The 72,089-nt window shown below is 35.3% G+C and overlaps 4 protein-coding genes across 10 annotated transcripts in view; 2 read left to right on the top strand and 2 right to left on the bottom strand.

Moving 5' to 3' along the window:
• LOC113231175 (RNA-binding protein fusilli) overlaps window positions 1-4,436 on the top strand; it is a 170,343-nt gene extending 165,907 nt beyond the window's left edge. Inside the window, exons 15-16 of the mRNA XM_026465366.1 lie at window positions 3,207-3,337; window positions 4,233-4,436. Coding sequence (XP_026321151.1) covers window positions 3,207-3,337; window positions 4,233-4,325 — 224 coding nt within the window. The 3' untranslated portion in view covers window positions 4,326-4,436. The remainder of the gene's footprint in view (window positions 1-3,206; window positions 3,338-4,232) is intronic.
• Window positions 4,437-20,525: 16,089 nt separating this feature from the next.
• LOC113231186 (zinc finger protein DPF3-like) lies at window positions 20,526-55,165 on the bottom strand. Of its 6 annotated transcripts, XM_026465400.1 has the most exons (12): window positions 55,083-55,165; window positions 54,843-54,952; window positions 54,605-54,698; window positions 53,358-53,535; window positions 51,427-51,630; window positions 50,143-50,224; window positions 36,194-36,409; window positions 35,634-35,827; window positions 33,155-33,260; window positions 22,902-23,014; window positions 21,597-21,729; window positions 20,526-20,903 (listed from the first exon to the last, which is right to left on the bottom strand). In XM_026465400.1, exons 1-11 carry the CDS (start codon window positions 55,136-55,138, stop codon window positions 21,601-21,603), a joined length of 1,482 nt encoding a protein of 493 aa, XP_026321185.1. In that variant the 5' UTR covers window positions 55,139-55,165; the 3' UTR covers window positions 20,526-20,903; window positions 21,597-21,600. The 6 variants fall into 6 exon arrangements, with proteins under 6 accessions (XP_026321185.1, XP_026321169.1, XP_026321177.1 ...); XM_026465384.1 differs by lacking the exons at window positions 20,526-20,903; window positions 21,597-21,729; window positions 22,902-23,014 and having other exon boundaries at window positions 32,798-33,260; window positions 35,634-35,824; XM_026465392.1 differs by lacking the exons at window positions 20,526-20,903; window positions 21,597-21,729; window positions 22,902-23,014 and having other exon boundaries at window positions 32,798-33,260; window positions 36,200-36,409.
• A 258-nt stretch (window positions 55,166-55,423) lies between these two features.
• LOC113230815 (nuclear transcription factor Y subunit gamma) lies at window positions 55,424-62,067 on the top strand. Of its 2 annotated transcripts, none has more exons than XM_026464914.1 (7): window positions 55,424-55,706; window positions 58,627-58,762; window positions 58,964-59,149; window positions 59,598-59,801; window positions 60,092-60,199; window positions 60,448-60,561; window positions 61,347-62,067. In XM_026464914.1, exons 1-7 carry the CDS (start codon window positions 55,678-55,680, stop codon window positions 61,419-61,421), a joined length of 852 nt encoding a protein of 283 aa, XP_026320699.1. In that variant the 5' UTR covers window positions 55,424-55,677; the 3' UTR covers window positions 61,422-62,067. The 2 variants fall into 2 exon arrangements, with proteins under 2 accessions (XP_026320699.1, XP_026320692.1); XM_026464907.1 differs by having other exon boundaries at window positions 55,547-55,706; window positions 60,092-60,205.
• Window positions 62,068-65,525: 3,458 nt separating this feature from the next.
• LOC113230284 overlaps window positions 65,526-72,089 on the bottom strand; it is a 24,966-nt gene continuing 18,402 nt past the window's right edge. The window contains exons 9-13 of the mRNA XM_026464147.1: window positions 70,577-72,089; window positions 68,492-70,495; window positions 67,496-67,592; window positions 66,663-66,806; window positions 65,526-65,830 (exon numbers count right to left, since the gene is read on the bottom strand). The exon at window positions 70,577-72,089 is cut by the window's right edge and continues 264 nt beyond it. Coding sequence (XP_026319932.1) covers window positions 65,671-65,830; window positions 66,663-66,806; window positions 67,496-67,592; window positions 68,492-70,495; window positions 70,577-72,089 — 3,918 coding nt within the window. The 3' untranslated portion in view covers window positions 65,526-65,670. The remainder of the gene's footprint in view (window positions 65,831-66,662; window positions 66,807-67,495; window positions 67,593-68,491; window positions 70,496-70,576) is intronic.

Below are 72,089 nucleotides of genomic sequence, written 5' to 3'. Positions count from 1 at the left end.
AAGGTTTAAAAGTTAGATTTGGACTCGCTATTTAGTGAAATTTAAAGAACTAATTGCTTCAACTCATAACAACAACAGTTGTTGTTAAACTCCACACTGCCTTCACCGTTCAAGAGTCCAAAAGTAACTTCTCCACCTTAGTAAGTATACACTTCTAAAGTTCTATTTAATTTTTTTGTATCGTACCATTACGAAACTACAACACAAAATTACAATAGGAACTTTTTAATTTGTAGAATATTGTATTATTTTAAAAATGGGCGCCATTTTGTTGGGTTACAATGAGATTGCAAGTTTCAAAATGGCGACTTTGGGTTCCATATCTGTTCTTTCTCATAGTTTGAACCGTTATTTTGATTAAGAATTGTGACTTTCGTACGTTAAAATGTGGACGGGCTGGCGGTTAATAATTTAAAGATTATTTATGTACAAATATATTTACTATCGACTCAATCATATACTAACTTATTCAGATCGTACTAATACTAGGAATAAGTAATTATGTTCTTTATGGTATTATTTTAGCTGCGCACATAACTTTTTAAAATTATTTGTTAGGTATTAAAATTATATTGTTCTATTTTGGTTTTTGTATGTCATATTTTATTTAAAGATATTACGCAACATATTAATATTACGTATTTTAATGTTATAGTTTTTAAATTATTAGACCACTAAGTCTGCCATGTTTTACAATTATATTTCGCTTCGGACGTCTGCATGGAAACTTTTGGACACTTACGGTGATAGAAACTATCCATGGAGCTCTTGGGGGGTCCTTTGCTTAGTGTGATGTAGTTTTTGTGCTTATAGACGACCGGTGTGGCAAGGTTGGGTAGACCAAGAATAACGTAAGTATGTATTCATATGTTGTGGGAACACGTGAAGTATAGCTCCTTCTTATTTTTATTTTGCGACCTCATCTCGGGCTGAGATTAATATTTTTTTAGACAGAATGCTTGTGAAAGGCACGTTTTATATTAAAATTAATAACAAACACTGGCCATATATTCATAACACATGCAGCTGCGTTATTCCATAGACAATATAAGCACTGAATAAAATTAGAAAAAGATTTATTCTGTCTATAAAATATAGTGCCGAGTGCCTACTTATGAAAAAAACATGTAAGATGATTAGCTCAAATGAAAACCAGATGAGGTTGCAAAATGCTAAAACACTAGGGCTAGGCGAGTGCTGGCTAGCCTAGCTAGCTCGCTAGCTAGCTGCTAAGCTGACTTTGACTAGCTTGGTGACGGAGCGGCGGCGTCCTGTGTGAAGGGTAAAGCACTGCTTTGGTGGACTGTTAACGTTCGATCGGTGAGTGTACCATATTGTTTTAATTTTAATTTTATCGCGGTGGATGTGAGTACATAGGTTTAAAAGTTTTAAAATACTTTTTTTTTAAATTGACAATTATTTACTTTATATACCGAACTAAATGAAAAGATCAAATCAATTTATGACTTAAGTGATCGATTATTCCGCCTATGTATCCAGGTAGCGTATTTTTTTAAATAATTTTGTTGGTCATAATCTCATTTATGTAATAATCTTATGAAAATATAGTAATACATAATTGTTGTGTCTAATGTACTTGCAGTCATCGTCTACACATACCTACATACATTAATGTATACGTCCGTACTTGTATCGTCGAAGACGCCACAAACCGCTCCTGGATCATGATTACCTGATAATTATATTTAAGAAAGACGCAACAAATACTGACTGATTTTTTAAATCAGTCAGTATTTCAGTATAGTAAAATAAAAAAAACGTACATTTAAAATACTTAGAAGGCGCTTAAATCCATTTTTTTTTGCTACGAAATTATATAGACTTATAATTGAAGCTATCAGCACTAAAGTGATGTAACACATATTAAATTTTTTTTGTACAATATTACTTTGAATAATAAAGTGTATAATTATTTTATATTCGGATGCTATTTTCATGTATAAAAATATTAAAATATTAAATTTTTTCGATATTTTTATTTTCTTTTAACATGCAAATATCATCAAAATATAAAATAATACTTTGGAATAATTTAAACTTTTTGGTAGCAGCAGAGCTCCTTGTGAAAAAGTTCGTACAGGGAAGTACTGTCACTATTTTTGCCGCCAAGCAGTAATGTAAGCATTACAGTATAAAGTAGTGTCCGGTTTTGTAGGGTAAAGGTGCTGGTGAAATTACAGGCACATGGGACTTATCAACTTATGTCTCAGGGTGGCAGGCACAGTGGCAGTACCCCTCAGATCTTTGCGATTTAAAGCTCTGACTGGCACTGCAACTGTTATGGACAGGCGTGTAGCTTACTCCCAGATACATGACTTGTTCGTCCCGTCTCTTGATATTATTAAAAAAAACCTAATAATAAAGTAATATTATAGAAAAAAATTAAATGTGGGTTACACCACTTTTGTGGTGATAGCCTCAATTATAACGCAATTTGAAAGCAATACTGTCACTAAACAAAAAAGTTAACTTTTGGAACAATATGTACTTTAAATATTACTGAAAATTAAGTTTTCATTATAAATAGCAATATTTCGTTAACGTGCGATATATTATCTCAAATTATATATATAATCATCAGCTGAACATGATCCTACTTTTCAACACAACTAAACTAATATAATACTATGTCTATGGGGTACTATCGCATTTATATCTAGGCACATTATGGAGTTTATGGGAAAAAAAACGGGATGAGCAATATTGGTATTATATTGACGCATAATGTATATGAGAATAGTTATAATTTTATCATGAAATACTGTAGAACATTGTGTGACTAACTCGAAATGCATGACAAAAGAGAAAACCATCCATGAATCATTTTAATAATTGGGTAAAAAATATTGTAATTTGGTATATTACTGAAAATGACACTTGACAGTCAAGACTGGTCTTTTAGCACATTATTGGACTTGACTCTACATTATGAGATTTTTATGTATTTATTTGCACTTATCAAAACTCGAGTATTTATTTACTCCGTTTGCAAATGTACAAAGAATAGTTTTATAAAGCACACAATTATGACTCTGAAGTCAAAATAACACAAATAAATGTTTAAATTTACTCTGAAAATGTTGTTTCAACGAGTCATATTTGCGTATGATGTACACTTTTAGCACCTATTTTATGCATACAGATAAAGCAATGTACTTATAGCACAAATTTGTCATATTTATTAGGTCCGCTAACATACTACTATCCCCCACCTATGGGCCCGACGCTGCCGCCTCCACTCGTCTATTGGGGCTACCCTACCCCGCCAGTGTCTCCTGCGCATTATTATCATCCCCCTCATCATCCCCAAACCATGGTAAGTACTTATCATATATTTATTAACATTACATATATAAGAGCATACGAAAACAAACGTCGTATATATCTTTTTAGTATATTCGTAAGCCCAATTTATATTTTTAATTAATATAGTAATGTTTTGACTATGATATTCATCTATTTTTTGTGAAAATTCTCCACTAGCTTTTTTTGTTATAATCTAAATCCTTGGGCCACCGAGGTCGTAAACATCTATTATCATGTATCAATACCCCCAATAAAAACACCACGCCAACTTTATTTTTTGCTAATTTTCTGTTATTTTGTAAACACTCGTATTCATTTACTAACATTGTGCTCCCCGCATTTTGGGAAAAAAAGAAACAAACAGCAAAATTCGAAAAAAAAACAGAAAAATGAATTTTCTAAAAACAAAGTAAAAACAGAACAGGTCCAAAAATTAAGTTGGCGTAACGTTCATTGAACGTTTCGGTATATTTAGCACTCTTATCGAAACAAAATGCTTTGGTGTTACTTTGAGTAGCGGGAGAGCTCCTTGTGAAAGAGTTCGTCTAGGGAAGTACTGCCACCTTACTTATGTCTGCCGCTAAGCAGCGACGTGAGCATTACTGCGTTCCGGTTTGGAAGGGTAAAGGGTGCTGTGGGGGTTGAGCGAAAGCGCGAGATACTGCTATTCTTTCGTAGACGCGTAGTCGCGCCCTATTCAGTTAACCCTATTGGTGAAATTAATTACAGGCACATGAGACTGGTCAACTTACGTCTTAGGGTGACGGGCTGTGGTAATTTACTACCAGGCGCACGACATGTTCGTCCCGTCACTTACTGTTATAAAAATAATTTGTTAGGTCTAAAACCCTTCGTTGAAATTCACTATTTATATAATTAAATTTTGTGATTTCACACTATTTCAGATTCCAGAAGTGGTGTCTGTAAGTGGAGGGTCGCCCATTCCCATACCAGCGCCGGCCGCCTGTCCTGAATGGCCCATCTACATGGTCAATTGACCCATTAAAACGTGACCAATCACGACAACGCCATTAATGGCCATTATGCCAAAGTTGGTCAAAAAACTAAACGGACATGCAACATGGTCTCCACAGCTGTAGTTTAAATTTTAAAAAAAACTAATATTTTTAAGATCGTAAAATTCGTTTCGCTCAAAAAAGCTCAATCTTTTTAACCAAATTATTAAATTATTTCTTCATATAGTTTATTGTTTGTTGTTAAATGAATTTGAAAGTTATTAATTTTATATTGTCTTTATTGTACAACTGCGTTTATATACCATTTGGATATTTTTGCGACTGCAAATCGTAACAATTGTTGGTGCTAAAATATATAATATGCAACATCACATCACAAAACATTAAAAAGAAAATTAAAAAAAAACTGGCCAATGTTCACAAATCTGTTAAACATGTAAAGTGATATTAAACTCTATTTCATATATTTGTTGATCTTAGTAGTATTAATTTCTCAAAAATATGCCTAAATAAAAAACAAATATTAATGTAAAATAATATTACTGTAAAGAATTCACATCATTTCGACCAAAATTTATTTAAATATACGTTATCGTTCGATTTTAGGTGTTTTATAGACCGCATATCAGTCACTACGTCTTCTAATGTGTATGATGGTGGCCATAACAGCAAATTGTACTTGTTATAATTAACTCTTTTGCATTTCGGTAACTTTCGAGATATTTGCTACTGAAGTTTTATTGTTAGGTACCTAAAAAATGTCAATTGCGGTGAAATAGCTTATCAATAAAATACAAACTAAATAACAGATTCAAAAACTGATTAGAGGGGGTTATATAACACGTTTCCCTGGTCCCAGATATGTTAATAACTGAATTTCGCTAAAAATATTAATTATGTTAGTTATGATAGACCCTATAATAACTAACATAATCGATATTTCTCGGGTAAAAAATGGCGGTCTTTTGAAGTTACAAGTACAGTTTTTACAAAGACTATTTTTATTTCAAGTATAATATGAAGAAAATACGAAGAAAGAAATAGTGATGAAGAAAGTTAGACCTATAGTCATTGACTTACAATTATATGGACGTTGGGTCCGCCCTAAAAACTGTCCGAACTTATAGGGCGTTAAAATCGTATACAGAGCGTCATTCACGCTTTCTTGTCTTCGTTTGTTCGACTGACAGCGAAGCAAGCAAAATTAGCAGTACTGCGATGACATTACAATTTAAATTCAACGTTTTAGCTTTTTCATATTCCTTTACATGTCGCTACGTTTAAATAGGTTGACTTGGGACATTTTTTTCGTGGTTTTTGTATTAGACCCGTCGTCCATTTATTTGTATAGTCCTTATTTTAAACCAAACTACAAAAGATTTTGTACTGAAAATTCCATTAATTACGAATTGAAAGTTTTTTTTCAACGTGACAATAATGTAATATAGGTGAAAGTGAAAACATAAATGTTGACTCCCGCCGTTTATGAGACTATTTAGAAAATCCAAACAAGAGACCTAAGTTATTTAAGAGAAAGTGAAAACATAATGTATACTAGAACTATGTACAATGGGAAATATTTATTAAGGCTCCCGATAATTAAACGAAAACATGGCTCAAGGACTTGTATCCCAGCTAAAACTCTTATTAATAATAAAAAAAAAACATTTTTTTCAGGCAGAAATCTATTCTAATATAGTCGTATTCTAGAACTCTACTCAATGCTCGAGTCAGGACTTGAATATGATTCAAAGAACTAGAAATCATACTCAAGTCCTTGCCATTAGAGTCGTATTTCCAGTGCTTGAAATCCTACTCAAGTCTGCTCAAATCCTGACTTGAGCATTGAGTAGAGTTCTGGAATACGACCCTGAGTGTAAGTAATGTTCGTCTTGTCTATGATTTGAGAATTTTAATACGTAGTGTCTGTAGAAACTGATATGCGTTGTCTGTAGTATTTTACACGTAAGACTTCATCGTTTTTACCCATTGTTGTATATTTTTTAAACAATAAAAAATCACAATGACAACGATTGTATATATACAGTGATACTAAGGTGCTGTTGTTAATTATTTTTGTAGAAAATAAACCAAAAATATATTATAAATATATTTTATGTATCTGAGAACTTGCGTTTAACATTTATGTAGATAGATATTAGACGATGCTCAATTAGTTGTTTATAGAATTGTATTGATATATTATTTCGAGCTGATATTTATGCCATAATATAAATTCGTCGTGATATATCTTACTTAGTTTATATGGCTGACATTTGAGCTAAATATGTACTATATTTTATTTATATAAATTAATATAACTTGGCATTATATAAGGGAAATAATATACAACGTTATTTGTAAAATGCTATGAACCTCATAGAACTATAATTACAACTTTTCTTCCACGTCTTTTTTCAAAATATAAATTTACCAAAAATGTACTTTTAAGTTATTGCTGTATCGACACTTTTTATTTGTTTATTTGGTAGTAAGGTGGTAAGTTAAAACGAGCAAGCGTCCTCTCGACGATCCCCATTCGTACTGGTATGTTTTTTGTTACTGCACAGAGTTATCACCGTTCACAAAAAATAAATCTGTCATGTCAAATCATGGAACTAAAGTTGTTGTTTATGACGCTAGTAATAAAGTCCTATGAGGTTGTTAGGATTTTACAAATAATAAGAAGAAAAGAAATGTAAATAGAAAAATTCTTCCTTTAAAATTATTAGTTAAAGGAAGAAAATTTCGTCGATGGTCACACCTTACGGTACTGCGCATAAGGAGCGTGGCATTTTTTCTTCTCTTTCGATGGCGACGCCTTTTCTTTGTGAGGAATTAGCTGCCAAACTTGTGGGTGTTGTAGAAAAAATAATATTATGGTAAGTCATATAATTATGAAATCGAGTTCACAGGTTTTCACGATTTGATTTCGATTGTAAACGTAACATTTTTTTCGGATCAAAAACAATAGGTACCAACTCAGTCTACTGTGGGATTTGTAAAGAGCCCGAACCGAAACGTTGCCTTGTTTGAAAATCGAATGAAGTACGCGATTTTAAATTCGGAAAAATAGTTACATTTCCAATTTGTGAGATAAAAATATAAATATTATGTATAGTTTAATCTATATTTTTACAGCACATTTCCTATTTTATTACTTCCGATTGAAATGGAAATGTACACCAACATGAATATTACATATATAATCTATAAAAAAACATGGCTCAAGTGTCGTTACAAGTGCTCAATTAAATAAAATCTTAGTAAAATTCAAGCCGAACTTGACTAAAACTGTTAAGTAAGAAATCTTGCCCACAAAAGGCCAGTAATGTAGTTAAATTTGGCTTGACTTAGTTAATTTAACTTATTCTATACTAGTTCTCGAAGTTTTATTTAATAAATCTTAATACTTAACATAAAAAAACATATTGGCATTATTTTGTAACTTATTTTTAAAAAGTTTGTTTTAAGATTGTTGCGTTATTTCAGAGTGAAGTTTGTTCATTTTGATGTAAAATGAGCCCTATAGCTTAAATTACAGGATTATTATTTCCTAATAGTTTTAATATTCAGTTAATTATTACTTACATACTTTATTTTTTAATTAAATGTATATTTTATTGGCATAATAGTTAAGATTTGACGAAACAACAAAATCGACGTCTTCCAATCGTTTTAAAATAAATATAATAAATTTAAACGCATTGTGTCACAAAACATTGTGATAAGTTTAGTTATAGTTAAAATTATAGAATTTTAAGCAATATATTAGTTAAAATATTATTATTAATTATTGGCATTACGAACTGCCGGTTAATCGCGTAAGTCAAAGACAAATGGTGTCATTTATATTGTCTTTTTTAATATTAATAATTTTAACGAATCAGGGGGGCTTCGTCCTTTTGAGCCTTACTCTGGCTAATTATTGCCGTTAAAACCACAATGTGTACCAATGATCTGTGAAACTTTTGACGCAGTGTTTTTAAGCAGTTTCTAGAAAAAAAAATATTATCACTAGTGTCGCAAGGAATAGTATTTCGCCTCCAGGCCGAATATCGAATATTCGGCCCAGAGCGAGGCCGAATAGCCGAATATTCGGCCAAACTATTCGGCCCGATTAATGATCTTACGAAAATTGGCGCGCAAACCGCATTATAGCAAAGATACATACATACATATATATAAGTTAACTTAAAGTATTAAACCAGTACAGTTGCATGATTTTGTAAAAAGAAACAAAAAAGGAAATTTTATTTTCAAGTTTATTTACTCATGATTTCATGACAAAATGACATAATAAGTAGTTAGTGTTCATTTGATTTGTTATCTTTTTTTGATCTCATAGAAGTTACTAATTGTGATAATTTACTATATTTTCTTATTTCTTTCTTCTGTTTTAGGATTCGGCCGAATAGTGATTTAATGTTCGGTATTCGGCCGAATAGCAAAAAATAGGCCGAATACCGAATAGTAACCGAATATTCCTTGCAACTCTATACGGGTTTCTTACTACCACATACTATATTATAACGCGGTAAGAAATCCATAAGTAGTGATAATGATTTAGTGAATAACATCGAAAGCCTTATATCTATATTAGGAAAACAAGTCAGAAAATTTTATTTTTTTAAATTCGTGAAATTAAGAACGAAAAATATTACTACTACAGTAATGTTTTTAGATCTATCAAAAGTTTGGCAAAAAATAGCAGTTTATGTGACTCTTATATAATGAAAGGCACTAAAATATGAGTGACGGTTTACACGAGAGAGAATGAAGCAATGTAACATTTTCACAGATAAGAAATTTGTTCTTACAAAACAGTTTACATTATAGAGAGTTCATGATATGTGTGCAGATAAAGTGGTTTAAACGACAATTGCGTCGGCAAGGTAGAATATCAATGTCACCGGACTCTCTTTCGCCTTACGCAATTAGCAGGCTATTCTATTGTTACAAAAAATGAATCTGGCTCTGTAGTTATTTTTCAAGCGACATCAAATAGGAATGTGTCGTTCATTGCACACTGAATATTAAGCAATTGATACAATTTTTTAAAACTTCCATAAAAATAATGAAAAAATGTATTAGTGAAAGTTTAGTATGTACAATGTACTTACTAACTTTGATATTATGTAATATAGTATATGTATATATTTTACTATTATTTTTAAAATTAACGAACCATGACGTCCAAAGCTATCATGACCATTGTTTAAAATTATTCGCATGATATTATGTTTTGGTTTTCATAATGCAGCGCATATAATATTATGAAATGTGCCAAACAATTGTTGGCAGGAAATTATCTTTACTAGGAGTACCATAGAACATTCTGCGTGCACTAAAAAACTTAATTACTTGCCTCCCTGCAGTTTCAAGATCTAAAAAACCGTATTATGAAAACTAATAGAGGATTTCGTAGTTGACTGTGTTATCATGAAAACAGGTTTATTTCAAGAAAAAGTCGGGTATAATAAGAAACTGTTCACTCATTATACAAACAGGGTGTTAAAACATGCGATTGAAATTTCATGGAGTAACCTAAGAAAAATGGGAAAAAACTCATATCGGATTTACGAAAAAAAATCTACTTTTGATGCAATTACTATTTTATTTTATATTCTATTTTATTTAACTGCCTCCGTGGCCGAACGGTTACCATGCCGGACTGTCATACAGGGATCCCAGAGTCGATTCCCGGGCCGAAAGAAATATTTGTATGGCCTACATTTATTTCTCTCGTGAGTTTGGGTGTAATTTGTGGTTGTTTATGTGTGTCCATGGCACCCGCGACCCAGGGTTTCCCTAGTGCGGGGCTATCTTGAGTGTGTGCGTTATTATTATTATTATTATAAATATCTGATCATAAGATAGTATCAGAAAAAAAAAAACATTTATCTCTGAGCTTTAATTTAAGTTACATCATTTGGAGCAGATTTGGAGTTTCTAAATTCCTTGTTACCTTTTAAGCTATAAAATTGATGCTCAATAAATAATAAAAATAACTCTTAAAAAAATTGTGTTTTTATGGAAAGTGAAAAAATCGCAAACATTATGTTCCTAAAGGAAAATTATTCAGTATGGGTAGAGTTACTCCTTGAAATATCAAACGCATTTTTTTAAACACCCTGTTCCATATAGCTAATAAAACTGAAACGAATAAAATTGACGGTCTGTTAGACAATTCTTTGTCAGTGTAAACTATATATCTACCACAGCGAACGGTGGATTCTTGTTGCGTATATTTTTTATTTTGTGGCCTGCCCCATATTTAATAACAAAAACAAAAAATATATAATTTAACACCGACGCGGTATCAATAGCTCTAACATACCTTAACATACAGTTCAAGCTTTCAGGGTATAACATAGTTATAGGAAAATGGTATATGTTTTTAGTTGCGGAAGTTGCCACAGTTGCGGAAGAGGTATTGATAATAATTTTAGAGCTGTCAATATTAAATTAGACATACGCAATAGGATCAGATACATTCTCTCTAAATTATACATCAAGAATATTTTTAACTATGAGGATTTGTTGGCCTACTTTGTTTTAATTTTTATTCACTAATTAAAGCATTTTTTCAAATGCTAGCAAAATATGTGTAAATTTAAATGCTAATCATAACACAATGTAGACTTTATTGAAATTGAATTTGGTTTCGAAACACAATCATTATTATCTTAGAAATAAGTATGTATTTAAAATACATGTACCGTATATAAATATGTTGTAAAGCAAATTTCATAATCATAACATTCGTCTCAAAATTTTATTATAATTAAAACGAAGTTGATACAATTTAATTTTATTTTTTGTTATTGAAATTGCATTAAAAATATATAAAAAAGTCGTTAAGATATTTTTTGTTACTTTTATATGAATTTCTGTACTTGTTGAGCCCAGTGATATATTTTACTTCGTGATCTTGATTGTTACCTTTAGTCCATCAAAATTTCATGAATAACGTTTCGTCGTATCTTTTTTTCTATCACTTAAGAAGTAGCGAAGGGGTAGTAACTTTGTTATGAGATTTCAGTTGATCCTTACTGACTTATGAAGGCTTTTTATTACTAAATCTAGGTAGACCATAAAATCATGAATAAGTAGCTTCTAGAGTATTACAGAGGGTATCCCGTTCTTCTTTTCGATTAAAAGAAACAAATTCGATGAAATTGTTTTTCATGAAAACTTGATCGACCTACAAATTAAAACTGAATGGAGTGATCATGTAACAATGTGTTGAACTATAAATTTGTTTATTTTTATTAATTAATTGAAATTGTCATTATTTGATATTGTTAACGTAAGGTAATATGAATTTCGACATTTTACATATCATTAACACAAACCAATTGTGTTTTACGACTTTTAGTAAATACACAAAAAATTGTCAAAAAAATATTTTTCTACGTGAAGTTTCTAAGAATATCTACCGTTTATGATCTGTCTATTCAGCAATAAAAAAACGTTATTCCCTAGTTAAAATCATTAGTTCTAGAATTGTCCATAGCCTTAGTCGCTTAGTGCAATGTTAGAAAGTAGACTTATGCCAAACTAAGTTCGGTTAATCGATACAAAGTAGTGAATTGTTCCGATAAATAAATGATAATTATAGTAAATAACGCCTTTTTTTTCTTAGTTTAAAAGCGTAGTTTCTCCTGACATTCTTGTACACCTTTACATAAATGATAAAATAGTTAGCCGCCGGTTGTTATCGGAGGTTAGGGTTCTTTATCCGGAACTCTCGTGATTTTTATGATCCTAAGGTCACACACTTCTTTACACTGCTAGCCAGAAGTAACTGGTGGCGGCTGCAATAATTTGGAACCCATTGGGCTTCTGAAGAAATTGAAAAGACGTTTTTAAAATTCTTATATATAAGTCAATTTCTATTCTATACCCTGCGAAATTCCTCATTGGCATCTTGGAATTTAATTCTTTGGAAGTAAGACGTAATTTTGGTCTGATGACTATTATAATAATAATAACGCTTACACTCATAGCCCCGCACAAGGAAAATCCTGTATCGCGGGTGCCGTGGACACATACATAGACAACCACAAATTACAGCCAAACTCACGAGAGAAATAAATGCAGGCCAAACAAACATTTCTCCCGGCCCGGGAATCGAACCCGGGACTGCTGCGTGGCAGTACAGCATGGTAGCCGTTCGGCCACGGTGGCCGTTAGACTATGTTAGAATGTACTAGTGCTGGTAGAATCTTGCGAGGAGATTCCGATTGTCCAGAATTAGTGGCGCAACTGGTGCGCCTGGTCATCTTCTGGCAGCGCCGGCGATGCGCACTGTGTCACTCAGTAAATCACTACTTGTCGCGCTCTGTACTGTTTTAATGCGCTTCTCGTACCTGCACCATACTGCGATGTTTTTGCAAGAAGATGAGCGTCTGTCGTCTGTGATTTACTATCAATATCATAATGTAGTTATACCCTAGATAATATTAATAGTAAATAACTTATTTACAATCATTATTTTCAAATCCGTACATGCACTTACATATTGAATAGGTTACTTTAGATTCACTATTCCACACTTTAATTACATTTATTATTTTAATGAAAAAGTCGCCTTCGCTTGCCCGGAGATAAACTGAGTCGTTTGCCAACCATTGTTCGCCGCCAAAGTCGACCGAATCAACTAGTTGTACTCATTATCGGGCGACTCGGTCACCTTTGCAGACGAATCTACTAAATAACTTTCAACTTGTCGGCTGCCGCGTTCACGATGCGTGTGAAAGGGGCGGGGAACACCATAGGAATTCTCTTTTCTTATTTCTGTGTGTAAATTTGTCCGTGAGTGACGCCATTTCGGCAGTCGAGGTGTAAACAGCGAATCAACTGCGCTTCCTAAAGCAAGGCGAAGAGGCTGTCGACCCTGTGTAAACATGCCATAGCTGAGTGGTTAGAGTTCAACCGGATTGTGTGTCGTTACACATAATTTTACAATATTTTTCCACAAAATTAGAAAAAGATTTGAACCGGCAATCACAATTTCATTATGTGCCGGGTTATAATGACTGAATTTCCCTGCTCCTTGTAAACAATTATACATTATAATCAAATAATAAGCAGTAAGGGCTAGCACGATAGGGCGCGACTTGTGCGAGAAGGACTTAAAGCGCAAGATACTGCTACTCTCGCAGAGATCTCGCGCTTGTCGCTCTCGCGCAAGTCGCGCTCTATCGTGCTAACCCTACAGTAAAGTACTTCCACATACAACTTATTTCTGTCGCTAAGCAGTTAGTGAGCATCAACTGCGTTCCGATTTTCAAGTGTACAGGTGATGTGAAACAATTAACAGGCACATGGGCCTTGTCAACTATGTCTCAGGTTGACGGGCGCAATGTTCAGTGCCACTCAGATTTACGCGATTTAAGCGCAGGCCACACTGCGAACGAAGCTATGCAACCTCAGCTTAGCTCATGTAGCCGGGGTATCTATTCATACTTCGGTTCACACCGCGAACTAAGCTAATTAACCCAATGATACCGCTCAACCTTGTAAAATATTATGTCGCCCTTCGCCCCTGCACGCATTCATAGTGTAGCACGTCACTACTTATTTTCTAAGGTTAGCTTTCATTGCAACCACGTGAGCTAAGTTGCATAGATTTGTTTGCGGTGTGGCCTGCGCTTTAAAGCTTCGAGTGGCACTGCAAATGTTATGAATGCGCTGTTTTCCACCAGGCCCACGACTCTCAAAAATCACTTTCGTAATTTGCAATTAGATTCAACGTATAATAATGGAGAAAGGTGAACTGGGATGGACATTGCTGCTACAAATAAAACGTGAAGATACATAGTTTGCTCTTTATTTACGTCACCACACTTAGTATGACACAGGTGACTCCTAAAGTTAAGGTATACCTACTAACAAATTCATTACGATACAAAAACAGAAATAACAGGGATATCTATATGAGAACAGCTATCTGTTGCGACGTACGGCGAAAAGCTTGTATTTTTTTTTATTATAATCGCACTCGATACAATTGCTGATAAATTTGTATTTTACTCGTTTTAAATTTTAAATCGGTCCAAACATGACCATTAAAAGATATACAACCCGTTAAGGCCTCGAGTACGTGGTAACAGACAGCCGTGTAAAAACATCGAGATGATGACTAAGTGTCTGATAGTTTGGTATTCATAAGTTGAATCTTAAGCTAAGAATTTACACAAATCATCGCACAATCATCAATTCATTTTTGACCGTTTGTCGACTTGGGACTTTCAATCTAATTAAGGTTCAATTTTCATTACTGCGGAACGGAATGGAAGCAATAATTTGTAACGAACAACATTCTGTGAAAGTACAAACTAGATAAGAGCTAAAAAAACAGGTTACGAGTCTTTCTCGGGAATTGTCGCGGCTATCGTATTTAGTTTGTACTTTACACAATTAACATAAAGTATTATTGAGATTTATAGTGAAATAACTCGATTAGTTTTGTAACGATTATTAATACAAGGATCGAACACAGAAAAATTTCTTCGACCCGATGGGACTTGAACCCATGACCACACTGTACCGTAGCGCTGCTCTAACCATCTAAGCTACAGGTCAAGTTATAGTTGTCGAAATTCTCCTGCGTTTTTTGTTCAAGGTCTTTGTACTGAATTTTTCGGCATTCTGTGCCGCTAGTGAGAGATTTAGAACTTTCTTCACCAAACATACATAACATATTAAGCATTTAAAAACATTCGTTTCATTCCATTCCGCTGCGATGTAAATTGAGCCTTAGATCATTTGCGCAAGGTTTCAAATCGGACTTAGTGCACAAGCGACATCCGAAGTGGGTCCGAGTTTTCTAGATTTGTGTAGTCTCGGATGCGGGACGAATACAAATCGGATGCAGTATGCAAAAGCACTTAATAGGCCCTTACAATAACATTTTCCAGCACTTAATAGGCCCTTACAATAACATTTTCCAACATAATACTGTACAACAATTTTTCTTAAGTGTTTCGGTTTTCGTCGGATTTTTATCAGTTGGTGGATGCAGAACGGACGCATTCAATCGATTTGGAAGTATAGAGTTAGCTACTCTACAAATATAATGTATTTGAAATATATATTGAAAATTTAAAAAAAATCATTTTTAGTTACATAAAGGAAGATCATTTTATTTAGTTATATTTTAGTTAACTTGCTTGGTATATTGTTAAGGAGTACTAATGTTTTTATAGAAAGGGGAATGGTTCTAATCGAATTAGAACTATTTTTCTTTCTTTATAAACAACAATAAAGTACGTACATAATTCCGAATATCTCTGGATAATGAAATTAGTATTCGGGTGCTTTCGGAAATTCGAAGATTGCCGAGAGACATTAAGAAAAGTTGTACTGTACAAATGACACTGTTAACGACGTTGTATTCAATTTTCCATGTGCGAGTTTTGTGCATTACATTGTGCCTTCTAATCTTCACAAGGCAGTAATTGTTCGATAGAAATTAAAGCAAAATTCGGATTCCACACTACACTAAAAGTCCGTCTGATGTATCAACCGAGTATACATAACGTATGAGATCACGATAATCTGGTTGTATTTGGCTATCTCGGCAACAAACATTTGTAAAAAAGCTCTGATTTGAAAAATAAATTATACGAGAATGGTGGCGCTCTTTTGGACAACTAGTAATATCTTAATGGAGAGTTCATTTTATAATGCTTGTTGTATCGATTACTACAGTAAACGAGATTATTTTGACCTTCGTCAAGGTATAAGCATGCACGCTCGCATGCCACACAAAAAACACATTTGATACATCAGACTATACAAAATAAAAAAAGCATAAAATCGTAGTAAACCCACAAATCCATCACAACCTCCTAGTCTGATCACAGCTTTACTTACCATTTACTTTTTATATCTAAAATGTTCTTTACCAGATTTTTAAAAGAAAAAAAAAAATACAAAATGGTTTGTAAAAAAAAGCACAACACCATTGCTAGTCAATGTAAAATATAATGTTCTACTTAAAAAAAGTATAAAATTGCAAAGTTAATGAGAAAATGTATGGACAAAAATTTACTTAATTACTTACTTTAAAAAATAAGGTACAAAATTTACAAAAATAACACATTCTGTATTTGTTATTATTCCAAATTTTCATATGACGTTCGTAATCACACAATTCATCCATTCACACAAATTCATTTGAAAAAAACTTTACCTTAAATGACTAAAACTGACTATTACATCTAAGATGATAAACAACAAACGAGAACCAAGTATCCGGAGTCACAAAAACTGTATAATAAAAAAATACGTATAAATCTGGTAAGACGCCATACATTCGCTCTCTTCTTCACATTTAGTACAAAACAGAAATTAATTCTATATGAAATTCGACGATGTTTCTTTATTTAGCAGTATGTGCTCGAGACATTAATGATCCATTATATATATACCTAAGCAGTGGAATACCACTTTGGGACATGAAAGACTCCAACACTATTTCGGAAAAACACACATAAAAATATAAAGCGTTTCTTCGCTTTTCCATACAAACTAACGTTGCTTCAAATGTAAAATGTATGAGAAAAATCAATGCACTAACACAAATTTCTTTACGAAAAAAAAAAGTATATAAACTTGCGCACATGTCAAGTTATAATTAAATTTAAACCTTACTGCCCCGAACACAAACAACTAAATAGAGAAATAATTTATGGAATGTATGTGCATGATTCAACACAGAGACTTTTTAACACATACCTACGCATATGCCTGTTTAATTTAACATTTTATTTAATTAATATTTCTAAAAGTTAGTACTAGTTTCGATAGGGCATTAAAATCGTAAGATAAAGTTTTTACAACCCAATCACAAAACAGGTTCACCCCAATTTTCGGGTGGCTTATGACGTATGACCATATAATCAATTGATATTTTATATGAACATACAATATATTTTTAGAAGCAGTAATGCTCCTTACGAAAGAGCTCGTCCAAGATAATACTGCCACCTTGCCTATTTATACCGCCACTCAGTAACGTGCATTACTGCGTTCCAGTTTTGTAGGGTAATGGTGCTGGTGAATTTACAGGCACATGAGACTTGTCAACGAGACGGGCGCATTGCAGTTGTTACGGACAGGCATATCGCTTACCACCAGGCGCACGACTTATTCGTCCCGTCCCGTATTGTAAAATAAACCTAATTATCTAGTGTTGTTCACTACAGATTGTTGTATCAGCTGTTCTCTGCTACACTTTGGCAAATAAAGGCGTTGACCTCTTTAGGGTTAATGAACATTTGGAGAACACCGTCGTATATCGATTTTTTCTGTATAGTCAAAAAAGTATAGTGGTAATTTACAACAGAATGTGCTAGACAATCACGCCAATTCCCTGCAATATAAGTACCAGAGTAATGAAGTTAATACCGAGGCACTATTTACGGCCATTTTCCCCACTATGGATGAACTACACTGACTCGTGTTTTCGTTGACGGACATTGAGAGTAGTTCCGTAGGTCATCCATAGAGAAACCGTAACTACGGATTTCGTGACTCGAGAGTAGGGCCCCAGAACCAAATTAAAAAGATCGTTTCATACATCGATTCTACTGTGTATCGAATCGAGATCGTCAAAAACGTTGGCAAGACAGAATATGTTAACATTTATACATTTTGTTCAACAATCAAGTATTACAATTATTATTTTACATTATTTATTGAAACGGCACTAAAAAGTTGCACACTTCATACAAAATGCAAACAGCTGATACTACTTTTTCTGTATTGAAGATTTTTCTTTGGTTAGAATGACGAAAGTGGCTTCAAAGTTTACTCTACTGGCACCGTCCTAGTAGCATTTGATTTTAACGCCCTTTGCAAAACGTATAAGAACAACATCTCACTACGACAGAATAAGTAAAAATAAATCAAACCGGTAAATAACAATGTTCAACATTGTAGGCAGCTTATTATTTAGATACAACTAATGTACTTAAAGTTATTGTAATGATTTTTACGTTTCGTTAATATTTTTAATAATAATATTTAAATTTAATTGAATATTAATTTCGATAATCCATCAATGATTTTGCACAGTCAGCATAGGCAACTATTTACGTGGTTTTCTTGCAAAAAACATATTTTTATAATTACGATATACATAGAACAAATCCACTGCCTTTTCTATGATACAAAATATAGCGCATAGGGAGTGTTTGCTAGAGACCAAATCATCGGGCAATAACCTTTTTTACTGTGGCATAGCCAGTTTTTTTTATAGTCGAATTCAATTAGAGATAGCACACTGCCTTTCCTTTTGAAAAATTAAAAAATACTAACAACCACTCAGGATTACATTACTAACATTATAAACTTTTGTTCCATGACTTTTAATAATTCATGGGATTATACTTTCTTACAAAAGCATAAATACTTCAATAGATCGTTCCCCACTAACTAAAAAATAGCGCTAAATACCAGTCCGATGCAAAATGCAGGAGCGGGGGTGAGTGTCGACAGCGAAAACGCTTGTACTTACTGCCTACAAAAATTTTATTTATTTAATTTTATTTTATACGAGACTGCAAAAATTTTAAAGTTTAATTTTGGTAAATTTATTGTTTTGTCATGGAACAAGTTGTTAGTTATGATGTTAGTAACATAGTTTTGCAAAGTTGTAAGTTTTTTACAAATTATCCTGTATATAGGTAATGAAACTATTTTTCCGGATCCGGAAGAACTCGATAATCCTGTATATGTTTGGTTTGCTTTCTAACGAACTCGCTGGAGTAGAAGCAGTCAAAAATTAACACGTATGCTTTAAAGAAAACATTAATTTTTCATTAAAACCAAGAACCCTCACACTAAAGTCAGTTTAGCTAACTCTAAATGAAAATCCGACGCTTGATAGTGAAGTTGGCTATACTCGATACAAAACATGTTTATTACAAACGCGGAATAACCTTTATTTATCATATCATAGATAAGTCTGTCGATCTATTTAAGAAATTATGAAATATTTGTTGACTCCGTGCATCTCACTTGCGCCATACAGTGGCTGCAGGCCGTTCCGCTTACAGAATGCACTGACATAACAAATTCACTCATAAGCAGCAACCATCATTTTGCAAAGTTATGTCACCTGTTGTCATATTCATTGGACGCGATGTACGGATGAAGACAGACTTAGGGCGTAATCACACGAGCTGCATTCCACAGAGGTAAGCGAAGAAGCTCATGTCTAGCAATACAAGGCATGGAACGGATTGGAAACGAAGTTTTGTAACGATATTGTACATAGCATAATGAACTTTATGGTCAATTGTATAATATACAAACTAGATACGTGTCAAAAATCACATAGCGCGTCTTCCGCGGAATTCTCGCGCATGCCCGAGAATGCGCGCGCATGCCCGAGAATGCGCGAGCATTCGCGAGAAAACCGCAGTTGCCATCGGCGATGCTTGGGGCGAGGACGCGCGCAGCGAGGCGAATATGACGCTTCCATTCCATTCCATTCCATTCCATTCCGCTGCATTGTAAATTGAGCCTTAGCCACATATTAAGCTATACAAATTGTAAATTTTTTAAACGGCAAAATATTAAAATTTATTACATGATGTAAGGTAGAATGTGAAATAATTTTAGCTGTGTGTCCCTATATGTCTACATCGTAGCTTTTTGCGTAATTTTACACGTGATACAAGCGTATCTGGTATGCGAAATCTGTTTTCGATTTTACCATTGCACAGAGCCAATAGGCGTACAAAACATTTTGTATCTGATAGATAGTATAATACGTACACAAGCAAGCACCTTTCGAGGTAGAAAATAACTACGATTTGTGGTTGCGAGTTGAATAGTTAATTACAATTTTTACTTAGACAAATTTAAATCAGGCTGAGCGCGAATTAACCACCAATTTCTTTGAGATTTTAATCATGACAAGACAGAAATACATTGCAGGTGCAATATCTGTTGCAATTCTCGCATTATTACTTCTCATTTCGGGACAAAATTACGCACACGTTTTCTTGTAGCGTATTTTACTCTAAATTGTCCCTAGCCACCTTTAACTTAGTTCCATTTTTAAGCACAATTTTTTTTTATTTCCATGTCCTTAGCAATAAAATCTTGCAGTCATTTCGCAACATATCCTTGTATATTGCAAGTTGAACGGCCTGCTTGGCGTAACGGCTATAGACAGGTATTACTTACTTTTCTAAAGGTTTTTTTGTGCACTAATCTCAGGCGCGAAAGTGTGCCATCTAACTTTGTTCCGCTGTCCTAGAGTTTTTCTTTTCAAGTAGGCTTCGGATTCAGGTTGGTCGGAGCAAGGACAATTTGTTCAAGTGAGCTTTTTTAAATGGCTTGTATCTGGATGTCTACCTAACGTGGTAGGCGTGGCAAGTTCTGGTTCTCTATGATATAGTGTACGCCAGCGATACGATAGGAAGAGTTTTAGTATTCATAATATATAGCAAATCGCGCTCGGCCCGAATAGCATAATTCTATGGCAACACTGTTACATCCTGTCTCTGGCAGAGTGCTTACTTACGTCTACTCTAGCTCGTATCTTCTCTCGCCTCCATTTTATTATACAATCTGCAAATAAATAAGGTTTACAGTAATGTTGTGAGGTTACATCAAATTTAAATGTGGGAATAATTTCATAGTTTGGTTCAATGTCAACCATCGAGTATATGTACAACTAGAAATAGAGACGAAACGTCATTTAATTTGTTTGAAAATTATTCTGCCAAATGATTACAGTGATAATGCTCCGATTGGCTAGCCCAAGTTCGAAACAATTGACAGGTGTCGTCAATTGTTTCACTTGAAATCGACCAGTTTAACTTGAGCTCTGCTATAATGGACGAAAATTACATATTTAATTATCGATGAAATGTGACTTCGTTTGTTTTGTAACTAGATGTTTTGCTGTAGAGATATTATCTTCATTACAATAAATACAGAATATTCTTGGAATATACGGAGACGTACACACAGGTCAGTTGTTGGCGCTGTACTATTTCAGCTTTCTATTTCTGGTTATATACTCGATGATGTGAATAGAATGCCTTATGTATTTTGCTAACAATTTATTTTTAAAGAGCGCTGGGAGAATGATACCTCTCCTTCTGTTTTAATTATCAATTAAAAAAAACAAGTTGAATTCGTATTTCTTAAGGTTGGAAAACCGATTTTCCGTGTGGTCGAAATATGTCAAAGCGTCTATTTTGGGAGTCACTTGAACTTAAATGGTTACCTGTTTCGATTATTGCAATAAACTCTCACCAGTTCACTTGTTGTGGAACTCCTTGATGCACAGCGCGCAGGACCAAGAGCCCTCCGGCGGCGTGTCGAGTGGCGGCGCTAGGCAGTACATGTGGTATCCGCGGTCGCAGTCATCGCAGAATAACAGCTGATCCTGCACCGTTACGGTTATCAAGATGTATTACTACTATCGTTTTATATTCTTGTTGAACAGTTTATTACTACAATATCGCACACTCTACAAAAAAAAAAGATAAAATTCAGAACATTTTTGGGAACTAACAAGAAAGAAAAAATACTAAAAGAAACTAATATCGCACATGAGACTGACTGGACTTGACAAAACAAAATTTTAAAGTTCGAAAAAATTACAGTAAGGATCTTATTGCGAACAATAAGATTATTTTTATTTATGCATAATATTTAGTTATTCTCTTATAAACCAGAATATATTTTTTTTGCTTCGATTCAGTAATTTTTAGAACTCTGAAATCGTGTCTTCTCAATTTCATCATTTTTGAGTTACGACAGTATTTGGTTTCATGTGCGATATATAACTTCGCATATCAAACAGAAATTAGGCATATCTGGCCCCTGACAAAAGCGTATTATGCCTGGTGCCCAGTGCGTAATTTTATTTTTTATGCCAATTGGCCAAAAAATATTATACTAATATGAAGAATATAACCGAAGAACGGCGATAGTCCTTTTTTATTTAGAAATATTCTTAACTACAAAGAGGTTTATCACAAAAAAATACGAAATCATTAGTAGTGTTTTGACATGTCTTTAATTGTAATCGCAGGGCTCTTGTATCCAAAAAAGAGGACCTTTTAAGACTCAAGGCTTGTTTACTGTTAGGCTTAATTTATATTGTCGCGGAACGAAATGGAAGCGAAGTTGTGTAATAAAATAAAACTAGATACGAGCTAAAAAGCAGGTCGCGCCTTGCTAGACAATTCCCGCGCAGTCTCGGGAATGCCCCGTATCTAGCTCATTATGCTATGTATAATTTCATTACAATAATTCCCTTCCATTCCATTATACGGCACCGTAAATCGAGTCTTAGGGCTAGCACAAACCAGCGAACGGCAAGGGACCGATCTCAGCCTATCGCAGTAATAACATAAAATATACATTCACAAATTCAATATCCTATGTCTTCGCGTCTGCCGGTTTGCACTGGCCCTTCCTTACTCATCTACAGCGATCGACGATTTTTTCATATAAAAAGCGCGATTAGTATGAAGCGTGCGAGCGCGTGCGAGTGTAGAGACTTTTCAATGAATAAACCATCGATGAATGTGTTTTTACCCTAATACATACGTCATTGTCACTAGTGCCGCAGACTGAGCAGCACTTGCACTCGATGCATTGCCAACGATACTTGCGTACGGACACGATCATATTTGCCGTGAACTGGAGGCACGTTGGGTGTCCTGTTAACGCAATATAAAATCAATAATAAGTTCGGATGGCAAGTTGTGGAAAAATGATATTCGAAAGCAATAAAAAAAAAAAATATATATATATATATAAAAGGAAAGTTCAAGAGCTTAGGGCGCCTTCAAATTAGATGCTTAAGAAGTGCTGCAGTGGCGCGTTACTTCTTTCTTCACTAATTGTGACTGCAGAAGTGTCGCGCGCGTGTTACGACAGTGGCGCTGCGACTGCGCTTCTATATACGACTAATTTGAAGGCGTCCTTATTGCACTCAGGAATACAAAGAATTCAAATTTATGTGGATAATCGACTAACACGCATTTTCCCATAAGCGGCTGGCCGCGCGCGACACTTTATTTATTCAAATAAGTCATTACACTATACCCATTAACGTAGCCGCGACTCTGGGGGTCTATTACCGTTGTCAGTCCGAAAAACATTGACATGATTGTCGGCCCCGGTTGTGTGTGGCCAGGGCGTCTGTCTCGTGAGCAGCTAGCGCGTCTTAGTAGCGGTCTAGTCGAGGGCTGAAGCGAGGAGACGCGCGGGACACTGCGACTGACCGGTGGAAAGAGGCGGATCCCCTTATGGCGCTCGTACCATAGGGGCGATCCGCCCTGTCCTCGTAGAGTGGGTAAACCGGTCCCACGGGCCACTGTCGTACCACCTTGTGCAGGTGCTGACCGGGCACGGCTGCTTCGGTCACTACCTGCATAAGGTGGCGAGGAGGGAACCGTCCCCGTCGTGTCACGAGTGCGGCGCTGCGAATGACACCACAAATGACACCGCGCTGCACACCTTAAAGGTGTGCAGCCGGTCGGATGAGCAGCGCCGCACTCTGACGGGGACCATAGGGCAGGACCTCTCACTGCCGAGCGTGGTTGCCGCCATGCTCGATAGCGAGGAGTCCTGGGAGGCGGTGGTCTCCTTTTGCGCAGAGGTTATGTCGCAAAAGGAGGCCGCGGATCGGGTGCGCGAGGACGCGGCAGACGCGCACCCGCTCCGGCGCAGACGTACGGGGAGAAGGCGAACGCAGTTCGCTGTTCGCCTGATCCCCTAGTGAGGCCAGCGGACTCTGGACAGGGACTGCGGAGCCTGCATTGCACGGCCTCACTCGTCTGGGGGGCGGGTCGGAGGACAACCGACTCGCCCCTCCGTTGGCGCGGGAGCCCTGGCACAAGCTAGGGCGGCCGGGCGGCGTCGTGGTGAATGTTCACCGATCCCACGGCACCGACTCACCGGCGAGAGGGAAACACGGGGGGGTTTTAGTGGGGTAGGCCCTCCAGTCTGGAGGGAGAGTCCCCACATAACCCCTGAGTCTCCCTGAGCTCAGGGGTATCCATAAAGATTTCCCCCCGTCAAAAAAAAAAGGACACTACGACTGGCATCTCCGGCACTAGCCCGGAGAGATAGTAGAGGATAAGCTAGATATCCTCCGGTCCCTCCAGCAGCTTAGGTTATTGGGAACTGGAGAGACGTCGTTTTTCGGCGTCGGGAAGTGAGCGTGCCTTACAGTTCCGCCACCAATGAGGAGTTTTGGTAATGGACTCAGAGTCGATGGCTTAGCGGTGGTAACCGCTAGTTGTGCAATGCGCAACGGGAAGTGAGCGCGTCTCAACACCGGTACCTTTTTGAAGAAATAGGGAGGATACTGTACGTGCACCCGGGGCGGCTCACCCAAGGCACTAGTCTCTCGAAGAACCGGATAAGTCAAGTGACAGAGGTCTGTGACAACCCTGTACACTCGCTGATCTGGGGTCAGACCTGAACTTATAAGGTTCCTGTGCGCGCACAGGTGCCCTTCTCATATATCCTCAGGGTCGGTAGGAAGGGTTACTATAATCAAAACTAATGTAGAAAGATATGGGGCTGTCCGGCCGAAAAAAAATTACTGGTAAATAAGTAATACTCGACTAAACCAAAAGACAATGTCAAGTATGAAGCTTCATTCGGATCATGCGTCTTTTAATTGGTAGAGTATTACTTATTTGACACTAATTGTTACCGGACGGATGTCTGACGTTAAACGGGAGTAGACCCCCTGAAGTAATGGTAGCCGCTTCGACTGCGGTCGCTCGAGGCGAGTCGCTTAGTGGTAAATGGCACATAAACGTAATACCATCGAATTATATCGTGTTATGTACTCAAAAGGGTACGTGGGTAATTTTCAGGTAAGATTTTTGTACTCAATTTTGGTGATAATTTCTTTTTATTTAAATATTTACAGAATGTTATCATGAGGTATTATTTAATATTCGAGTGTGGTAACCTGAAATATTCTTTAACATTTCACGATGATATATTCGAGTAATTAAATAAAAATTGTCACCAAAATTCAATACAAAAAACTTACCTGAAAATTATTAACAATTTCAAATTTATAACAATGAATTGAAAGTGAAATTCGATTGTAAACAATGGAGAAAACTGTTTTCTATATGTTTGTATTCATGAGTAGTACAATCGACAAAACCCTCAGTTTTACACTTGAGTTGTAAGCTCGATTCTATGCCAGTTATAATGAAGATCTGAAGTGTAAAAGACAGTGCGATTTATATAGAGAGTTGAGAGTGTGTTGATTGTACGCTCTCTTGAAAGCGTTGCTAGCTCACCACAGTACGCTTATACTGATTCCAAGCCAGGCTAAAATTCAGGGTGCAATGTCAAACGCATTTGCAAAACCTATTCTTTGCGTTACAATGTTTGAAGTTAAAAGTTGTTACGAAAAGTGTGAAATTTATTTTTTTAATATTGGCACTCTGGACTTGAGACTAGCTTTTCATGTTAGAGGTTGGTGATATTTATGTATTCATGTTCCATCAGTAAAGTGCATTGGCAGACAACGTGTTAAACAGAATAAAAATATATTATGTATATTGTAAGGCACATAACATTTTCTTACCTTGCACAATTGTCGGTCAGTCTTCAAACATACAAAACAACGTTAACCAGTTTAGTAATATCATAAAACAGGGGAAAATGTATGTGCCGAACAATAGTGAAAAAAAAAATAAAACAATACAACAACGAGACATGAACAACAATTGTTTATTACGAACAAATTCAAACAGTAAGGAAGTGCATTCACTATTCTTCAGCACAGAATTGCGATAAAAAAATAATAAAAAGCCGATTGACTGTGGAAATTACAATTTAATGAATTAAAACAAAAATCCACCTTTTTATACAAAAAAATAATTGAAAATGAACATTTTTGAAACATCGCAGCGACCTTATACTAAGAGAAAGTTTATTCTTTGGGCACGCTATGCACTTCCCTACTTTGAAATTGAATATATTCAACAGGGGCGTATACGGTCCCTAATTTAAAGGAAGCTTCATACTGCACACGACTATATAAAAAAAAGCTATTTTAATCTTTGTATACGCCTATGTTTATAAGACTGCCATAACAAAACAAACTTATTCCGTTAACGTAGAGTCTCAATACGCCGCACCGTGTGGCTTGTATCGCTTTAGTTCCCGTTACTTCGAAATGATTATTTGTGGCACGAATTCGAGTAGCGTTTTTATCTCATTATGAACATATTTTGATGCTTCCCTTTAACTTCATAGAACTTAATTGTTAATACAAAGAAGAATTCCTAAGATCCGGCTGGACTTGAACCCGCGACCTCGCCAAACCGTGGCTAACGCTCTCCCAACTGGGCTACGGAACGAACCAGCAGACCTTACGAATTTCTCCACGTGCTACAAGCAGATCTTTGTTTTTGGTTTTAACGACTTTATGCCGTAGCGCCATCTGTGAGAAATCTATGAAAGTTTTTCTTAACTCATTCCATCCAGTATAAAACCAGTTTAGAGATGAAATGTCCAGTTTAGCTTGAGCTTTGCTATAATGGATGAAACTTTAAAAACTATATATTTAATTACCGATGAAATGTGATTCCGTTTATTTTGTAATTAGATGTTTTGCCGTTTTTCCCACACTACCGAATGGAACAGCCCCTAATAGTTAGAGATATTATCTTTATTACAATAAATACAGAATATTTTTGGAATATTCAGAGACGTACAGATCAGTTGTTGGCGCTGTACTATTTCAACTTTCTAATTTGTGATTTCAGTGCAAACGAGAGTTGAATATTTAAAAGTGATGTAAGGCCCATTTGCCTGATGATTTGTCAGGGATGGGTGGACCTTATTTCGTCTTTATTTCTGGTTATATACTCGATGACTCATTCATAGAACTTGCCTTTAGAGTCATCAGTTTTTTTTATTACGTTAAGACTAGTTTTCGAAGATACAACAGTTCTATTAAATTCTAGCTACTTAGAGTATGACAAACAAATAAATAATTATTACTATTTAAAAAAAAGGCTCATTAGGGTGATTGTAAGTGGAACTAGCGCGCTGGTTGTCTCATGATACACTGGTTCAGATCCAATACAAGCGTGCAAGCGGCTTTCAATTTGGTCGCTGCCTTCATTTGTTGATCCAGCCAGACTATATCGAAACAAATCGTCGATACATGAAGCGGACGCCATTACCCCTGATTTAACGTTACGGGAATTAAAGCGGCACAAAAAAGACAGTAAAATCAGCCCAATGTATTGGGAATCGACGTAACGGTAAAAAAAACACCATAAAATGTATACCAATGGTAACCTTAACAAAATAACAATGTTTAATTTTGGCACGATTACACTTTGAAGTGATTTTATCTTGAAACGTTCATACACTTCATGACTAAAATTGTTTAAAATCCAACTGTATAATAGCGAGTGTTTCAATGTTAATAAAATGTTTTGTATCATTATTTTTTGCCGATATAAAATGTAAACAAAAAAAAATCTTTTTAAACAATAAATATAAATAATAATCAAGCCGAGTAAAAAAGATAATGTTTACAACAGATAAATCTGGAATGTCAATGTATTGACTACTGAAAAGTTATAATTTTTTTAGAATTTGGTCAAAAAAGTAAATGATTTTCCAATTGAAAAAAATAAATTCACTCACAATTAATTTTATTTCTTTTTCTTTACTTTCACATCTAACAAGTTTTTATTTCACATTTTATGGTTAAACGCATTAAAAAAAACTGTAGCACACGAAAAACCATGAGAATATTGATATTGATTGCTATTAGGACCATGCTTGATTTGTGAAGCAAGTAATGACTGAAAAATTTTATCCATTAAGGCCTTGTGAAAAAAATTTTTACTTCGCCTTTATTAATAAACAGCTTCTGCATAAATAATAAACATGTCATTCGACAATAATCGTCGGCTTATTGGATGATATTAGCTCTAGTGGTCACTAGTCATGGTCACGACCGAGCACTTGAATTTGAATCTTAGCTTAAATGCTATATAATCATGCTAAAGTGGTATTTGTTAATAAAGTTGACTTGAGAAAGATTTATTAATACGGGCTCCAGTAATGATAATGAATTAATGACATAATGTGCACACGCAGTTTAAAATTTTTTGTTTACATTTTATTCAAAATAAAACTACACATTTTCGACAAGTAAAATTGATCATTCACAAAAAAAAAATTGCACACCATAAGGCACCAATATTTAAAAAAAGAATCATCCATTACAATAAGTAGCAAACCCATTCTTTAATAAAATATGAACATATTTACTCATATACTATAGATATATTGCATTAGCTATGACTTATGTATACACTTAAGTAAATAGATATTCCGTAAATATTTTTTATAATATAAAAATGTGAATTAAAATTATAGTTTATGTTTATTCTAATAATTTATAATAATAAAAAAGTATAGGAAAATTGTCTACAGGTAAAAACTTAAAATTAAAACTATAATAAAACTTTTAATTAATTTTAAAACAAAACGAATTACTCTACAGGAATGATGTATTTAATTTAATTAATAACAAGTTAATCTTTCGGAACGTTTTTTTCATAATTTTGGATATCTTTGGACTTTGAGAATTTCTTGACTACTTCAAAATTGAGAACGGTCCGAATTTAAATATTTTAAAAAATAACAACAGTCTGCTAGGGTTCAAACCTATAGGTCAGCACGCGTGTTAAAAATTTTTAACGAATTTAAAAATTGTTGTGAAACTTGTAATTTCAATATAGTATGTACTTTTTTAATGCCCCAAAATTCGCACCGTTCTCGTATAACAATAAAAAATTACCAAACATGCTTTTCAAAACTTGTATAAAGGCACTACATAAAAGCTCTAATTTGTTAATATTGCTTCTGACTACTTCTCACTTTTAATATAAAAGTTATTCAAATATCAATAAATGTATTTATTTACTATATATCAATTCGTCGGTGTTAAAAACTAAATAGGCACTTTAAAATGCTGACGATATTAATTCTAATTTGATGAAATTCATCAAATATATTATTAAATGTCCTAAGTGCTTGAAACGTTTTTCAAGCATCGCGACAATGACGCCAGTGGCTCTGTGGCAAAGTATCACACACAATGGACGCTCTACCAGGGCATTTACGACGCGTTGTTCGACAGTTCGACCTAAGTGACAGCATCGTACACTGCAAATTCACGCGGTGGAGACGTCGTTGTTTTGGCATCGAAAAATGCAAAGGGACCTCATCATTTACTAATTAATAAAAATATATGTCTTAGTACACTTGGTCCTTAAAATTGATTGAATGACTAAAGATCGATACCTCACACGTAAGTTGTTGTAAGTCAAAATAGCACTTTTTGCTTTTTAACTTAAATATATATTTTCTTTTGTATGTTATGGGTTCCATGTTTGAAAGTAATTTCACACATTAAGTGATTTTCTTACTTTTAAATATGAAACCTATATTATGCATAAAAACGGATTTCATATTTAAGTTAAAAAGTAAAAAGTGGTGTTTTTACAACAACTTACGTGAAAGATATACACTAAAGATTTTAGAAAACATTTACTTATCAAATTGAACTTAATTTTGTTTTCAGTGGTTTCACAAGGTTATGTTTTTAATGCTTTCTACAAAAAGCAAAATAGTATTGCCTCTAATGGGAATCAACCCTAACGAAGCGTACATGTGTGTAACGCGTGCGAAAATAAAAATAAAAAAGACATTTTGGTGACGTGTGACTAGAGAAGCTATCGGAAGTTTGGCGTGGCGGCAGTGCCGGCTACATCTAGTGGTAAATAAGTAAATAAGATCTATTATACAAACAAATGTGGGAAACTGTAATCGCAAATCCATAAAGTTACTACGGCTCACAAACAAACGAAGCGTGGGACGCGTGCGTTGCTGATAAGCGCATGTCGATCTTAACTTCTATCTAAATCAGCGTTCGAAGTCACAATTTCAGTAACCCACAAATCCCACTAAAACACGGATCGGCGAAAATTACACGAAATTTACAATATGAAATTCTGAACTATGTAATAACTTTATTACGTTAAAATTTAAATTTACGCCGATGAGTATTGAAGGGGATGATCTATAAGGCACACAAGAGCCTAATTTTAAAAACATCTTAAACATACAACAGATAACATGTCAAAAATATTATTTTATTTGGCAAAACTTGTCACGTTTTGGGGGAAATCATGGCAACAATAGATCACAATGCTTTAGTGAAATGTATACCATATTGGAACTACAATATAAAAGCAAAAGCGTATGATTTAAATCTATGAAATAGTTATTGAGTGTAAGAAATATGGAACAATTAGAGATAATAGATATCCATTTATACGCTCGGGAAAAGTAACCCTTAAAATAAAACAACATTGATCCGAGCACTCAACTACTAAATAAGATCGCTGAACGAATTTATTTAATAGTATGTAGAATGAATGAATTACAAACTGTCACATTACTTTTATTGTGGTAAGTTTATATAGTACGAATCTTATGATTTATACTATATCATTAATTAGATGTCCAAAATGCAAATAAAGTGGACAATGAACAGACTAATTATAAGAACTCTCTAAAAGGAACACCGCTCAATTATACAACCGTTTCGCATAGACGTGGGACATCCTGTATATAATGGTATTGATGATGTACACATTTCATTCATGTTCGTTTGTATTGAGTAGGTCATACGTAGATTAATGTGAGGGATCTAACCCTACTAGTAGAGAAAGACATAACACTGAAAATAAAGATTAATTTGGCACATAGGAATTGATACAGTGGCTTGTTTATATTGTTCTTCAATTAATAACAAATGATTTAAAATAAACTTAAAAAGTAATTGCTCCGTATTTCTTAACATAAACATTTAAATATCAACAAATATATTTAGAAGCAAAGTAACGTTAACCGACTATAGAATATAAACATGGAATGTAGCGAACCTTAAACTCATGTCATTTCAACCAGCAAAATAAAACTTCTACCTCTTTGGTGAAATAAAAAAAAACAAAACAAAACATTCTTGTGATGATGCCTAGCTTTTTTTGTGACCAAATATATAATAGAACGTGTGGAAAAATATTTCTGAAAGTTTTTTGTAGAGCGGACAATATGTTATACGTGGTGATAAGAACAGTGTACAAAAAACTTTTAACGTGTTGTACTAATATTTCAAAGTAAATTATTTTCAAACTAACTCCGAAAAGTGAGAACTTTGAATATTGCATGCAATATTTAATCTTTTATGTTTTTATAGACAGATAATTTACATTGGCCGCTGTTTGGAATAAACTCTTTAGGTAAATAACATCATTTCACAAATCTGCAATCACTAGCGAAACTAAATGGTTAATGTAATTATCAGAAACTCATCGACTTTCAGATATATTTGAGATACAATGGAAAGGAGAATTAAGTTTTTTTATTATTGAAGTAACGATGAAGTAAGGATGTATTTGTAGATTATTATTATCTTATGTCTGTGGGGAGGTTGTGTAGAAAGCCTTGAAAGTTGTTTTTTTTTCTCCAATATTTTATCAGGAAACTAGTCTAATGATAATTTACTCATTAAAGCATTCCATATTACTGTGTCCTAAAGTCCTAGTTTCCGAAACATTCAGACTCTTAGGCAAGTTGATGGTTACGTTGTTAAAGTAGGTATGTAGTAATAGTTTCGATTTTTCTCGCTTATATGAAAATAAAATCAATCAAAATTTAACCTTAAAAGTCGTTACTACCTCAACTCGAATTAAATTTTTTTCCGTACTAATAAGGTTCATTTTGCTTAGGTCGTGCGGCAGGGACAATGGCTTTATTTCAGAATTATTATTTGACAAACGAATATAAGCAATTTGAAAAATGTATATCGTATAGTATACGTGTTTTATTTAGTTCAGTGGATATAAACAATCATTGGTATAATTATGTAAAATACCTATTGAATACAGCGGTTTTCTTGTAAAATTTCGAGGTAAGTTCGTGAAACTATATATTTTTTTCAAAGTGATTGGTTCAACATTTTCACTGTTTTGCGGAATCAACCAAAGCCATTTGAGGTAGTATAGATTCTTAAATTTTACGGTAAACGCCGTAACTGTCCATGAACGGGATATTTGAATTATAGGACGATTTCTTTTTAAACATGTGTAATGTACGTGTTGTCATCAGAACATTGCAACTGTACTTAACTAACTATTAGTTTTCCCCAACACTTTATACATAAAGTTAGAAGAATACGAAGTGAAGTTCTACCCGATTAAAGACTTTCTTATTAATAACCTGTTTCAATAAAACTTAACGAAGCCTGCACTTTAAAAATTATGCAAAAGCAATTTGGTTGGCATTTTTTCATTTTTTTTTTTTTGCGAATTTAAATTATTCTTAGCTTTAAATGATTAGTTATGAGTTCAGTAGTACGACAGAAGTTTTTTGTTACACACTTGGGAACGCAACATAGAAAACTGCCTCGTATAATTAACGAAACTTTAATAACAAAAAACACCCCTTTCCAATCACGAAGCTAATTTAAGTTTGGTCATAAGCCGGGCTCTGCCGAGATGAGGGCGGCGATAAATATTCTCCATACTCATCATTAAGCAATTTGGTTTGCGTCGCGAAAGTATCAAAATCATCTGCAGGGTACGACACTGAGTGGAGAATTTCAACTACGCCGTTTAGTTTGATGTTCTCTCGTAAATGTCTATGGCGTTCGCAGACGCGGTTCTCGACGTGGTAGCATAGTTTTATGCCGTTGCGAGGTCGTCGACCTCGGCGCTTACCTGATCTTCCACAGTCGGAACAGCTGACGAGCTCTTCTGGTACGCCTGTTTTTTTGTTTTCGCGGTCATCGCCGAGACAGAAGTCACAGTAGGGTGATGGTGACGCCTGGAAAAAGAGGTAATGTACTTATGCACGTATGTATATGGTAAGTATTCCACCGTGACCGAACGGTTATCATGCTGGACTGCCACGAAGAGGTCCCAGGTTCGATTCCTGGACTGGGAGAAATATTTGTATGGCCTACTATTATTTATCTCGTGAGTTTGGATATAACTGTACGTTGCCGCGCGCTGCTTGCTTGCGCAACCAATTAGGTTTCGGCAGAATATCTGCGCTGCAAACTTATAAAGTTGGCAGCATTGTGCTTAGCCGAAACCTTTTCAGTATATTACTTGTTGTAACTTTTCCTTTTCTTGTCATATGTAATGCTGTGTTGTAATGTGTTGAATAAATGCTTTACCTATCTATCTATCTATCTAATTTGTGCTTGTCTATCTACGTGTGTGTACACGGCACCTGCGATACAGGGTTTCCTTGAGCGGAGCTATGAGTGAGTGCGTTATTATTATTATTATTATAGGTAGTCTAAAGCCGCATACTCATTAGCGAGCTGTAACGTGACAGATACAGTAACGAGGTTTTAGTGTGTAAGACTGTTTGACGCAGTCTCCACTGGATATAATGAGTACCTGGTTATCGTCGGCTCACTGCGAACCGATACAATTTTTGATAACATAACATGGAACGGTTACGGTTTCACCTCGCTAGAACCCAGCTTAAGGGACACGCCACACCTAACAAGTTTTCATTAAATAATCTCAGCACAGAGTACTAAAAAGCCGACCTCAAAAGTTCGTGGAATTACATATATTTGCCAAGTTTTATTGAAATCGGTTACCGGAAAGTGCAAGAAACCGGATTCATCCCCTAGTTTGTCACCATTAGAGGAGGAATATTTTCTCCAAATTTAAGTGGGACCAATACTGAGGTGGGTACCTCAGTCTTTGTAATAAAAAAGAATCATCAAAATCGGTTCACAAGTGCTGTGTCATCGTGTAAAATACATACAAAAAAGATACAGTCGAATTGAGAACCTCCATCTTCTTTGAAGTCCTTTAAAAAGCAGCATCATATATATTCATACATACATACATACATATATATACACATATTCACAGGGAATAACATCGTACTATGAATGCGATGGCCCACCAGTGGTTTTATTGCTTTATTTTGGACACAATATATCAAGATGTTACCGTTTTTAAGCCCCGACGCAAAACATGGGGAGTTATAAGTCTGAAACCTTTGTTTCTGTATGTCTGCCTTTAGCATCTTAACTTCCAAACGCACACATTTTTAGAACGCGCTATGTTTGATAACCATCTCTTCAGTTGTTTAAAAATCATCAGCTCTTTTCTCATTCAGTGTCGGGATCTAAGTTATAAAAAGAATATTACTTTCACTTGTCCCATTAACCTGAAATTTGTTATAACTATGGAAATCCGATAACATTATAATAATATGGTAACTTTGATCTGGTGTTGCACCCAGAACAGTCTGCTGATTACCAAACTCCTCAACTACTTACAATAGAAATGTCATGTTTCGGGGGCTCATTAAACTGATCTCGGACGAGTTGTTAGCTTATAGACGGCATTTTATCGAGTTTTTAGAGTACACGGTTTTGTACCGGGGGTTTTTTTAATTTTAATTTATGAGAATATGTCGGAAGAATGGTAACTGGGAACAACTTAGTACTGTGAATCACGATGGGTCGCGGTCACACATTTCAATTTGATTCCTATATGGGCTCTGGAAGTAAATGCCTCGAGGATCTTGCAGACAGAAAGCCGTCACGCATTAAAGCGTTCGGCCAATTCTATCTGCGGATTGTAATACTTTGATCGTTGCGGTCAGAGCATACGTGACACGAACCACACAAACGTGAAGCACTTTAAGGCTTCCTGAACTGAGAAATCTTATATATTTAGACAAGTGGTAAACGCTGTTGTGATAATAGAAGTTATTAATAAATTATGTTGTATTAAATTATTTGTATCATTTAACTATGTAAACAGGCAAAAGAATAACTCCTACAGCCAACTGCCAAATATTCGTAATAGCATCGTAATTTTCTTTTTAAAAAGGCGGTAAAATAAATTTAAGTGCTTTGGTATTATTTTTTGTTTTTTTGGCCTTTTATGTACGTTCGTCTCGAAAATAAATTCTAGTGAGAAGAGCGATAACGAAAATGCCTGCAAATACTATGTCTAATATTACTTTTAATTAATATTTTTTTACTTTTTCTATTATACAACTTCTACTCTGTCAAAGTCTTCTATTATTTCCTCACATTGTTTGAGAAAATCACTATATAAGCCGCGGCGGGAGCGAGGATTGCTTGACTCGTATTAATACGACACATACTCGTCCAGCAATCCATTATTTCCCGGCCTCTGCAATAATGTACTGTACCTTAATCTCTCCCTCTTTAATCTCCGGCATGACCGGGACGGGTGGTGGCGCAGCCGCGGCCGCTGCAGCTGCTGCAGCCGCGGCAGTGCCGGGCGGTACCAGTGGCACAAGTGCGGAATCCGACGAGGACGTGTCAGCTGACGCTGGGCGCGGGGGTGGGGATGGCCGACGCTGGACTGGCGTTGGCACGCCTACTGTGAGTGAAAATAACACCGTTAAGTATGATATTCAAACGGACCAAGGAACAACTGGCAACATGTAATTTTGTTACCATGCGTTCCAATACAGAAAGTGAACATGAATGAAATGGAGAACTGTGTGGTAGAACTTCACTGCCACCGCCCGCGGCAAATTCTCGTTTTTAGCTGTCTATTTCAATTGGACGAAGCTTTACTAACTACTGCTGACTCGAGACCCCAGCGTCGTTATCGAGAATAAGGAAATGAAGATTCTTCAAAGCTGGCCAGCCAAGCAATAGGTTACTCACACTTTTGTTACTGCGAGGCACTGGTACGCTTTAGTGCAAGTAACGAGTGTATTCTCGGCTACTAGTTACTTACACATGCCGGGGCCTTGCGGGTTATTCAGAAAAGTCACGTAACTGTCTTGGTACTCAGTGGCAGGCGCGACAGGCGGCTGCGGCGCGGGAGGGGTGCGCGTGGCGTCGCGCGAGTCTCCGTCGCTGCCGGCAGCGGGCGCGCCCGCCGGCGGGTCCTTGTGTGTGTGTGTGAAGTGATACACTAGACCGGCGCGAGTTTTGTATTTTGCACCGCATACTGTTGGGCAAAAGATGACATACGTGAGATAGGCGTTGCAAGAAAAAAATGCAAACTATTAAAAAAAAAGAAATTGGAAATTAGTATTTGAATAAATAAACTTTAACAACATACAAATGAACATATACACATATCTATATGGTTGTACAGTATGTAAATTAATTATCTATAGATCGTAATGCTTGACTCAACTTTAAACCTAAATAATATTTATTTGTTTTACATACATAAGCTAGCAACGATCATTACAGGACTAACGTAATGCAATAGTGTAGCCAAAATTTTACACCCAGTATCTGAAGACAAGTTGTTATAATTTCTAGTTTTAAGACCTATGTAAATAAAGAAACTTACTTACCGCCCGTGATGCCTCCATCCGCAATTATATCACTCAAAGCACAACGTATTTCAATTTGATATCTTATGTGAATCGAATAAGGTTGGCTAGGATCTCATAGAAACCTAACCTCTCTGTCACTTTCGTAAGAAGTGAGAGAGAAGTAAGAGTGTCATATGAAACTCTGGCCTGCCTATTTTGAGCCTACGTCGTCAGAACAGAGCATAGGAGGCACCACGAGGGCGAAGGCAGGAACGCAGCCTTCCAGCAATTTTCCGTCATCAATCAATACCTTTATAGAATGCACTAGACAATGTTTGAGAACGCTATAGTGGGTTAAACAATTGTATAATTTTGTGTCCCCGAAAGTGGTTGAAAATTGATAACATTTCGATTGCACTGTTCGCTTAAGAATGAAAACTGTATTAAGTTCTTAAAAGAACGGTAATTATTCTTGCAGATTTCAATTATGATCAAGCACCGTTTAGCTTGAATATTGATTGTGCTAAATTCTGAAATTGAACTTATTGTCCATAGGAATAGGGTGTAATATAGTCAGCTGAATTGAAAAAAGGTACTTTTTGGTCAATAAACATCAAAGGGGAAAACAGTCAATATATATGCGTATGTTTTATCAAAATAGCGTTCTCCACGAGTGTCTAGTGCGCAAAAAAGCCGGCCCGTCGTGATAATCGCTATGTTCAGTTCTGTCGACGCAGGCTCCGCGTTTGATTGATGACTTCAAATCACTGGAACTGCACTTGCTGTACACATAAATGAAAAAAAAAACAAAAACAAAAAATATTGACACAGTTGCCAAATAGTTAGGTCAAAAATTAAATTAGTTCTGTTTTTTTGGAATATCTCATTTCCCTTTAGGCTAGTCGTTGTCAGTGATATATTTCGTATTTCACCCTAAAAGAGCTTTCAAATTTGACGCTTGTAGAAGCACTGCAGTGGCGCGTTCATATTAATAATTTAAATTTAGGTGAACAAAAGCACTGTTAACAATTTTAGAAAATGACTTTAACGACTACTTCAAATTTCATTTAAAAAAATCACATATTTACAATAATCGACTACAATACTTATAAAACTAAAACACAACATGGAAAAATGTAAATAATAAGCAAAATCAAGAAGTAAACATAATTTGGCCCATATTAATAATTTAAATGTAGGTGAATAGAATCATAAATAATACGCCACACTAATTTTCATACTATATCTAGTCTGCAAAAGACGGCTGTGCGACACAGCTTCTAAATATTGTATGAAAAGGAGTAATGGCACGGCTGCAGCGCCACAGACGAGCCATTGCAGCTTTCTAAAAGCGTCTATTTTGAAGGCGCCCTTAGGAAGTTCGCAAACGAAGGCGTTCACGCGTTTCATGCGTTCTACATACTTTGTCACGTATTGCGTTTGACGGTCAGTGTACCGGAAACATGAATCACGAACGCCAAATCTCTAAATAGTCTTTTTAACTTTGTGAAAACGCAAATACATTTATTTCGACGTTTTATCAACGCAGTAATCGAGTGATAAAAAACAATAAAATAATAAATGGTCCATAAAAATCACAAATAAAAATGTACAATTGGATAATTTTATTTCTTATTCAACATAAATATTTCTTGTATAAATTCATAACAATCTTTGGGTGCTAAATAGCTTGGATCTAAGGATAACATCAAACCGCTGCTAATACTATAAGTATTGATTTAAATTTAAAAATATAATTAATATAACCAAACATTAGTGTGTGTAATGGCTTAAGTATTAATTTTCAATTCACAAAAAAAAATTCTTTACATATAATAGCAAAAATAATAATTTTATTTATTTGAAATCAATTAAACTTTTTTTTATGTTCTTTGCCAAAATCATAAAAACGCAGCTCATACGTAAATTCATGTTAAAAATGCAGCACGACATTCTGAGAAATTATAGGCTATAACTAGATTGAAAAACAATATGATATATATTACATATATGATAATATGAATTGTAACTGATCGCACAATATGATTAAAAGTTATTGGTCAGTCTGAATATCCCGCTGCATTCTTTACCACCGTATATCAGCATCAGTACCGACATCAGAAATGTGCAAAGCAAAAAACATTTAAAAAAAGAAAATAAAAAGATCCGTGCAAGTATATAATCAGAATCTCATCTGCTCCGTAACGGTGTAAGTTGTAAATCAGCATTGACGTACCTACAACGTGAAAATGTCAATTCCGTACATTTTCGAAATACATTTATTAAGTTCAGAAATTGAAATATAAAAGATTTTGTCTGTAGGTGAAAGGTAAAGAACCTTAAGTGCCAAATAGTCATTTTTACTACAGAGCGTTTTAAAGAGTATGTTGAATATAAAAACAAACGTCGACAGGACTTAATGTCTTCTACTATTGCGTGATTTTCACATTCTAAAGCAATGATTGTTAAAAACATTTAAATTACAAAATGTAGACATAAGGTTTTTTTAACATTGCCCTAAATTGTAATTATTCAAAATAAAATTTGGCATTTTACTCTGAATATTAACCCGACTTTCAAGTTGACAGATGATCTGATGATAATTGAAAATGAAATTAATCTGTTCCAACTTGTTTAGAAAAAAATCTTGAAGAAGCCCTATTTGTCAAAGTCTAAAAGATATTTAAAGAAGGTAGGCTGATGGACACCTTCGCCACTACTAACAGACGTCTTTTAATACGGCTAAGCCTAAATTTAAAAAAAGTATATTATAAAGTATGGAAGACAAGTTATAACCAAAGCGTAAATCTTAAGCCATTACACGAAAAAATTTCTAGAATTACAATACAACAGTCACCGAAGAGGAAATAAATAAACTATCACAGACACATGAGTACACTCAAACCAATCAGTGCGGACCTAATTGTGATTCATAAGATTCTGTTTGGGAGCTGCCTTTGACCTCTTAGTGAAGCTATATCGCACTTCTCACTAACTGCCGTATCTGGTATTTTTGTCATAGCTGAGTAAGACGTACCGATCTTATTAAACTTTCATGAACAGTCATCACTAACGTGTACCTTTTACATGTACAAGGCGTCACACAGATATGGGACAGGGAGAAAAAAAGTACTTTTATTATTGTAGATAGGGTATTTATCTACATGGAGATACAATTTTATTTTTAAAAGCTAGTAATCCTACATTCAAAGACTTGTAAAAAATTGCTTACCTTATCCTGAATCAAAAAGTCCTATATTTTTAAGATTCCGATCAGAAGGGTCAATCATAAGGATTAATTCCTTTTAAGTAACATAGATCTTAAATTAAAGGAACAGCATGAATTTTTTACCTTTACTATCTAATACACAGATGCATAATGACAGAAAACAAAAATTTTGTGTTGCTATGATGTCGATCGAAAAAAGTATTTTTTTTTTACATTTGTGGTACGGCTCCCGTTGGTTCTGATTCCTAGATGAGGTAAGCAATTTTTTAACTCGCGTACATTCAATGCAGTATTACGCACTCTTAATTACAATTATTATTAATTTATTATACCTTTGACATAAAGTGCAACACAAACACCCCATGTATAATTAGCCGGTGTTCAGTATACACTCCGCTGGCCGGTGTGATGCAGCAAGCGAATAGCTATAGTTGAAGATTGAAAATCAGCAATGCTGAGTTTTCATCCTTTTTGTCCACATTACTGTTTTTTAAATGTTCGCTTATATACTTCCGGACGCGTAATTCAAGCCACCACGCATTTTCAGTATTAAGTGCCCCAAGCTTAAACAATGTTTGATTGATCAAAAACTATAATGCAATTTTGAAACTAGTATTACTAAACGTCTTTTCCATAAGTCCTTGTTGGGAATTTGGATTTGCAAAACCAGAGGAAAACTATTTCTTCGATGGTAACACAATTTTTGTATTCTAGCCCTTTACAACGAAAATGCGTGGTGGCTCGAATTATGTGTCCGGGAGGATATAATGTCACTGGACACTGCGACCGACATCTCCGGCACTAGCCCGGAGAGCAAGTAGACAATGAGCTAAATAATAATATGCTCCGGACCCTCCAGCCGCGTAGGCAGGTAGCTGAGAACTGGAGGGACGCTTCGGCGTCGATAGGTGAGTGTGCAAACAGCTACGCCACCAAAGTGGAGATTTGGTAGTGGATTTTAGAGTCAACGGCTTAGCGGTAGCAACCGTTAGTTGTGCAATGTACAACGGGAACTGAGCGTGACAACAGGTTTGGTATCTATCTGGAAAGTAGAGAGGGTACTGTACGCGCACCCAGGGCAGCTCAAACAAGGTAGGCCTTTTGAGAACCGGACTGATAAGGTTCCTGTACAGGCTAGCTTGCACTAGTTATAGTGCCTTTTTCGTAAGGGTCGGTACGGACGGTCACTATCAACAAAATTTATGCAGAAATGTACGGGAATGTACGCTTGTGTGTAGCTTATGTGTTTTGTGGATAAATAAATGTATTTTTATTTTTTATACAATAGTGTCTCCTTGAAGCAAAATATCAACAATATCTAAAGTACTTTTCCTTCGTGTCCCACAGCCGTAGGACGCCCTGTGTAAATTCATTGGAACAAGTTTTGTTAAATATTGGCTTAATGCTAGTTACGGCAGTTAGGAAAGAGGCATATACACCCGTCGTCAAAATTTGTGATAATGATAACACATTAATTATTTTGCAAAATTTTCTTTATACTTTTGTAACCGTTATTTGACTTAACAACAGTAATGGACGTAATTTACGTTGACAAAAATAATTATTCACTATTAAAAATAAATAACGTGTTTCCCTCAAAATTGTAAATTACGTCTATAAATGTTGTATGGGACAATAAGTAGATCTACTAATATCCCATGACCAATTGGCATTAAATTATAGTTAGATTAGTTACAGTGGACACAAATTTATTAAAAAGTATATTTTACTTGCCCCGGTAATTATTATTACATAAAGAAATATTGCCCAAAAGTTAATATGTATATTGTGCGGTTGCCTAAAAGCTTCCCAAACTATTATTTTATCCTTAAGGGTGCGTTCCCACTATGTCGTGACGACAGATTGTCGTGCAGTTTAGTATCGTGGCTTGTATATTTAAATGAAGTTGTTCACACATAGCACGACACGATTAACTGTCGTTAACGATTTTTTATTATTACAACGACAAACTGTCGTCACAGTGGGAACAGCTATAACGACAGTCGTCAGACGATAAAAAAAAAGCGTCACGATAAAAATGGGACGACAGATTGTCGCAGCTCCTACTGTCGTCACGTTTTATTTATCGCTGTACGCACGTATTCTGCTCCCTGCCCTCCCCTCTCGTACCCCGCGCCCTTTGCTCGCTTTGCAGTAGCGTTGGGTCGTAGCCAGAGATGGGCAAGCGCCAGGGTTTTAACCCGGCGCTTTATTCACACCGGGTTTAATTCGGGTTAAAACCCGAAATCGACGGCAAAAACTATTTACGGCTAAATATTTGTTATGAATTGAGTTTCGTTCAAATTTAATTTTACATATTATTACAAAATATTTGTTGCTTTATTATCAGGACAGTTCGATTTACCTTTCTATTGAATAGATTCGCTTGAAAAGATCATCATTAAATTGATACAAAAAATCGTTAGATCGTATGCACTTGAATCGATCTTCATTGAGAATCCACAGGATTGACAGGTGGTGGGTATTATGTGGAGATGCCTCTTCTTCGTGTAATAAAAATATAGAAATTTGTTACAAGTTATTGTATATTATGTTGTTAGTGTTGGAATTTATACCAAATTCTGTACTTTCGTTTCTTCCCACGATTTTGGGCAGAAATGGGTTAAAACTCGGCGCTTCGGGTAAAACCCTGGTGAAAACACGGGCGGGTTGATTGGGTTTAAACCTACTACCCATCTCTGGTCGTAGCAGATTTTGACAATACCGAAAAGAAAGCAACTTCGTATACCGTTTGACATACCCTAATGGAATTCTTTTTAGTAGCATTGGATGTACCCAAAACTTTCCTTTCTTTGTTTTCTTTCTCTTCCGCATTTTTAAAAAGTAATATATTATTAAAATTTCGTCATCATCCATTTCGAGCGAACACACACTACCGGCTTCCAAAAGAACATACAAGCGACTGCAGTGCATCAAACGATTCTGTCGTGCAAACGACAAGGAGCCTGTCGTGAAACGACAAATTGTCGTCACGATCTAGTGGGAACAGCTAGTCACGACAGTCGTTCAACGATAAAAAATCGTCCACGACAGATAGTCGTGATATGGGAACAGGCTAGACACGACAGTCGTCCAACGATAATAAAACGTGACGACATAATGGGAACGCGCCCTAAATTAGCCTTATGCTTTGCACTGACGTGTGCATTGCGTGTTAATTATTCTAATTTAAACAATTTTTTCATTGAAATAAGAATCCCGACCTTAAAAAGTTTGCTTATGACCTTTTTTGTATTTCCATGGGATCCCCTCATCAGATTCTGACTTCTTCTTTTGATTTCTTTGACTTTGGTGACAATGGGACTGTTACGGACTCCTTTGTACAATTTATACTTTTTTCTGGTTGTCACGGCGACGGTGATTTGTCGATTACACGTATTGTGTCAAGTGAAAAGTCGACTTTCTGACATGCCTATAAAATTTAAGGATTTTCCTCGATTTTCATGGAATCCCCTAATCAGATTCTGACTTGGTGACAATGGGACCACCACGAGAATGCACCCTTTCAAACATAAAAGAATTTTCAAAATCGGTCCACAATGGACGGGGAAATCGGAAAACATACGTACAGCTGAACGCATAAGCTCCACCTTTTTTGAAGCCGGTTAAAAAGTGAAATTCAATTATTTTTCCTAATTCACTTGTCATGAGATTCTAGTAGACTAATATAATAGACAGATATAATTTAAAGATATTCTAAACATCTGCGTCGAGTGTTGTACATTTTGAAGGTTTGCGATTGACGCCGATATCTGTATGGAAATAAGTTCTTAGGTTTGTACAGTCGAGGACAAACCAAGCTTGAGACTTTGGGCTTTATATATTTGTTTATTGTTACCGCGAACGGTATACAGTAGAATTTAAATCTAAAATACTGTGGTCAAATCGGCCAAACGCAGCTCCTTTAAAATTTTTAAATCCATCAAACCCCTTTTCCAAAATTATGCTGCACACAATATATAGACAAGACGAAAAAGATTTTTATGAAAAGAGGTTCGATTACGCTAACCTACGTAATAATATTATAATTATTATACACAACAAAACGTAATTATCTAGTATTTGCCGCGGTAACAAGGGCAAAATACTCGTGGCAGTGTTTATAATTTTTTTATTAATTTTAAAAGATTTCATTGGTGTTTTTTAGTTCCTCCAATACACTCAATTTTGAACTTTTCATATTGCAAATTGACACTAACACTTAAAATGTGCTAAGCTAACAAATTCATTTTTTTATTATAATTAAATATAAATTAAAGAATTATTTTCAAAGGATCGAAATTGATTATAAACTACAGTAAACATTTGGCCTTAAAATAATCTAAAATATTGTGTGACGGTTTAAAATTGTTCGTGCCTTGGGTACGACGCGGAGCAAGAACGTAGGTAATATTTCCTGTTTCTGTATAGGTCGTTCGTGTGAAGAACGCAAATGTGAAAAAAATGCTCTCGCTTCGCCGCTACCTAAGGCGCGGACCACCTTAAAGAGTCAAGACTATAAATGCATGATTTCATTTAAAATTCATTAAAATATTTGTGTTAAACTACGACGAAATTGGAAATTCAAATGCATAACATTACCAACTCGTGCATTTAATAAACCTGCTTTTTAAAAATTTTAGTTACGGAAAGAAGCGAATATGCCGTAATTTGGCAGAAAAACAATTAAATTTTACCTACAAGACATGTAAATAAAGAGGTGCCCATAATGCGTCGGCCAAGAGGACGCTCTGGTCTTCTTTCTAGTAATAATTCTCAAAACAAGAATAGGTTTGGTCTGCCGTGGCTGAAATCTGGATACTGACGTAATGGTAAGGACATAGTACAATAAAGACTAATAAGGTAACTCCATACAAACGTAGCAGCGCGGCTTAAATGCGTGCGCGCCCACCGCGCGCATTGTATCGGTGCACATTCGCAGAATAATGAAAGGCGCGTCCATGACACGTGGCGGGCGCGCACGAACACAAGTCGCGCTGCTACGTTAGTATGGAACAGTAGCAAGGCGTCCATATAACTCGATTCTCACCGGGTTCCCTAAAATTTTCCATATTTTATTATATTTGTGCTACATTTTAAATGTAGGTTACCTTAACCAGTGAAATAAAGTGTACTAAGTGTATTGTGTTCTAATAAGTTTCGTGTCAAGGCGCCACTTTTGTTGAGGTAGGTGTTTTTTGTTTTGTTTCGGCTCTACTAACGACAATGTTCACGCCTCGCCATTGGTATGGAATTACCGTGCTTGTCTTACTATACTATGGACTAATTTCAGCTAAAAATCTAATATTGAAAGTTCATCCTTTGCAGGTCATAATTTGTTGCCATATTACGGGCACCTGGTCTATGACTAAAAAGGCCTACATCCCAATTCATCCTGCCACTGTCACTCTAAATCCGATTGCCTAAAAAATTTCCTAAATCATTAAATTTAGCAAGGAGATTCTTACACTAGCACTATACATGAAATACATAACAGTTAAAGGCATAATACGACTCCGGTACTTTCCTAAGGTTATTATTGTGTGTCTGTTAGTTTCAAATTGGAGATGGATTTAAAACAGACGTCGACAACTTTCGAATTTATACAATTGCTAATGCTGTCCGTTTGAAGTTGTTATGCAGTCAGCACGCTTGAGTCCCAATTGCATTACAACTGCCTACTGCTAATGCAGCTGGAGTGCACCTAGATTGCATCCAAAACTGTTTTCCAACGCAGTTAGAGTGCATCTTCTGTGACTACGTACTTATATCGTGCAATGACATAAAAATTATACAAGACTTTTTAAATTTTCATCATCTTTTTATCACTCAAACTGGAGGTGATAAATCACCGGAAATTGAAAAAGCGCTAGCATGATTTGTCGATTAGGGTTCCAGACGCACTCATTGATTGCGATTAACGGCATGCTCGAACAAAACGCGCAATTAGTGTGCCAACGCGCTCACAATGACCTCCCTTACTAATCGTGTCTTTTGTAAGAAACAAACAGCGATCGCTATTGTAAATTCAAAGTAAAATTAGCCACATACACACGTCATGAGATTCTTGTTATTAACTAGTAAGAAGACACACAACAATAAGCTATAAACCAGAAGTAATCGTCACTTATTGCTTGACAACGCACTGCATTAGCTGCGCCTGCGTCTTTACGTATCACTAAACTACGGGTTTGGCCCTGCGCTATTAATTTTATTTACTTGAAAGGACCTTAATACGAATTCCTTAACATGTTGGATTTTGAATTGAGTATTAAGGATGTTGTTTTCAAATGTCCATTATTTGCTAACATGTCGGTTAACATGTTGACCAACACGTTTGTGAGTTTGTTTTTGATGTAGCGAGCATGTTTCCAATGAATTTGAAATCTGTACGGGTCTGAAAGTTTGCCGACTTGTAGTTTTGCTACAAAATTTTGTTAGAAACTTTGTAAATTGAGATTCTTAGGATTTAAATATCGTCCGTATGATGGTGAACTTCAATCGTTAAAAATTTTAATCAAGTTGGCAAAACAAGTGCGAGCGTTTCGTGTAACAAACAAGTCCGTCATTAAATAAAAAATGGGAACTTGGTGCAACGGGCTAGTTTCCGCAACTCGACGTCCAGGCGCCTATTTTGCGTGTGGTGGTTGCAGGGTCCTACTCGTCCCATCAGGATGTAATATCCGAATGTTTTTTACCATTTTCGCCAGTTAATGGGGCGCTTCAGAAACGTACAGTTGGTAGTATAGAAAATACATGTTAGACTCGTAGTCAGTTATACTTGCTAGTCCATTAGAAGTTACCAATTTGTAACTGTAATTAAAGAACAAGAGACACTGCACTGAGTATATTTAATGTTCTAATCAAGCAACGTGTTAAGAAGTTCGTTACGTAAGAATAAATTCAGACCAAGTCATGTACTCTGTATCTGAAAAGAATTCGCATTACGGTCCCACAATTTTCAATATTCTCCAAAAGATATAAATTTATCAGATGACAAAATACGAAATATTTATGGTAAACCTATTTGCCTACGTATTGTAACGTTTACAGATGTACATAATTTTAACTGCATGTCGGCTGCAAAAACGCTGTGAAACATTTGCATACAATACCAATGCTGTATAAATACAATTCTCTTACAATTGATTTATAATGTGCCGTTGAACCAATAACTGCACATAACCTGCATTTTTGCATTTGACCAACAATTTAAATTTAATTTATCTGTGTACGCCATTTGTGCCCGTATTTTGTCAACTGAACAAAAAAGCATACCTCCAAAGTTCTGTGATGTGTAAGTCGGTGACACAATACAATAATTTTTAATTATCTTTACAATTTCGATATGCCAGATGTGATCCTTTTCCCCTGACTTAATTATTTCTTATACAGGCACCCAATTTATTACACACGACGTACATTACAACCAACGTTACTTTTGACTATAAACCACCTAAAAGAAAAAGAAACCTATTTCCCATACGTTTCTCATCTAACTTCTATTTATCCCCTAAAGCGTAAACCAGATCTACGGATCATATTTTTGAAGCCACTGCTCTACACTGACGAAACCCAGTAAAAAAAGAGAACAGCCTAGTAAGCTGTGGCTACGATCTCATCGAAGGCATATCGAAACATCATTATGTATTAACTAGGGAAGCTCAGGTCCTTTATTTTAATAGTAACTATTGAGCAATTCGTATTACATTCAGAGGTATTCCGTATATATTATTCTAGGTTCAACAGAAACGACACAACGTTGTATAATATTGCACTTTCGGGAATGTTAGCTAGTTATTTTCTAGTTTACGAACAGTTACTGAAATAAGGTAAATGTATCAAACACACGATATCGCCCTCTCAACAAATGGTACTTTAGCATTAGAGACATTGCAACTGCATATACACTACAATACATTTTGCCGGACATTCGACTGCTGTACCGTGCATGTTAGGCATTATTCAAAGTTTGAACCCTAACTGCATCTCAACTGATAACGTACAATTCCGGTGCAGTTAGAGCAACTACTGTATGCCTTATTTATGTGTTAACTAGTAGCGTACTAGCAGCAAACCCAATTATCTCCATTGCAAACGAACTGCACAGAAACTGCATATTTGCAACTTATAAGCTGTTCGCCTGCATACACTACGGGTGTGTGCACAGCATTGTTGCAGATATCAATCAACTAAGCCTCTGATGTTAAAAATCGTATGTGCGAACGAATTTCTTATAATATGTTGTGGCTAAGTCCTAACCAACGATATATGAATAACTGTCTAAAAGCTCTCGATATGTGTTTACCTAAAATCTATTTATCTATATGAAGTTACAAATCAAGGCTATTCATTATTCTAATTCATTTGCCAATAATTATATTATAACTGTTGGATTGTGTAGTAAATTTCTGGGGCCAATGCACCCATAACATCTAAAATATTTCGCTATCTTCATTCAATAACGCAGCATTGCAGAATACTACGATTTTTAACTATTCATACAGAAACGAGCAGCGCAAAACTTTAGCGTGAACAAAGCACTTTTTTCGCTTGCTCTGCTCGTCATGTCCGTTCGTCGATGTCTGTTTACATTATAAGGCGTTATTGTATAAAGACAGCGATTTTTAGTTAATAAGTCAATCTCATATAACCAAAGTTACGTTGCAATTATAATGTTATATGTATTTTATTACTATTCAAGTTGGTACATACAATAAGGCAGATTGTGTAAGACTATCAGGGGTGGGGAGCTAGCATTCTAAGAGGTATGGACCTGAGCTATCATTATATTTTACATGTTGGAGTGATATTGATCAACTTATCTATCATTTAGGGTATAAATTATATTCCTAAGTTTAGTAGAATTTCTCTACACTCCGAATCTTAAGAGCATTTAATAATATTTCACAAATTCCGATGCGAAAATGGTAATCATTGCTCTCCTCAGTAACTGTCGTATCCTGATATTATAGTCGAAGCTTTGAAAAGCTCATATTGTTCACTAATCATCATTTTTACACTCCGCACATTGCCAGGTGCAGCAAGCGAACCGCTAGCTACAGGTGAAGACTCAAAATCAGCAATGCTGAATCTTTAACCCTTTTGTCCACATCACTTCAGTTTTTAAGTATTGTGTGATTCCTAGTATTTGTGAAGAAATAATATTTTTATTTATTTCGTGATAATGACGGTGTTTTTACTGCTGTGATATTAGCGTATTTTTTGTGACAATACTCGACTAGTTTGTTATTTATTCTTGATACACAGATTTTTTCGGCTTTTTTGCCGTCCGCGCCACCTATGAGAAACTTAAGTTTCTTTAATCGTTGTATGTTTGTATATTGGAATATAACTCACTGATAAAACGAGATTATCACAAGCTAAATGTGAACTTTTAAACTAAAACCACACTGCCCTGAAAAATTTGCATATGCCAGTTACTACAGTTAATCAAGAGAGGAACATGACGTCGCCAGATTTGGTAATGGATAATTTCCAGATTTGTTTTCTCTACCTCAATTTCAATGGCAATTTTTATTATTTTACGCATTCGAGGAAATTATTATGAAATATATGAAATAACAAAGGTTGCCACCGAAATTAGGTGGAGAAAACCAACCTAAAAACTATCCTAATATAACATTTTGACTACTTGGAGTATTTGTTTTCTACCAATTGAAGGAATATTTATGGAAAATACAACAATATACATGGTAAACGTAGTACAGAATTAAGGGCCAGCGCACCTGGTCTCTGGGACCTGTGAGAGTGGGACTGACCTCAAAGTCTCGCAGCGCATTTCTCTCAGTCAGAGTATTGAAATTTATACGTTATTTCAATTGCAATAACGTAAAATATACATTGATAAATTTAATTTTCTCTGCCTTGCCGTTCGCCGGTGTGCGACCCTTAGGCGCTGACCCTTAGGCTGGTAAAATTATGTAAATACAAGTATTAACAGAGTCATCACACCTAACGACACGGAATCTGGTCAGAAAAATCTTTACGTCTGTGGTAGTTTTCTGACCGGCTTTTGCCGATTCAGTGAAAACTGTTGAATGTGGTGACTCTGTAATTGCCATTTTGAAACAAGATATACAGGTATGCAGACAAGTAAATCAACTTCACCCCTGAAAAAGCGTATAATTTAAAGGCGCTAGTGCCGCCTCCTGGTAGACTTACGTTCGCAGGCGAACGGCTTCTCCGAATCACCGGGACATTCGTATGGAAGTGTGCCTTGCCCTGCACGTTTGCGTCCGCGACCCTGTAAAAATACACTTATTAATGAAAAGTCGTTAGTACGTCTGTTACAAAATATAGTATTAATAGTGACTTAGGCAGATGAGCACTATGAATGTTTATAGTAACAATGCAAAAGTTAAAAAACTTAAAACGCCAAAATATTCGTGAGTTAACAAATAATTTGCCAGAAGTGTATTTTGTTATTGAAAAAATTTGCAAGTTACACAAGGCCTTAAGCAGTCCTTTGTCGTATCATATTGAGGCGTTTTGACAAGGATGTACGAGTCTCCGGAACGTATGATTGCTGACTATGTAGATCATGCTATTGTAGGTCATTATGATGCCGAACTACCCGATTTTTTCTTGCACAGGAATTTATACAAGAAGATCAAATATGTTGTCCAAGAAATTATGGAAAAGTTTAAGAGTTGCGTTCTTTGTAGATAGGTCTACAAAAAAGATAATTTTATTTCTAATTTTATTGGGTACGTCAATTTTACAATCATCCAGATAAGTCTAAGACATACAATAATTTATAAATCTTTGAGAAATATTTAAAATGCACTTTCGTAGCCCGCAGCCCGATTCAGAACTCTTCGATATTTTAACCGAATCGTTCGATTGGATATCGTTCTCGAATCGAAGGGCGCTTTCCGAGCAACTTAGAACATTCGAGTTAAAACGTTCGATTCCGATTTGGATACGATATCGTTACCCAACAATGTTTACGGAGTAAGTCGGCGAATGTAGATTATAAGAAAAATGAAATCCTTTTATATACATTTTTAAGACTTTAAAGGCCTAAAATATAAGAATGCATTAGTCTTGCATTAAAATAAATTAATAAAATTAAACAAAATCCAAATTTTATTTAAAATAATAAGAGATTTGCATATTACATACTTGCTTTGTAAACAATAGGACGTTCCGTGTAACTTTAATTCGATAACTGTGTTCTGAATAACGTTTCTAGCCTTTGCCGGTCGAGACGTTCGAGTAATCGTACGGGTATGACGTCATTTCGGGTAGGTTTCAAATACGACAGTTTGACGTTCGATTCGGGTGTTGTGAATAAAAATGTATATATCGTAATATCAAATCGAAGGTAATCGGAAGTAAGGTTCTGAATCGACCTGCAGAACAGTTACTAAGAACAATGTAGCAATGTCCAAAACAAAGTCACGGACATCCTTGCAATAAAGAACATTTGGTATAAATACTCACAGATCGTCCCCTCTTAGCAGGTGTATCATCAGGTTGTGATTTCCGAGTCCTGCCGCCTCTCGAACCTGGCCCGGTGGGTGTGCTACCTCCACGTCGTCTGCGCCGGTTCGCATAAGTATCATCGTAGTAATCCTCGTCTGATTCCGCTTCGGGCTCTTCTCCAGTCTCCATTTCTTCCATAGCCAGTTCGTCGTAGAACCATTCCTGTAGACAACATATTTTCAAATGTTTTTAAAATGGTCGCTAATGTCAACTAAGTATCTGATAACTGTCAAGTTATGACATGTATCGTGTCTCCCTCACTTCTTGCTGTTATTGTTGTTGTTGTCAGTGTGTAATAATAATAACTGTATTCATTCGCACAAAAGCAAAGATTCATAATCCAGACTAATACTGTACATGCGACAGCTGTTACGTTTTCACGCCTAGGGGTCTATTCTCGATCTCCGTCCGACATCCGTCCGGAACAATTACTGCCAAATAAGCAATACTTGACCAAATGAAAAGACGCGTGTTGCGAATGAAGCTTTATACTGAAGACTCGTCTTCTAATTTAGTCGAATATTACTTATTTGACAGTAATTGTTTCGGACGGAGATCGAGAGTAGACCCCCTAAACCGCTGAATCAAATTTGATTTGATGATTTGATGGGACCTAGGAGAAGGACATAGGCTACTTTTTGTCACAAAAATAAATCTTAAAGGGCGCGAAATAGGTGATGAAATTTGAAATTGTAGTAGCACTCCTTGTGAAAGAGTTTGTCCAAGGAAGTGCTGCCACCTTGCCTATTTCTGGCGCCAAGCAGTAATGTGAGCATTACTGCGTTCCGGTTTGGAAGGGCAAGGGTACTGGGGAAATTACAGGCACACGCGACTTGTCAACTTGTCTCAAGGTGACCGGCGCTGTGGCATCTTTGCGATTAAAAGTTCTGAGTGGCACTGCTACTCTTATGGATAGGCGTGTCGCTTACCACTAGACGCACGACTAGTTCGTCCCATTACTTGGTATTATAAAAAAAAGAGAATGGACACAAATAATTTATCAAGTAAGTAGTATAGTAGACTTCTCGAAGTCCTTATTCTACACAGAGTAAGTCGTGGGCACCAGCTAGTACATTATAAACAAAAGACATGCAGGAAACTTTGTGAGAGCCTGGTGTTCATACTATGATTCCCTACATGATGGACAACAAAAAGAGCAGGTATTAAAACTGGAATAAGATACAATCTGATTCAACGTAATCTCCACCAATGGTTATTTAAATTATTTATGTAATGAACTATGACCTACATCTCACGACTTGAAGTGCTACATCGAAATGCAGCGATGAAATATTTGTTAGTATAAAATTATATGTAAGATTGAAAAACTGTACCTTAATGCTACACCTTGCAGAGAGATTGGTGAGTATCTGTAGTAAACATGTTTACCATGTACTTGCTTTATGGCATAATGAGCATTATGAACATCATAGTGCGATTATTAGCCCCTAATCATACATTCTAACAAAGTCAGCCTATTGTTGAGAGTGAAATATAAAATCCTTTAGAAAGCAAAAATTGCTAAAATCAGAAAATTGAAACAAAGGGAATGAAATGATATTTAATATCATATATTCCTAAATGTTTATAAATGCATCATCCTCATTTATAGACATTTAAGAATATAAAGAAAATCTTTTTTGATTAAAACATTAAAATAATGATTTATTGGTCCAACATATTAAATTTTTTATATTGCCTGAATATCTATAAGCTCCCTTTCTTCAACTTTCTGGGATACGAAACTACTTTTTTTATCAAAATCGCGTTATTTTGTTTTTCCAACAAACCAATGATTCGTAAAGTTCCCGAAATGTTGGTCTGTTTGAAAAACAAATAGATCCAAAAAAATAGTTTCATTTCTTATGGATGTAAATATATAATATTACCTTGGGATCATCTTTAGCAGCGGTTTGAGAGCCATCCCTACTGTCGTCACCAGCCAGCAATTCTCCGGGCACACCAGAACTGTTCTCACCCTCTCCAGTGTTCTCTGCAGCATCCGTAGCACTCCAGCCCCATCGATTTGAGGACATTGTGAGGTACTGGCGACGGGCTTTCCGCCATCTAATTAAAATCAGAGACAACCAACAGTTACTAAGAATCTGAAATGGGTGATGCATTAAATAAAAAAATGTATCAAAAATAACTTAAAATTATTTGTCCAACTAGTAACTTAAAAGTTTTTGTGACAAATAGCATGTATCTCTATAAAATGTTTAAGTTACATAAATAATGGTCATATGCATCTTTAAGTTTTTTGAATGAATCGGCAGATGTTTAATCTTCTCAGATGACCTTATGCAACATATTTTTGTTTTCGTGTGCAACATAAGAATGAAAATAGCATGACATGAAAGTCACTTCTACATATTAGTGAATATCCAAAAACTCTTAACACAAAATTATCTATAAACAAGTATTTCTTTATGTTATTGGCCTAGTGATTGATTAATAAAGGCCCAAATCTTATTTTCCATATTTAGGCTAATATTTATAAAAATTTTACTTTGACTTAGCAAACATGGAGAGCAAAGAAATTTTCATATTTACCAAACTGATAAAATGTTGAGTGTGTGCGTTATTATTAAAAAAAAAAAAAAAAAACAAACTTTGCTTAATTTAGCAAGGAATTAAATTAAACTTTGAGTGTAGTTTGTAATTTCTTGTTTAAACCTAGGCAGTCAGTTTTACAATTATTAAACACATGCTTAGCTCCTAATTTTTGCATTACTGAATTCAAAGTTCATTGTGTAAATTTCAGCCTTAGAGGTTAAACCACTACAGTGGCAACATGACATAGATATTGGCGCTGCACATATTACTTAAAACCTAACTGGCCTGTATGGTTAACACTGTCAAATTTACATTTCATCCCTACGTTTGTTCGATATTGCCTCCAGTGCAATGGATCAAGATTCATCAATGAGTAGCTTGACGTGCTGCCTGTGTGCAATAGTGGCCATGATTATGATTTTGCTAAGTAAATAAAACAGACATGTTTTATTCACAGGGATGTTTCCCAACGTGTACAAAGTATCAATGCATGTACAATATAATGTGTTGTTTAAACATGACCTAAATACCAAAATTAGCAACTTACGAAAGTTTGGAAACAGTACTATAATTATCATACCTCTGTGAAGGATATGTGTAGACTTGGCCCTCTCTTGCGCCCGGCATGCGCTGTTTTCTTGTCATAAATAGGTTGCAATGACTCTGTGCGACACCTGAACGACAAGAAATGACATTTCCTAGTTTTAGAGCTGTACTTTACGGAAAATTTAATCAAGAAATATGTCCCCAGCGTCCTATTTGCATATGGTCACCCTAGTAAACACTATCTTTGGGAGACGAAAAAATCAATAACTTACCCGTTTGGGTGTCGATAAAGGGCATTCGCATCCGCCTTTCGGCACATAGTCGTGAATTAAAAGTAGAAGAGTTCTCTATTAACTCCTTGTAACTAGAATCTGTGAAAAAACTGAAAACAAACAAGATTATGAACACCACACGCCCACCACTTTTTCACCAAGAAAACACAAATATAACCAAATTTTTTTTAATGTGAATTGTGGAAAACAGATAATACTGCACGTTTTGGCAGGAATTACCTTTCTATTTTCGCTAAATTTGACGAATTCGCGACCTGAATCTCGGCGGCCGCCATTTTAGATAGACGCTAGATTGGTGACGTCACTGATTAAAAACTTTAAAGTCGTCATTTCCGTGTGATGTTGCCATATTTATGGATTTTCTACTTCTATACTATTTTTCAGTTGAAATTTTATTATAATTCATAATAGAGTTTAAAAGTAATAATCGCAATTATCTCAAAGATTTAACACATAAGACTAGTTTTATTAGAAATACGATAGTGAACAAGACAAAAATCTTATACTTTTCATATCAAAATAAAATTAACACAAAAGATTGGTGTAGGTTGCTGTCTTTAACGTAATTAGCAACATCGATGAAACGTCAAGCTTGTGACTGGTCATCGGTGGACGAATCGTGGAATAGGCGCATTTTCAGTAATTGGTGATTGGAGATCTCCAAATATTACTCTGATTATTGGTTACCGTGTTTTATTAACTTTGGCCGCGCTTACTAATTTTCTTTTTCGTAATTTGGAAATAAATTTTCAAGAAAATCTCGGGCGCGTCTTGCGTTTCGCACGAAATTGTTTAGAGGTCGTCGAAATACAAGATGTCGGTGTGCTTCTTCGTGCCAGCTGCGTAAGTTCCCGTTGCGTTCCTAACGATAAGAAACATGTCAATAGAATGTTTACCTAAACTTCTATTGAAATATTACCAATAATTTTATTACCTTGTATTTTTTTTATTGTTTGTTTGGAAACACTTTTGCTTTTGTCTACTGTATTAAATAAGGTTTGGAATGTCTGTGTTTACCCACTATTATTTATAAATAATTATGTACGGTCGGTCGGTAAGTATAATGTACTTATTCCACATATCAAAGTAGTAAATAATATTATAGTAAGTAGGCTCCTAATGTTTATTTTATCATCTTACATTTAACCTAACTATTTCCAAACCAAAATAAACTTTACCCCGAGACATTAAAGTTGAATTTGGAAAAAATCATTTACGCCGATAAGGCTTGGTATACACTACACAATGAGTACTGTGATTGATTGATTTTTTACAATGGATTATTACCTCATTCGATTTCAAGAATAATTTTAATTCGGAAATTATTATTATTACTTTTTAAATTTAGTTGAATTAGTTTTTGGTAAACATAAACATTTTTCGCCATTAACATCTGAATCAGATTTTGGAACATATTGGAATTAACAGACGGAGTTATGACCAATCGGTACTGGGCCCAGAAAGCAATGGTAAAAGCGGAACACCAACTATCCAAAGAAACTGAAATCAAACGTGACGTTAGACAAGGGTGCACATTATCACCTGTTTTTATTAATGTGTATGCAGAGAGAATAATGGTGGATTCTCTACACGAACCCGAAGAGGGTATAGTGATAAACGGAGAAGTTAATAATAATATACGCTACGCAGACGATACTATAGGTACTAATTGCGGAGTATATCGCGGACCTACAAAAGCTACTGAATCCAGTAGATAAATGTAGCAAGTAACAACTATGGATTAAGAATCAACACAAAAAAGACAACCTTCATGGTCGTATCTAAGATCCCAATAGAGAATTATATTTGAATGAGACTTTGGAAAATAATCCAATGGTACGCGTACACCAAATTAAATACCTCGGCAGCCACGTAAATGAACACTGGGATGGCGTACAAGAAGTTCGTACTTATTCACATCGAACAGGCACGAAGTACCTACATGACAATGAAAAGATTTTGTGTTGTAGAAGGTTCAACCTTAAACTCCGCATGCGTTTGGTCCGCTGCTATGTCTTCAGTGCAAGATACAGTTTGGTATGGAGTGTTGGACCTTGACTCTAGCATTATGTTATAAACTGGAGTCCTTTGAGATGTGGCTGTATAGACATTTGCTTGGCATATCGTGGGTTCAAAAGGTCACCAATGTTGAGGTATTTTGTCGGATGGGAAAAAAGTTGGAAATACTTTGAACTGTAAAGCTTAAAAAAGCAGTATTTTGGACACGTAATGAGGGGCAAGAAATACCGGATTCTTCAACTAATAATGCAGGTTAAAATGTAAGGAAAGCGTAGTCGTGACCGAAGAAAAACCACGTGGTTCTCCAACCAATCTGAGAGACTGGTTTCACCTTAGCACAAAGTCAAAGTATTTATTGCTTCCACGTGTTACACGGATCTTAAAATCTAAATAATATCAACATGACCCTGTTAGTATAAGTATAATAAATTTAAAATAAACATAAAAGTAATAAAATTTAAAAATTAGCAAGAAAAACAATAATTATATAGATATTATATGTATAAATCAAAAAACTCTTGTAGAATAACATATTTTTATCAAATGTGCTTTAAGGTGTTTGGTAAATAAATTAGTCTGTGATTGGGATGAAATTTCCTTGGGGATACTATTGAATATTTTAATTGCCATTACAAATGGTACTGTGCTGTGCATTTTTTTATTTTGAGCTAGGTAGTGCCAGTCTGTCTTTATGTCTGAGGTTTAACGGTTGAGTTTAGGCGTATTTTAATTTAGTGAAGAAATGTTTGTTTTTGTTGACGAATTTGCATATTTCCAAAACGCATAATGATGGCAACGTTAAAATATTAAATTTAATGAAATGTGGCTTGCAGCTTTCAAATGGGTCGACGTTTACCAGTATTCTTATACACTTTTTTTTGTAGAGTGAACAAGCGAAAAGTATCTGTGCTATTTCACCACAGAATTACACCATGGTTGAGCCAAGCACGAGCATAAGCATAATAAGCAGCCGTTGTTATGTCAGTGGTTTTCTTCAAATATAGCAATGCGTAACTAAATCTACTGAGTTTACCTGAGATATTATTAATGTGTAGGTTCCAATTTATATTTGTGTCAATTCTTATTCCAAGTAAGTTAAAAGTATTAATTGTTTCTTTTGGTGCGTCATTCATTGTAAAATTTATATGCAGTGGAGTTAATTTTATTTTTCTATATTAGTTAAATAAATAAATCGTGGTCCTTAAGCCAGCTATTTACATTACTGAGTATATTATTAATATCAATATTTAAATCTTTTCCATCTGTACATGAAAAAAACACCGACAGGTCATCCGCAAATAAATGAAAAAAAAAATAAAAAAATTTGTAGATCATTAATGTATATTAGGAACAATATGCATCCAATCAGGCTTCCCTGTGGTATGGAGTTAGTCACGTTAACCACATGCTTTCGTGCGGCAGCTTCAAAAATGAGAATAACCATAATGGTCGCCAACCTTCGTAGAGAAGCGGCATACTAAGAATAAGATGTTTTTGGTACAGCAGGCAGGCAACACGCGGACGGATTACATTTATTCCTGGACACATAAAACAGAGCAGTGCTCAAGTCAGTCTTGGAAAATTTATCTCTCCGTTGCCGTTACTTGAAAGATGTTCGTAACAGAACAAAGGTGCCGATGATTCTTCTCAATCATTTACTTTATTCGGTAACCGCCTCACCAACCGCCCAGACATTGAAATTATTTTTTTGCTTATATTTTTGTATATTGATTTTCCAATTCAGGGATCAGTCAGGCAACGTAGCCGAGGAGGTACTAGACCAAGAGGCAGTGGAGGAGGTAAATCCAGCTGACACTGCACAGCAGACGCTACAGCAGTTCTGGCATAATGTTATGGAGGATATCAAGAAGGTTACCTCTGTGAGTACCTATTCGACTTTATTATATCTCTCTTAAGCAAATACTATAATCAAAGCTAGGTAAAAAAAGTAACTAAAACGCACGCTATAGACCTAAAGTACTTAAATAAAAACGATATATTTTGCATGTACCAGCTACAAATCTTAAGGCTACCTACCAGTTGGATCAACAGTAGTTTAATAAATAAACACAATGTAATAGGAGGACTTCAAAACGCAAGCATTGCCTCTCGCCCGTATCAAAAAAATTATGAAACTGGACGAGGAGGTGAAGATGATATCCGCTGAAGCTCCTATTCTCTTCGCAAAGGCTGCCGAGATCTTTATACATGAGTTAACGTTGCGGGCTTGGAGTCACACTGAGGATAATAAAAGGAGGACACTGCAGGTACTAAAACAGTTTTTATGTATAAATAACGTCTTGTTGATAAGCGCTGCGTTCCGTTTAATATGAATAGTTATTCATACTCTGTGTAAATAAATAACGCACACACTCAACATAGCCCCGCACTAGGGAAACCCTGAGTCGCGGGTACCATGGACACACACATAGACAACCACAAATTACACCCATACTCACGAGAGAAATAAATGTAAGCCATACAAACATTTCTCCCGACCCGGGAATCGAACCTGGGACCTCTGCGTGGCAGTCCGGCCTGGTAACCGTTCGGCCAAGGAGGCAGTTTAAAAGTGTAGTGTAGTTGAATAACTACTGAACTGGATGACATGGGAAAGGTGTTCTAGTATAACATTATCCTGCATAGAGCTATTCAACTATTTTTTTTAATAAATGAATTTATACATTAATATTGAATTTCTAAAACACTCCTCAGCGCAACGACATAGCAATGGCGATATCAAAGTCGGACCAATTCGACTTCTTAATTGATATAGTTCCGCGACACGAGGTGAAACCGACTAAACCGCGTGACGATCCGCCACGACCTATGCAGACTGTCGAGCAATTGCCACAACAACATCAAACATTGCAGCAGGCACACCAGCAGTTCATCATACAGCCCACACAGATAGTGCAGGTAAAAACAGCATTATATGTTCTCATATTACAATTCCACGCAATATCCTAAGAGTCCTTTGTAGTCCTAATATGACCTGTACATATAGTCCTATTTTGATAATTTAACTAAAAATAATACAAAAACACATTCATAACAAATATTCTAATTAATCAAAATTAAAATTTTATATAACAGTAGGCAAGTCACCTGTTGGGCTTCCACCCTTTTGGTTTTTATTTATTATGACTTCTAGGTCATCAAGTACAGTCTGATAATAGACTAAAACTCAGAATGTATTGTATTTGCAGCAATCAACAAACGCTCAAGCAGCGACCACGTCCAGCAACGTGGCCGTTTCCCAACAACCTGTCATTGTACAGCAACTAGTTACTACCTCTAACGGGGAAGTGCAGCAGGTACCGGTAAGACACGCTAAATACAGTCAACATCAACACTTTTACTAGCTTACGTTAATGTAAATACACATATTGTGTTGATTAATATTTTGGGCATATAGCACATGTTTGGACAAAGCCATTACAAAGCGCGCCTTTTCTTTAGGGTTGACAAAATGACGGATCGATCGCGCTCAGTATTTTACCTGTACAAAATGTGTTTTGTATTTTAACTTGTAACTAAAAACAATAAACATTTCTATCTCTAGCAACTCCAGCTGACGCAAGCCCAACTGAACATGATCCGATTGCAACTGCAGAACAACCAACAGGGCTCGCCTGTCGTCATCCACACACAACAGCAGTCGCCGCAGATAATACAGGTCAGTTCTTGCATCGCGATGTTTTAAATACGCGTATTAAGATGAAAAACATCCATAAAATTATAAAGAACAAATCGGTCGGGTGAACAAACTTATGTAACTTACTCATAATTGTGTTGTTCTACATGCTGGTTGACAACTCTATGTTGTCCGACATGTAGAATCGCGTTTGTTGGATTTATACAAGGTTTAGCAAAAAATACATAACTAACTTACTCATAATCGTGTTGTCCCACATTCTGGTTGACAAGTGTGTGTTCTCCGACGTGTAAAATTGCAATTGTTAGATTTATACAAGTTTTATAATTTAATTAGTAGCAGCAGAGCTCCTTATGAAAGAGTTCGTCCAGGGAAGTACTGTCACCTTACATATTTCTGCCGCCTAGCAGTAATGTCAGCATTATTGTGTTCCGGTTTTGAAGGGCAAGGGAAATAATATACTATGTGTCTGTAATAAAATTACAGGCACATGGAACTTGTTAACTTATGTCTCGGTGTGACGGACGCAGTGACAATGCCACTCAGATCTTTGCGATATAAAGCTCTGAGTGGCACTGCAACTATTAAGGACAGGTGTGTGCTTACCATCAGGAGCACGGCTTGTTCGTCCTGTCACTTGGTATTATAAAAAAAAATTAAAAAGAATACAAGGATTAGTCAAAAAAATATTTGAAGATTGATATTATATCAGTGGTGGGTGTCATAGATTTAGTATGTGGGTCTGAAAAAGAATTGCCTGTGTAAACATAAGTATGGTTTTTTTTAAAACATGTTATATTTTGCAGGTAACATCGCAAGCACAACACCAACCGCAACAACAAGTTTTTATCGCTCAGGTCGCCAGCCAAGAAGAGTCGTAATGACTAAGTTTAAGAATTAAGTGCGCATGTAATTGAAAAGACTGAATGGAACAATGTCTACTGCTCTTAGAATAGGACATGAAGTATAGGGCCGAAGTATAGGACTCGCCCTTGTGCACACTAATTTATTGATTGCAAAAAGTTATGTGACTTATACATATGTGCTACCTCTGCGTATAGTACTTACTACTATGATATCACTTGCGTAAGTGTTGGAGTTGTGTGAACATTTACGGTACTGGTGACGTCATGAGATCTAACGTGTACAAGTTCAAACCTATCTACAGCGCCTATTTCATCACAAAATCCGAAATAATAGTCTTTTATAGAATCACATTGCAAGAATCACATTGCAAGAACAACGTTGCAAATGCTATTTGAGACAAGCTTTCAACGTTTGGTGGTTTGGTTTGGTTACGTGATTGAGAAATGAGTGGCCAACGGGTATACATATACAATACCACTTCAGCTTATTAAGGTTAATTTTTCAGACTCCATAATATTATTTCGTATTCAGTGATAATACAATTTTATAGGCCACAAAATATGTTAGAATGTTTGGTTAGAGTGATTATTGTTCATTTGTTAAAGCTAGATTGGATTTTTTGTAATATCGTCTGTAGGAGTCTTTTGTTTTGTCCATTGGTTGAATTATAATTAAAAAAATAAATTATTATAATATACTAAGATTTAAATAAATAAATATGCAATTTTTTATTGTTCGTAAAAAATATACCTATAACCTTACTAATCACCCACTGTTTAACACCAGTTATAAGCTATGACTTAACAGGTGATAGGACGAACAAGTCGTGCGCCTGATGGTAAGCCTTAGTAGTCGTAGAGCTCCTTGTGAAAGTGTTCATCCAGGGAAGTACTGCCACCTTACCTATTTTAGCCGCCAAGCAGTAATGTGAGCATTACTGCGTTCCGGTTTTGAAGGTTTTTTTTAATTCTCATTTCTAAACATTTTAAAACTCGAATTTGCTTTAAAAATATTTATTGAAAAATATTACTTATATCTAGAAATCTTTTTATCATCATTATCATTATTCACATATCACTTGGAAATTGAAACTAATAAAATCAAACAGCAACTTAAGAAAATGCTGTACATTAAAAAAATTATAACATTTGTTTAAATAAAAAAATGAAAAACGAAATTAATCAACACATAACAAAAATTAAAAGTTCTCACAACGTTCAGTTACGGGAATTATTGACAAATAATGCTCTGCATTTTTAAATGTAGAACTCTTCTGCATTACTTTATTATTATCAACTAACATGTTGATCAGTGAATAGACCACTTTAGCACGCCGACATGTAGGCGAGGTAATAGCGAGTTTATAAAATACCTGCGATGGAAACAGTGGTATAAACAGAAATGAACTGGAAACTGGTTTATAACGCACTATTACTGTTAAAAAATTAATCAATTTACAGTCTAATTTAATCGCTTGTAACATTGATATTTTATGCATCATCAACTTATGTAAGTCGTACTATGAGTCTTTGAGGAGATCCGTATCCAGTACGGATCTCCTTAAAGACTATAGCCCGCCATTTGCGTTTTATCTCAACGCTTGACTTTAAAGCAATACATGACTTTAAAACAGCAAGTCATACTGTACATTATTGGAAAACACCCAGTGGTAAGCCGTGGTAGCCTAATTGTTTGACCTACTGCCTCTCAAGCAGAAGGTCGTGGGTTCGAATCCGGGCTCGCACCTCTAAGTTTCTCGGAATTTATGTGCGAAATTTAATTTGAAATTTACCATGAGCTTTTCGGTGAAGGAAAACATCGCGATGAAACTTGCACGTTGTAGAAGGTTTACAATTTCGGAAATCATGTGAAGTCCCCAACCGGTCATTGGGCCAGCGTGGCGGACTATCGCCTAAACCCTCGTCTGAAAGGACACCCGTGCCCCAGCAGTGGGACATATAAATGGGTTGATGATGATGATCCAGTGGTACAGGCATCGAGTATATAACCAGAAATAGAGACGAAATCTGCCGTCCGCTAACTAAAACGCGGCTAAGTGACAAAATATCTTTTTGGAGATATCACCCAAAAAAACCATAACCCAGTTTTAAAATATCAGCTATGCATCGTTAGGGTAGGTTCCGATAAGTCGTAAACGTTAACTAATTTTAACTGTTTTTAAAAGAGAATTTTGTGCTCTATTTTTTTCTACTTAAAACGGATATTTGACAATTTGTCACTTAGCCGAATTTTACTTAGTGGACGGCAGAAATAAGGGGCAATCTCTCCTTGGCAACTCATCAGTCAAAAGGGACTGATATCACTTTTAAATGTTAACTCCCGTTTGCGCTGAAATCACGAATTACAAAGCTAAAATAGTACAGTGTCAACAACTGACCTGTATACATACACAGGTTCCTGAAAATTCGATTAAGCTTTTTAAAAAAGTATAGTCTGTTATAATCTCGTGCTAATAAAAAACTTTTCAACGACATCAACCCGTGTATACGCCTCACTGCTGGGCATGGGCTTTTTCTGGTCTTTGAAGTTGGTTGAATTTTTTTTTAAAGTATGTTTATTCTCATTTGTGTTGTATCATCGAGTACATAACCAGAAATAGAGACGAAATAAGGGCTACCCCTGGCAACTCATCAGTCAAATGGTAGTGATACCAACTTTTAAATATCAACTCTCGTTCGTGCTGAAATCACAAATTAGAAAGCTGAAATAGTACAGCGCCAACAACTGACCTGTGTATACGTCTCCGTATATTCCAAAAATATTCTCTATTTATTGTAATAAAGATAATGTCTCTAACTATGGGTGGTTATTCCATTCGGTGGTGTGGGAAAAACAGCAAAACATCTAATTATAACACAAATGGAATCACATTTCATCGGTAATTAAATATTAAATTATGTAATTTTTCAATTTCCGACCATTATAGCAAAGCTCAAGTGGTCGTTTTGAAGTGAAACAATTAACGACACCCTGTCAATTGTTTCGAATTCGGGCTGGCCAATCGAAGCGCAGTTTGAATTGGCAAAATAGTTTTCCAACAAATTAAATTACATTTCGTTTCTCCTTCGGGGGGTCTACTCTCGATCTCCGTCCGACATCTGTCCGAAACAATTATTGTCAAATAAGCAATACTCGACCAAATGAAAAGACGCGTGTTGCGAATGAAGCTTCATTCTTGATACTTGTTTTTTAATTTTGTCGAATATTACTTATTTGACAGTAATTGTTTCGGACAGATGTTGGACGGAGATCGAGAGTAGACCCCCAGGTTATAAACTCTATGGGTACAGGCTTCCCGGTGAACCGCACACAAGACCTATGCTGCCCTCCTTAATAATAATTACTTATAAAACTAATCTAAATATTTATTGAAATTGAGTTATTAACAAATCTGGGATCAGCGAAACGAGATCTACAACTGCCACTGCCTCCGTGGCCGAACGGTTACCATGCCGGACCACGCAGAGGTCCCAGGTTCGATTCCCAGGCCGGGAGAAATATTTGTATGGCCTACATTTATTTCTCTCGTGAGTTTGGGTGTAATTTGTGGTTGTCTATGTGTGTGTCCATGGCGCCCGCGACACAGGGTGTCCCTAATGAGGGGCTATGTGGAATGTGTACATTATTATTATTATTTGTATGTATATATTTATACAACTCTTTATTATTTCTTATAAGTGAATTGGTACAAAATTCAACACAATATTATATATAAATTAATTAATATTGCAGTAAAGGCTACTCTATTACTCTTGTGTTCTAGTAATTTTCACTGGAAGCTAAATATGGTGCATTTTGGTAATATCCAGTGGAAGCTGAATAAGGTGAATTTTTGGGTCTTTAAATTGTTGCAAGCAAAATTAAGTAGTTCTGCTATGACGTTACACTTCGATTAAATGTTTTAGTTCTTTATATTTTTTTACATGTTACTAACTTTATATAGGTTAACGGCGAACATTTTTTCGTGGTTTTTGTATTATACCCGTCGTCCATTTATTGGTAGGCAATGGCGTAATTAAAATTTATTAAAAAAAAAAGCTATGTGCCAATATTTCGAAAGTTACCGAAATGCAAATGCGTTAGTTATGACAAGGAGGGCAGTGGAAAATGTAAGACCCAAGCGTTCTCCCTAGTTCTGTCACTGCTTCTATTTTATAATTCACATACGAAAAATATCACTTCACCAGTTAATCTCTATTTACTTAAGTTTGTAACCTTTAACGGTAGCTTATTTTTTATAAACTATTCTAGTTGCTTCGTCTTTTTGATGTACTCTAAAACCGCCTGGGCGTCTTCCTTAAGTAGTTGAACCATGGCGCGTTTTTTACGACAATCTTGCTTTATAAATTCTGTGGCTTGCTGTTTTATCCAACTAGTAAGTGTATTATCTCTTTCTTGGGTCCTGGAAATAACATTTATAATTCTAAGGAATAAAGAAAAAAATACTGAGCAAGTTCTTGAGATATAACATTAAAGATAGTATATTAATCTATTATATTGTATATTTTGTTATTTTTATTGTAAAACCACGTCAGTGACATTTTCCAAAAAAAAGTCTAATTCATATAGCCATGGTAAGAAAACGACTATCTTTCTGCACGTGAAACTCAATAACGAAGAAGCTATAAACTTAATAACAGTTCTATCTGCAGAAAGATGGTGAATTTCTTACAACTGATACACAATTTGGAGATTTTTGTGGAAAATGTCACTTATGTGGTTTTAAAGGTAAAACCACATAAGTGACATTTTCCACAAAAATCACAGCAGCATGCATGCGGCTACATAGGACCCTGGAGGAAACTTTGGTATATTTGAAACTTTGATGTCACAGCACACTATCTTTCTTCCAACACCGAGAGAAGAGAGGGCGAGAGATATTGCCACACGGCAATATTGAATTTACAATGAATGTTGCAATAATAGTGAATATTCCTAACATTCTATTATATTTATAATATATAATGTTAATTTACTTTCACATTTTGGCTTATAGGAATATTATCTTATTATTTTTGTTTTAAGTGTAGCACCAACCTATTACTTTTTTTATCTTATGGCATTAAGTCCACTATTTAATAACCACTATTAAAAACCAAATTATTTCACAGCACTAGTTTGGCAAGTTACTGTAGACCCTGATACGAGGGCACTAATATTGAAAATTTTGCAACATGGGTCAATCAAAACTGGGCTTGTTGTTGTGTTAAATACATAAAATGGAAAAGCAATACCTTTTATCCAATTCCATAAATTCTTCATCAATGATATTTCGAACTCTGGTTAAGATATTAGTAGCTGTCTGCTGGTACATGTCGTGCTGTTGCGATTTTAGATCCGACAATTGCTTTTGTGTATCCACGAATAGGTGTATGAAACTGTAATAGTATGAGCTAGTAAAATTACCATGTTCTCTACTTACTCTACCAATTAAAAGCGCGGTGTCTCATTCCCAATAAGGTTTATCACATTCTAAATACAGCTATGTTGTAAGTGGACATAGTTATGCAAACAAGAACCAACCCACACCTCGAGTGAAATTGAGTATGTATTTAGGTAGAACACCAGACGTGTCCTTTAACCGCTCACAAAAGATCCTGGCAATATACCAAGCCAAAACGGAGAAAATAAAAGTCCTTCAGGGTACCAACCCTAAATAAGTAACTTTTTAATAGCTAAAAAGAACCATGCTGGTTAACTTCATACAATGTAACTTTTTAAATTATGCTAAATGGATCCATGTTACATGTACTGTAGTACTGTAGATATTTAGCGTTTTCATTACGAAAACTAGAACATGGTTCTCGTTAACTAAATAAGAAGATACATAATGTTTTCTTTTTATTGCTATATAATATAATAATTTCCCTATATAATTTTCAATGTTACACATAACTCACGTTGTTTCTCTCAAATAACTTACCTATTTATTTCTTCACACAGTTTTTACAAAAATCTAATTGTCTTGAAAGTGACAATTTGTGGGTTGGTTCTAGTTTGCATAACTATGTCCAAGTCAAAAAATTGTTTCGACTACTATTATTCAAAAGAAGATAAATATACTCACTGTTTGCTGGTATCCTGATGTATCTCGGAAAGAGTTGTTTCCAGTTTTTCTATTATGTTTTGTACTATGTCTTTGACTGAACTTCCTATGTTCTCTGCTAAAAATATAACGTGTAAAATATAATATATATATATTATATTTTATTTAAAATTATTGCTATTATATATATATATATATATATATATATATAATAGCAATAATTTTCTATTTATATTAGATACATTAATGCATTATACCATTATGAAATATACCCTAAACACACATTATTTTAGCATAGTTGGCCACTCAGGTTATGATACTTTAAAAAAAAATTTAAGTGGCATAGTTAGTCATACTATTTACTGGCTATGTATTAGCACAGTTTATGTAGAATATTATGACATCAAAAAACCGAAGGAATTGGTTAACTTGTAGTCGTGGTGTACAAAAACATAAAATAAGGTGAAAATAATTAAATTTAAAGAAAAAAATATATATCTTAGGAGTAAATATATATTTTTTTGAACGTTCATAAGCTCTACTATAAGGCATTTCAAGCTTATCCATTCTTTACCGGACACCCTGTATATATGTGGTGGGTAGGTGTGTGTGTGTGTGTGTGTGTGTGTGTGTGTGTGTGTGTGTGTGTGTATACAGAGACACACGCACGCACGCACGCACGCACGCACGCACGCACGCACGCACGCACGCACGCACGCACGCACACACACACACACACATCTATATATCTCCGATACACATAAACATTCAGAAAAAAAACCTTTTCCGTTCTGAGATCTCCACTAACGATGCGGTACATGAACTTACACATTTGATTGTAACAAAAATTGATAAAAATTAACAACTCGCTCATTTAGTGCAACATTGACTTAATTGCAATTTTGGCATAATTGAATTAAGACTTAATTAATTACGTATTAACATCCTTTATCCAAATTTGCCAAAATTACAATTACATCAATGTAGCACCAAATAAGCGAACTACCGAAAAATTACCTTGTTCAACAGCACTTGTATTCCTCTTGAACCAATAATCTACACTTGATACACTGGGTCCAATGGACACATCAACATCTATCGGAGTTTCCATCGTTCTCTTTTTACTGCCATATTTTAAAGTAACACCCTGTGTCTTTATTGAAGTCGAATCATTTAGTTTGGAAGCAGATTCTTGACTTTCTTTTAAAACTGATCTTGTTATGATTTTTTTTACACTAGTATCTACTTTTCGAGCAGTGTCGTTTGTATTGCTGGAAGTCACAGTGTCCGTTTTGGTCGAATTTCTAGTAGTGTATTTAGTATTTGTTGATAATTTGTCGAAAAGTTTAATAGGCGATATGGTAGATTTTCTTTTAGTGTACTGACTTGAAGCTATCTCTCTTTGAACAATTGTAGTTGGTCTTTTAAATGGTAATTTCGTGCTTGATTTCTTTGAAACTTCAGAGTTAGAGCTTCGAGGTGATGGAAGACATTTTCGTAAATCATCATTGGATAAACTCGGTACGGAATTGTCGTGGTCAGTCGGAGAATTTCGTGAAGAAGGCAGCCATTTTGATATTTCGTTGAACGAAATACGAGGTATAGATACAGATACGCTTTTTTCATCGCTCGATGAGGAATTTTTTTGGGACCGTAACCATATTTTTGAGTTTTGCCTCTGAATGTGGGCAACATTCCTTTGTGGTGTTGAAGTCTTTATAGATATTTCGTCGCAATGTTTCTTTCTTGTATCGTTGTTATCTTTAGATTTTGAAGAGTTCGTGTTGTTTAAATTTACTTGATGGTGAAGTTTAACGTAATATTCTTTTATTGACGCATCCATGTCTACTACTTCACGGGGAAAATGTCTTATTTTTAGAGATTCAGAGCTTGGTGGCAGTTCATCGAGATCACCATGAGCTGTAATCCCAACTGTAGCAATTGATTTCTCGGACTTCATTTCAGAGACATCGGAAATGATCAAAGTTTCAATTTGTTGTTTATTCTCTTTAGTTTTTGATTTCAATGACGCGCACCTTTGTTTGACATGTATTGTTTGAACTTGTTTTTTTGGAGTCCCCATTTTAGACCAGATATCTTTATCAGTATTCAGATTATCTTCAAGATTATTAATCCTCAATTTGATTTTTGATGCCGATTTTTCAACATTATCTTCGACAGAATTGTCGATCAGAGAAGGAATTTTACTTTTTAGTCTAAGGTTGCGTTTTGTTTTCTTCAAACTACCCTTGCCTTCTGTTCTTGGCCTGCCTTCACTGTAAGTCAAGGGCAAAATTTCAATTGCTTTAACATCTTGAGATATTTTAGTACATTTCGCCGTATTATCGTCTTTAGCAGCCTCTCCATGAATTTTATTAAACTCTTCAGTAATATTCATTTGCGGACTCGTTCTATCATTATCGGAAAGTAAATTTTGAGTAGTATTAGTAACGTTAGTCTCATTAAAAGCGTCAACAACAAACAAGCAACCTTCTTGGTAGACTTTTTTAAATTTCTGAATCATATTCGAAGGTAATGAATCATCTAAGTTTGGTTTATCTTTGACAGTTTCTACTAAGAGACCTGGTAAAGGACTAATTGTTCGTTCATCGTCTTTGTTATTGATCAATTTTACTTCTTCTTTAGCGTCATCAACGCCTCTTTCTTTTTTAACAAGCATTATCTTAGACTTTTTAATCTGTTTTATACCTTTACTTTTCTCGATTATCGTGGTCTTTTCCACATCTGATTTAGCCACTTCTTTTGGAATGACTAGATTATCTTCAGGAATGGTTTCGAATTCAGGAGCATTAATAACAGGTATCAAATGTTCGTCTTCTTTATTTTTAACTTCCTTTTCAACTACGAAGGAAGTATCTAGAGTTTTAGGCGCTGCATTTCTCACTTTTTCATCCATTAATTCCTTCTTCATTATCTTTTTACTTCTTGTATTTCTTTTTGTGGTTTTTTTACGTTTTGTATTTGGTTTTTTATAAGTATCAGTAGATGACTCCCTGCCATCTTCAGTGTAGTTAACTTTATTAACAGTTCTGTCCCGGAGTGCAGAAACTATAGAATTTCCACTAGCAACAGTTGTAGTACTTGTTCGTTTTTGTAACTCAATCTTCTTCTGTTTAAAATCCTCATCTTCGCTGTCGCTCGTGTAATTAAATATGGTAAGATCTTTAGCGCTTTTCTTGTCAGCTAGCATTATTTTTTCTTCACCCTCGATAGTATCTTTTAGATTGTCGAACACATCATTTAGTTTTTTAGTTTTTGGAGATACAGCTTCGATATTGCATCGAGATCTTCGCGTTCTAGTTCTTTTATACTTTTGACGTTCTTTTTCTAATTCTCTATAGCACATGGCTGCATTAGCATTTTCTTTTTTGCAATTGCCTATAACTCTATCAGCATTCGATTTACTAACATCATCGTTCGGGGTTTTTTGTTTTTCAGATTCGTTGTTTTCAACATACATTACATTATCATCTTTTGGTGAATATAGTTTACGCTTTCGACGAATAACTGAGTTATTTACATTGTTTTTGTTATCAGAAGAGTCGTTTGCTTTATTGCCTGTATTATCTTTCGTTATAGAAACATCAGTATCTGTATTCACTTCGACTATTGTTGACATTTTTGATACAGGTTCCAAAGGAAGCTTATTTTCACAAGTTTTCTTTGATTTTGACTTTTGCTTTTTCATAGAGTACCTTAGTTTTATTTTTCTTTTACCTTGCCCTCGAGATTTTTTTGTCAGATCTCGTTCGTTAACTTTCTTATATTGTTCCGAGTTCGAAATATCATGTAAAGGCACATTGTTCTCTTCTTCTTGCACACCATCCAAGTTTAAAATTTCACAATCATTGATCTCTCGTTCCAAATACTCTGTGCATTTTTCAAACTTATTACACACTTTATCCACTATACTATTTAAGCATTCAATTATATCCATATCCTGCAATTTTTCAATATTCACTTTGTCATTTGATAGAAGACATTGATCGAAATCTTCGCTTGTTTCTGAACTAGTCACGTTGATTTTCTTTGCCAATGTTGGGCTTATAATTAAATCTCCAGTCTTATTCTCAGTAAAATGTTGTGAGAAAAATTCTTCTACTGTTTGAACGTCGTAAGTGGGACTTTTTACGACAACTTCTTCATCAATAACTATAGATTTTTTACGCAAATTTCTTTTACGAACGTTGACATATGTCATGGGAGTATCATTGATAGCTTCAGTATTAGATTCGTCTGATGTAGACTTGCTAACAATCGTGAGTTCCTTCTGTTTTGTTTGTAGAGTATTATCAATGGCCTCACTATATTCTCCTAAACCATCTTGTTTATTACCATCCCCAGTATTAATGCCGCTATCAAATACTTCTGTTTCATTACCTTTACCTTTCAAAGCTTCCCGTACAAGTAATTCAATCAAATTATCAGTATTAACATTTTTGTTTTTAGGTATTCTTTCCAATGTAGCGTTAATTACCGATTCATCCGTTGATCCTATTGTGGCTACAAATAAAGAGCTGTTAACACGATCGTCTTTTGGCTTGTCTCTTTTGTATATGACATCTTCAGCATCACTTTGTGATCCTTTTAGTAT

The sequence above is a fragment of the Hyposmocoma kahamanoa genome, unplaced genomic scaffold (genome assembly GCF_003589595.1).
Source record: "Hyposmocoma kahamanoa isolate Upper Pololo Valley unplaced genomic scaffold, ASM358959v1 101, whole genome shotgun sequence".
NCBI lineage: Eukaryota > Metazoa > Arthropoda > Insecta > Lepidoptera > Cosmopterigidae > Hyposmocoma > Hyposmocoma kahamanoa.
This window is presented reverse-complemented; position numbering and strand designations above follow the sequence as displayed.

Bases quoted from the DNA above. Each gene is read 5' to 3' on its own strand.
- LOC113231186 (XM_026465376.1), bottom strand. From the start codon at position 55,138: ATGGCGGCCGCCGAGATTCAGGTCGCGAATTCGTCAAATTTAGCGAAA. The intron at 54,699-54,842 runs GTAAGTTATTGA...CTTGTCGTTCAG, and splicing joins CTTTATCGACACCCAAACGG to GTGTCGCACAGAGTCATTGC. The intron at 50,225-51,426 runs GTGAGTATTTAT...GTATTTTTACAG, and splicing joins CTGCTAAGAGGGGACGATCT to GGTCGCGGACGCAAACGTGC.
- LOC113230815 (XM_026464907.1), top strand. From the start codon at position 55,678: ATGTCGGTGTGCTTCTTCGTGCCAGCTGC. The intron at 55,707-58,626 runs GTAAGTTCCCGT...TTTCCAATTCAG, and splicing joins TGCTTCTTCGTGCCAGCTGC to GGATCAGTCAGGCAACGTAG. The intron at 59,802-60,091 runs GTAAAAACAGCA...TTGTATTTGCAG, and splicing joins AGCCCACACAGATAGTGCAG to CAATCAACAAACGCTCAAGC.